The sequence below is a fragment of the Ambystoma mexicanum genome, chromosome 12 (genome assembly GCF_040938575.1).
Source record: "Ambystoma mexicanum isolate Mex_15411 chromosome 12, UKY_AmexF1_1, whole genome shotgun sequence".
In the NCBI taxonomy this organism is placed as follows: domain Eukaryota; kingdom Metazoa; phylum Chordata; class Amphibia; order Caudata; family Ambystomatidae; genus Ambystoma; species Ambystoma mexicanum.
In genome coordinates, this window is record NC_090936.1 from 1018244184 (window position 1) to 1018316272 (window position 72089).

Genomic DNA, 72089 nt, shown 5'->3' on the forward strand with positions numbered 1-72089 from the left:
CATAGTGCAATTCAATTGCTCATTGACCATGCAATGCTGGCACATTGAATATGTGTATGAGAATAGATATGAGTGAGACCCTGAGGCATTAGTCTGATTGGAGCAAACATGCCCACTTGGGAGTAACAAGCAATATACAAGAGATTTTATATTGTGAGAGACTTATGAGCTGCCGCTCATTTCTAAGGTTTTCTAAGTTCCGGTCTCCATGGCATAGCCATGAATGATGCAATGAATAGGTTTTTTTGTTATTTGTTAGATATTGTATCTTTGAGCCGAAAACATTTAGGGGGTAATTCATAGAATTCAGCACACAAGTGGCGCACGCGGCTGGCGCACAGTGTGCGGATGCGAATCCCTGCGCCAGCCGCGTGCGCTAAAATCCATTTCCGCGCACAGAGTATTCATGGATTCCAGCCACCAAAACCTGCCGTGGCGCACAGTGGCGCAGCGACCCTGCAGCAGCGCCAGTTACGCCCGCAAGAACGCTTCTCGCTCAGGGAAAAGCCATCAATATACCCAATCCAGCGCAAAGGGCTGCGCTAACCCTGTACCAGCACGGCAAGCGGGCTACGTGTATCACTGGGGTGCGCGGGAAGTACCTCACACGATTGGCCCCGTGCGAGCAGGGTACGCGTATTTCAGGGGTGCGCGGGAAGTTCCACACGCGATTTCAGCAGGGTACGTGTATTTCGGGGTGCGGGGCAAGTTTCACACGCGATTTCAGCAGGGTACGTGTATTTCAGGGGTGCGCGGGAATTTCCACACGCGATTGGGCCCGTGCGAGCAGGGTTACCGTATCTCAGGGGTGCGCGGGAAGTGCCACACGCGATTTCAGCAGGGTACGTGTATTTCAGGGGTGCGCGGGAAATTCCACACGCGATTGGGCCCGTGCGAGCACGGTACGCATATCTCAGGGTTGCGCGGGAAGTGCCACACGCGACTGCAGCAGGGTACGTGTATTTCAGGGGTGCGCAGGAATTTCCACACGCGATTTCATCATGGTACGTGTATTTTAGGGTGCGGGGGAAGTTTCACACGCGACATCAGCAGGGCACGTGTATTTCAGGGGTGCGTGGGAAGTTGCACACGCGATTTCATCAGGGTACGTGTATTTCGTGGTGCGGGGGAAGTTTCACACGCAACATCAGCAGGGTACGTGTATTCCAGGGGTGCGCAGGAAGTTCCACACGCGATTCCATCAGGGTACGTGTATTTCAGGGGTGCGCGGGAAGTTCCACACGCGATTGGGCCCGTGCGAGCAGGGTACGCGCATTTCAGGGGTGCGCGGGAAGTTCCACACGCGATTCCATCAGGGTACGTGTATTACACAGGTGCTCGGGGAGCACCACACGTGAATTGCACGTGTGGGTCCTCCCAGGTGTTCCCTCTACACCCTCCACGGCCCCTGCAGGTGACTCACACCACAGGGGCCTACCCTGCACATGTCCTGCAGGCACACCATCCACCATGGCCATGACCCCCAGCCAACCCACATGTCAACTTGCACTACTGCCCACCAACGCATGTCCCCCTGCACCCCCAGCCACCAGGGGCACCCTCCACCAGGCCCCCACCCATGTCTCCCACCACCCCCACCACCCAGCAGTGCAGGGGCACCCTCCACCAGGCCCCCACCCATGTCTCCCACCACCCCCACCCCCCAGCACTGTGGGGCACCTGCCAGCAGGCCCCCACCCATGTCTCCCACCACCCCCACCCCCCAGCACTGTGGGGCACCTGCCAGCAGGCCCCCACCCATGTCCAACTCATGTCTCCCACCACCCCCACCCCCCAGCACTGTGGGGCACCTGCCAGCAGGCCCCCACCCATGACTCCCACCACCCCCACCCCCCAGCAGTGCAGGGGCACCCTCCACCAGGCCCCCACCCATGTCTCCCACCACCCCCACCCCCAGCACTGTGGGGCACCTGCCAGCAGGCCCCCACCCATGTCTCCCACCACCCCCACCACCCAGCAGTGCAGGGGCACCCTCCACCAGGCCCCCACCCATGTCTCCCACCACCCCCACCCCCCAGCACTGTGGGGCACCTGCCAGCAGGCCCCCACCCATGTCTCCCACCACCCCCACCCCCCAGCACTGTGGGGCACCTGCCAGCAGGCCCCCACCCATGTCCAACTCATGTCTCCCACCACCCCCACCCCCCAGCACTGTGGGGCACCTGCCAGCAGGCCCCCACCCATGACTCCCACCACCCCCACCCCCCAGCAGTGCAGGGGCACCCTCCACCAGGCCCCCACCCATGTCTCCCACCACCCCCACCCCCAGCACTGTGGGGCACCTGCCAGCAGGCCCCCACCCATGTCTCCCACCACCCCCACCCCCCAGCAGTGCAGGGGCACCCTCCACCAGGCCCCCACCCATGTCTCCCACCACCCCCACCCCCCAGCACTGTGGGGCACCCTCCACCAGGCCCCCACCCATGTCTCCCACCACCCCCACCCCCCAGCACTGTGGGGCACCCTCCACCAGGCCCCCACCCATGTCTCCCACCAGCCCCAACCCCCAGCACTGTGGGGAACCTGCCAGCAAGCCCCCACACATGTCTCCCACCACCCCCACCCCCCAGCAGTGCAGGGGCAGCCTCCACCAGGCCCCCACCCATTTCTCCCACCACCCCCACCCCCCAGCCACCAGGGGCAGCCTCCACCAGGCCCCCACCCATGTCTCCCACCACCCCCACTCCCCCAGCAGTGCAGGGGCACCCACCACCAGGCCCCCACCCATGTCTCCCACCACCCCCACCCCCCAGCAGTGCAGGGGCACCCTCCACCAGGCCCCCACCCATGTCTCCCACCACACCCACCCCCCAGCAGTGCAGGGGCACCCACCACCAGGCCCCCACCCATGTCTCCCATCCCCCCACCCCCCACCAGTGCAGGGGCACCCACCACCAGGCCCTCACCCATGTCTCCCAGCACCCCCACCCCCCAGCCACAAGGGGCAGCCTCAACCAGTCCCCCACCTATGTCTCCCACCACCCCCACCCCCCAGCAGTGCAGGGGCAGCCTCCACCAGGCCCCCACCCCCAGCCACCAGGGGCAGCCTCCACCAGGCCCCCACCCATGTCTCCCACCACCCCCACACCCCCAGCAGTGCAGGGGCAGCCTCCACCAGGCCCCCACCCATGTCTCCCACCACCCCCACCCCCCAGCACTGTGGGGCACCTGCCAGCAGGCCCCCACCCATGTCCAACTCATGTTCCCCACCACCCCCACCCCCCAGCACTGTGGGGCACCTGCCAGCAGGCCCCCACCCATGTCCAACTCATGTTCCCCACCACCCCCACCCCCCAGCACTGTGGGGCACCTGCCAGCAGGCCCCCACCCATGTCCAACTCATGTTCCCCAGCCAACATGTCATCACAATCTAGATCCCTGGTCCCTATGGTCAGCCTCCAAATGCAAAACACCCACCCGAGTATTGCATCCACCCACTCATAATTTGCAATTACATCACAGAACACCAATTGCAAGTTCCGAAACAAACACATTTCCCTCACATACACCCAATGGGTTCAGTGAATCTCAAAACCCATATCATGAAATGCATGAAACCAATGAGATACCACACATTGAATTTGGAAACATAAATATAATCAAAAATGAAGAAACAGAAATGTGAATGTACAAAAATTAAAAGAAGCATGTCTGTGAAAAAAAGCAAAACCAAAAATAAAATTCCAAAGTAATGGTGTCCAAAGTCACTGTCCACAAAACAAAATCCAATGGGAAATAAAAAAGAAAGCCATTGCTCCATGGTTAAAATGTGAAAAAAAAATACAATCCAACAGTGAACTATGTACATGGGAACAAGCCAGGGTCCATTATCCCAACAAAAGAAACGAAACCTATCTTCTAACTACACTAACTAATAAAATAAACTATATACAAAAATGTAGCCAATGTCCGAAAGGTCCAAATAAAATCAAAACAAAAATGAAACCTAACACTACCTACATAACTATGTACAAGGGCAGCGGGCTAGTTTCACGGCTCACTTGTGGATGTCCCGGGCCAGGGAATCATCGAACTCCTGCTCAATGTCCCAGAGGCGGTCCTCCTCCATGGCCCCCGAGGGTCAGCAGGGCCGTCGACGTGTCCACCTCCAAACCCATGCGGATTGCCTCGAGGCACTCGGCCCGCCTCAGGGACCTGCGCATGGAGTTTTCCGCCCTGACCATTGTGAGCCGTGCCTCTTCCGCCCGCTTCACATCTATGGCATGGCCCAACCGCTGCCACACGGAAGACACTCTCTGTCCTGGGTCCTCCTGCCCTCCGGCCGATGCCTGCCCCTCCGATGTTGAAGGCCCCGAGCCTTCATGGCTCCCACCACGTTGCTGCTGCTGCTGTGCCTCTGCCCGTGCACTGCCTCCTGCTGCCTGCACATCCTCCGCCGGCTGGGGTGCAGTCGTAGATGTGGCCACCCCTGCTGGACGTCCGACTCCCGACTGTGGCAGGGATGCCTCCTCCACCAGCCTGGCCGCACCGTCAGAGACAGCTCCACAGGGCACCCAGGAGACTGATGGGTGGGAAGATGGCACGGAGGACGACTGGCGCGTAGGGGGTCCAGTTGAGGAGGGGGTCGTAGCAAGCCCCATCAGACGGAGGAATCCGGCCTGGGTGACCTGTACCAGCAGGCTGATGTGGTCAACGAGCCATTCGAGATGACGTGCAGTCTCCTCATGAAAAGACTGCAGGTCACCTCGCATGGCCCGTTGACGCAACGCCACACCAGTCAGGACAGGCTCAACCCGGACCCGGATAGCCACGTCCGCAGGCAGAGGTAGGCCAGTTGACATTAGCTCATCCCCACCTGAAACTGGGTCTGGACGTAGGCATCCCTGCTGGTGCAAGATGATGCAGGGACAGGATCAGGGACAGGATTGCACACAGGCACCTCCGCGGCGGCCTGTGCTGCCTCCTGTCCCTGGTCCTGCACTGCACCACTAGCACCAGTGGAATCCCCACCTCCAGACCCAGTCTCTGGTGCTTGCACGGCCTCCTCCTCCACCAAACCCCCCACCAACCTGGATGACTCCGTGCCATCTTCCCCTGTTGGGCCCTGTGGGGTCCCAGCTGCCCCTTCTGCTGCCGAGGAGTCCAACTCCAACCTCCGCCTCTTGGACCTCCCCCCGGCAGCTGCGGCCTGGGACGCGGCACCGGACTCCTCACTCCCCGACGAGATGACAACATGGGAGGGGAGCCAGGCCTTGGGTCTCCGGCTGGAGGTGGGATCCCCGCCGCTGTGCTCCACAGCACCTCTCCGCCCTCTTCATCAGTTGACGCTGCAGACAGGGAGAAACAAAACACAGGCATCAGGGCACTGTACAATGGACACATACACACATGACAGTTGTACATGAGTGGCATTGGCAAACCTCAGACATGTCATCACAATCCCCAACACACATGTCATTTCAACTTGCACACATGAGCCATACCACAGCCATATGGCAACTGCCAGCACCATCCATACACATACAACATCATGAGCAGCCAAAGGTGAGCCAGACATCACATGCAACACAGGAAGTGCACCACACATGTACACACACCACCACACTTGCATGCATGTGTACACCTCTGCCAAGTGTCGCAGTGTTCAGACGGGCATCCATGTCACATCTGCCAATCAGGCTTCCACATACCGCTGTCACATGCATCCATGTTGCATCACTGTTGCACCCTTGTCAAATACACACACATGCACATGTACACAGAGCTGATACATGCAGCCGAAAACAACATACATGCGTGATATCACGGACATGTCTATTTACATACACATTCATCCAAACATGTGTGCCCACACAACTGCATTTGGCATGCAAGCCTACACACACAAGCACCATCCATGTCTCACACATTCCAGCCCTCGCATGTGTTAGCCCCACGACCCTGTACACCCCCACCCATACTCGACCCCATACAAACAGATGTGCAACCTGCACACTACTGAAAAATCACCACACGCACTGCTCACAATCAGGATGCATGTACACTTACCGCTCGACTCCAGACGGGTCTGCCTCTCAAGGACCTGGACGTGGAGCGCTGGGGATATGCGTTCCAGGACCCTCATCTGTTCTTCCGACAAGTGGCCCTGGCACCCCTTGGCATCCGCTGCCTTCAAGAGGCGCCGGGTCTTGTTCAGGGTCCTGGACCTGAAGTCCTCCCAGCGCTTCTTGAAAGAAGTGGACTGCCACCCCCTCTGCGTTGATGGCAGTCACGATGTCAGTCCAGATCCGAGTCCGTCCTTCCTTGTCGGCGTGGGAACTTCCGAAGAGGGCATAATACGGCCCCAGGACTTGCTCCACCAGGACACCAACTTCGGTGGCACTGAAGCTGGTGCCCCTCTGCCTCTCTGGCCGGGGGTTGTCAGTGGTCTCAGATGGTGTTTGCCCCGACATGACAACCCCAGAGGCAGGAGTGGGTGGGCAACTGGGTCCTGGGGCTGGGCTGTGGAGCGATGGAATCCCAGTCGGGAGTCTTCGGTTCCAGCAGGGGTGGTCACAGCAACAGCACCCCTGGCTGATGTGCAGGCAGCAAATGGCAGGGCACGTGGGCAGCAGGCAGTCAGGCAGCAGCAGATGGCAGATGGGAGCGTACTCTGGGCTCTGGGGGGCAGTAGTTCGGCCTTCTGGGCAGGAGCGTGGTCTTCCGTGTGCTTACGCATGGCCAGCTTGATACGGAGAGATTTGGCACGTGAAAAATCTGCACGTCAGCGTGTAATTCGAGGAAAGGCCCTTAGCGCGTAAGCGCATCTGCACGCATACGCATTTTCATTGGACAGAAGGCCCCTCAAGCGCAAACGCCCCTGTGACGTGACACGTACAGACGTGCATGGGCATTTCAGCGCGCGTGAAAAACTGCACGTCCGCGTGTAATACGAGGAAAGGGCCCATGCGCGTAAGAACGCGTGAAAAACTGCACGTCCGCGTTCAATACGAGGAAAGGGCCCATGCGCTTAAGCGCGTGTGGAAAACTGCAAGTCTGAGTGTAATACGAGGAAAGGGCCTATGCGCGTAAGTGACGTGACGCACGCATGCGTTTCCCTCAGCACGGGTTAAAGGTGAGCGGGCCCAGCAGTTCGCTGTACGTGCCTTTCGTGGAGACGGACGTGTGTTGCTGCTTCCTGTTGTTTCGCGCGCCATCACAACTTCACAGCTATCAAGGACGTATCTCTTCTTTTGGCGGGGGTATTGGCTACGCGTGTTTTTCTGCATCACGCTAGTCAGACGGTGAGTCGCACACGCTCTTTTTCCCACTGCGGGTGCCCCTGTGTATCGCACCCATTTTCGATGTCATAGTAGCCTGCGTGTCCCACGTGTACGCGTTATTCGTGTTACTGGGTGCCACCGCGTACTGCGGGAGGTTGAATCCACGCACGTAGGCTGCAGGGTTGCGTGCACGGTTTTACTGCAGTTTTGGAGTGCCTGAGCGTTGCGTGACCCGTCACCACATCACCGGGGTCACATACAGCCTTGCAGGTGCAGGGGGGCTGTTAACATCTTGCTTCCCACCCCCCTAGCCCCCATTGCCCAGGTCAATTGTGGTGTACACCTCCCATTGGCACCACTCCATCTTTGCCAGCACTACTACATCTGTGCCATGGTTGGGAGGGCACCAAAGGTGAGGGGTGCCTCAGCTGGGCGTCCTCCTCGTGGCGGGCATGGTCAGGGACGTGGCTGTGGTGACCAGGGAGTAGGGGGACTCCAGGGTGTCCAGGGCAGCCACAGAGGGGGAAGAGGCAGGGGTGCGCCACTTGAGCACAATGTTGTGCCATGTGTCGGTGCAGCCATGCCACCACCCCCTGTGGTTCTGGGGGATGCAGCTCCAGCATCTGGCACTGGCACCCGTATGACCCGGCAGTCCGTTCCATCGACTGCCACGGGCCCAAGGGTAGTGGTAGCTGCAGGTGCAGCTGTGGACACCGCCACCCAGGCTCAGGGTCTGCCAGCGCAGGCTGCGTTGGCACTTGAAGAGCCCTTGGTAGAACTCCAATAGGCCAGGGGGGAAACCATAGGGGCATGCCGGGCTGCTCAGACCAAGACACGTGTCCCAGGGGCAGTCATGTCATCTGCTGCCCCGAACAGCCGGGTGTTGGCAAGTGCAGGGGCAGATGCACCCAACAGCACCCCGGTTGTGAGTCTGCCAACCAGGACCGTTGCGGTCAATGACCCTGCCACAGCTGATGTTGCTGCGCAGGGTCCATTAGTGGGCACCCAGCTGCCACTGACACAAGTCAGGCCTTTGGTCATCCCTCCACCTGCCACTCCCTTGCCTCAATCCACCGAACCCACTGGCCATACTGGTCAGGGCGGTATTAGCCAGCCAGGGTCTGCGCCACAGTCCAAGAGGAGGAAGGTTGCACCTGCAGCACAGGCTGGGACCCCACACACAGCCACGACCTCCTGCACGTCGAGGAAGAAGCCTTTCTGTAAGCAGGAACTGGACTTCCTCGTGGACTACGTGCGGGGCCACAGCCGTGACATGCTAGTGGGTGCCAATAGTCAGACTACGGCTGCCCAACGTGACACCCACTGGAAGCATGTTGCGGAACATGTCAGTTCATTCGGCCATGAGGTGCGCACGGCGCAGGAGTGCAAAAAGCGTTGGAATGACATCAAGCGCAGCACTAAGGCTAAGCGTGCCTCAATTTACAACTTGACTCTGGTGACTGGCGGTGGGCCTGCACCAGAGGAGGAAGAACTCACTCCGCATGAGGCTCTCGTTGCGGAGTTCATACCACCTGAATTGGTCGAAGGAGTGGGAGAGATGCTGGACTTTGATGCCCAGTCCAGTGAGTGTTGATGCGTGTTTGTTGAGGACGTGTGTGTTTCACTTGTGGGATGTGTTGTGCATGATTGCTGCTACATGTGACGTGTACATGGTTCTGATGTGTAAGTAATGCAATGCTTCCATCATGCATGTCTCCTCTGCCTGCATGCGGGACTCCATGTGGGCATGCTCCCTTGCCCCTCCTCTGCACTCTGCACCCCAGTTCCACCTTTGCACTGGTCTGCTTCAATCTTGCCAATGTGTAGTTTCTTGTTCATGTGTCCTGTGCAGATGCTAACTTCCAGCGTAGAAACTGCCAGACATATGCCGTGTGGTACAGCCTTAGTACTCGATGCAGGGTATCTCACTTGTACTGTGCATGGGTCAGATGTCCCGCAGGGACATGAGTGCCCATTCATGCTCCATGTGCATTGCACGCATGCCCCTATGTGTCCTTGACTGGATGATCACTGTAATATGAGTCCTTGGTTACATACATTGCCTGCCATCTCATCGGCCTCCCCATGTCAACTGTGGCTCAGTCCTGCGTTTCACACATGTTTAGGCTCTGACAATCTGTGTGGCTCACAGGCCTCAGCCTGTTCAATGGCCAATGACTCTGTCCAACTCTTGTTGTGTCTTCTTCACACGTGGGCGGCCTCCCGAGTTTTCATCATGTGTCCTGCCCACTGTCCCAGCATCATTTGCAGTGTTGTAATTTGAATCACATTAAGCTGTTGATGCCAGTCAACACTGCCTGTCCATACACAGGTGTATGGTCAGCCTTTTGATACCATGCTAGGCATCCCTGCTTTGGTACTGGGGTGGAGGGGTGCTTGGCTTCTAGACATGGTACACATTGAATGCACAATGCACGTGATGTGTGAATTTGACATTGCACTGCCTTCACATTTCCTGGCACACACCATGGAGTGCTTGTACATATAGGTAGTGAGTGGCGTACACATTTTCTGCACTGCATAGACCCACTTCCATGGAAACTGCCACCTTTCAACAGGTCTGATCACAGTAGCTATTCAAAGTAGACCCAGCATGCATGCCAGGTCATATATTGTGTGTCACATGTCTGCCGGATGCCTTTGCTGTCGGTGTGTGTGTGTGTGTCGTGTGCTTCTGACATGTGTAGTGACCTTTTTTCTCTCTATTTTTCAGGTGATGACGCAATGGAGGCAGAGGATGGTGTTGTCATGCAGACACAGGGTTGGTAACACCACATCAACCCGGCACTAGTGGGGGTCGTGGGTGGTAGGCCACGAAAACCCCCAGGTGCTGCAGTCCATCTTGTCTCTAGCTGCCTATGAGTCCAGCCTTGATGACAACTCTGACGTCCATGTTGAGTTGGATGAGCATCAAGTCCATGTGTCAGGGGTGAGTGATTTTTATGTGGACACTCCTCTGTCTGCGACACCTGCACTGAGGGATCAGACAGTCTTGGTTCCTCCGCCCGTGGTGGATCGGGACGCAGGGTCACCCTCCACACCAGTCACTGATGTGCCTGGGACATCACGTCGACGGGGGCATGTAGTCGTGCAGCCGCCGGCGGTGCCAACACAGCGAGGACCCCCGGTCCTTGGGTCCCACAGGGGTCAAGCCCGGCAACGCGGTCGCCGCGCGCAACCGCTGTATACTGAGTGGGAGCAAGACATGACTGCCAATTCCGAACGGCAGGGGGCAGCAATGGAGAACATCGCTGAGAGCATGGAGCGTGTAACCCGATCTGTGCTCCCCCCTGCTAGGCAGGTGCTTCTCCAGCAGCAGGCGGCACGGTCCACGGCCCGCTCGCTCAGGCTGGGCATGGCGGCCTCAGACAGGGCACGCCAGGCTGAAATGTCGTCTCTGCGTCAAGCAATTGCTGCTCACGCAGAGGCGCACATGGATGCCCTGAGGGAGGAGTATGCTTCCCTCAGATCCACTCTGGGTGTCCTTATGATGTCCCAGAGGCAGCAGGCAGAGGAGAGGTTTGCACAGCTTGAGCGTACCATTTCGGTTGAGCTACAGGCTTTCCGGGAGGTGCAGCGGTTGTCCAGCCAGGCCTTGCAGGAGGAACTCCGTGTTACACGTGCTACCTTGCAAGAGGAAGCACGTGTATCACGTGAGGTTCTGCATGCAGACCTATGTCACATCGCCACACAGAACCAGGCTCACCCGTCCAGCAGACTTTCTGCCGACGAGGGGCAAGCTGCGGCTAGGCGTGGCCAGGCTACTGTGTCACGTCCTCCTTTCAAGGATGAGCCAGACTCGGACAACCATCTATCTCCCACATAGGTCGTGCTGTGCAGGCGTTGAGCCCATGGAGGTTTTTTTTTTGGCTCAGCATCATCGCATGTGGATGTTGAGCAGCACCCTGTACCTCCCCCCTCCTGGGTGCCTCCCCTCCCCCCCGGGTCGTATGTGGCCATTTTTGATTTTTCTGTTAGTTTAGTTAGTTAAGTTTCTGTTTGCTAGTTAGTTTAAATAGGTAATGTAGGTTTTCCATTGTTAGTGTAATTAGTTAATAGTTGATTTAGTTTAAAATTGCTAGTCTATTGTGCTTTCATGTGACGGTGCGGTGCTTTGTGGCTTTTGAAGGCATCCACTGTCTGTTCCAGCTGGGCCCTTCATGGTTGTCTTGTGTATGTGTTTGCTGCTTGGGGTCCTTGACTCAAATATGCCACTCCTGCCTCCCTTATCCATGGGCTCGCAAGGATGGTTCGGTGTTACAGAATATTACACAAGGGCTTTGGACTGTCATATCTGTGGCATGTCTGGTGCTGTGTGACTTGTGTTGACACCCCTAGTGGGGATGATTTAGGGGTTATTGTCCACTGTTCAGCTTTTGCTAGATGGGGTGTGTCATGATTAATGTGTACATTGATTGCTATGCATTGTGTAGTATGTTTCATATCTTTCCTGTACACGTGCTTGTTGCAATTCATGCTGTAGATAGTGTTCCACACTTTGGATGTGAAAGACGGACTGATGGTGTGATTTGTGATGTGACTCTCTGACATGGTCAAGTAATGAGATGCCTGATGAGACACACGCAGATGACTTTGAAGCATTAATCATGTGTTTCATGCCCTTTCTGCAGGGGGATGAGCCTCCAGAGCACCTTTGCCAGCAGACATGGCCCATTGGACGACGGAATTCTGGACCCGTTTGTTGGTGCCCACATGCACATGTGTGCACAAGCAGAGGCACAGTGATTGCAGACCCACATCCTAGAACTGCTGACATGTTCCAAGGAACTCCAGGCAAGGTGAGCATCACAGGGGGGCCACAACACAGCAAAGCTTGCACCAGGCGAGTTGCACATGCAGGCTTAGTCACAGCACTGAGGGTGAGCTTAGACAAATATTGGTGTTGAAGCACACAATGCAGCTCAGATGTGTTTGTGGACTGATGGCTGTTGATAGTAGGGTTGTCTGGGACACATGCAGGGGCAGTGGCACATACCCTCTGGTACACCAAGGTCCATTGAGGCACTTGTATCAACCATGTAGCCTTCCGAGACATGGAAAGGGGCAGCTCACAGGGACATACAGCAAGGGACATACTCGGGTGCAGTGCATGTCTTTTCCATGTACTTTATGATAAATGCACTGCCAACTTTGTTTCGGTCATGGTGGTACGCAACTTGCTCTGTAGTCATGGCTTGCTATATGGGTCTGTCTGCTTACCCAGGGAACATTGCATGTTGTGTGAATTGTGACACATTGGTGTTCCATTTGCCACGCACCCACCAGCGGCTGACTTACTGCATTGACTGTGTATGACCCGTCACAGGGGTGATGTTATATATGGGTACGAAGCATCGACCCCAGATTGTCTGTTTGTTGAGTAGTTTGTTGCTATGGGGCATGTTTGGTGTTGTGTTTTTGTGTAATTGGCACGTACAGGTTGTTGACTGTGGCTCTCTTTGCAGCATTGCAGTGCTCCTGTAACCGGACCTGAGAGTGCGCAGGCAGGAGGCCAGCACTCAAAACCAGAGCTAAAAGTCTTGTTGTTTTTCTTTCAAACTGCTCTGCATAGGCTTGCTGGAGAGTGTACTGATGCATGGATGTATGTGTGGTTCAATTTGGTATGTTTTTTCTCCCTAATCACCCGTGATCCTATGCAATTTTGAAACCTGTACCCTCTACCCGGTGTTCCTGCTTCCCGTACCTATCCAAGCAACGTTCCCTGACCCTCTTTCCCCGCTGGGGTTGCGGATGCCTGTGTAAGCCCCGAACTTGCAGGCGCCAAAACCCTATAGGGGGTGGTTGGTTCGTACCACTCCTATGCCTGGACTACAGAAGGCCATGACAATGATGTCCAAGTTTGTTTGGATTGTGTATGTGTTCATGCAGGTTGTACATTTTCGTGCATTCCCTAGTTTCATGTGTCATTCCTCCTCCCCTCTCCTGCCACTCATTCCAGTCATCCAGTGTGTCAACACCTGTCCGGACTGCATATCCCTGAACCTCCTTCCCCACCAGGGTCTCAGGGGCCTATGTGAGTTTGACCTTGCAGGCACCCGGGACATGGTGGGGGTGGTTGTTTCGTGACACTCCCACGCCTGTACAGGGGACCTGTGACAGTACACATCCATTCATGGTGCATCATCCTATGTCATGTACCACACATGTCTCACATCCTGTCGTGACATTGTTTTGCTGTGCTACCTTGGTTGTTGCATCATTGTGGTAGTACTTGGCCTTTGTGAGGTACTGCTACGTCAAGTCATCTACTGGAGGGTGTTCGGGTTCGTTTTTATGCCTTGGATTTTGTGATTTTGGAAATGAGTGTGGATTCTGAGGGTTCAGGCATCTTTTTACACACAAGGTGGGAGATGGTGATGAAGGGTAAAGGTGATCATGTGGCCAGGTGGAATTGAGGTTTGGAGGCTCCATGACCCAGGTGCAGTTGTTCAGTGGGTCATGGTCATTTGTGAGGGAGGGGGGGTTTGTTGTTGATAGTTGCCTTGCCCTGCAGTGTGATGGGAACTCTGACATTGTAATGGTGGTATCCTATGTACATGTTGTGTTCTGCTGATCAATGCCTGTTCATGTGTTGTGTTTTCCTTTCAGGTGCGAGGGGATAGTTGTGGTTTGACATGCTGGGGTGTACACATGGTGAATGTTCACATGTGATGTGTAGGGAACACTGATGGTCACTTGAGTGCACATGCATATGTGGAGTGCATGTCCTTGCAGAACCACACACTTGCACTCTAATGCACTACATGTCCTCCCACCCTTGCATATCCACGTGTACACTGTGTGCCTTCTGGTGCCCACTGTGTCCCTGCAGCACATGTTCTGTGACCGATTATGGATCCAGTACATGCCTAATTTAATGTTTGATGTGGTCTCTCACTTAGATGTGATGCTCAGGGTGTGCATCACACACAATGGCTGTTCACCGTGCTGTGCGCTGAGCAGTGTGTTGCAGGAGTAGGACACTGCACACATGAGCTGCAGTGTTGATTTTGCAATGCATAATGTGCATGTAGACAGGCATTCATTGTTATGTTACGTCTACGACTGTTGTAATGCATTTGGAAATGACTTATTTTGGGTGGGAGATTTTGTTGGTCTGTCATTTCATCTGATTCCGGGTCAGGCATCATTGTCTGATGCCACTGTACATTTAGGACATGGCAATGTGTACCTTATCGTTACTGTGTTGGTGTATGGGTATTGCTTGCCATGTCATGTTGATGTTTGGGAGGGTTTGAGTGACATGACAGTGATGGTCATGGCCTGTTTTGCAGGTGTGTGTGATGCACACCTTGCATGTCAGGGTCATCCGCTTCTCAGAGCAACTAGCTGGGGGCAGATTTCTCTCCGCGGCAGGGCCCTCCCCCTGGAACAGACTTCCTGCCTGACTTGAACTTGAGGGGAACCATCTCCAGTTCTGGAAGCACCTCAAGACCTTCCTCTTTGCTTCTGCTTACTCTCTGCCTCTCCCTTGCAGAATTCTTCACTGGAACTGCACAGGAGCTGCAACTGGGCCACTCTCACCAACCTCGGTCCCTGGCCCAGCACCTCTCCACTTGCACTGCCTCCCTGGCAACCCCTGCACTGCAGTACTGTCTCTCTATCCCTAAAGCCCTCCCTTCCCAGCACTTGTCTGCACTTACCTTTGCAGTTGCCACCAGCCGACCTATGTATTATTTTTTTGGGCTACTTCCCCTGTACTGGACTCCCCCCCACCCTTCCCCTTGCACTTTTCCCTTCCCCCTACCCCTGCACTTGCACAATCTCAATGACACCTGGCCTAGTAGTACCGTTGTCTGTCTTCCCTTGTTCCCCCCTCCCTGCCTCATTGCGCCTTGAAATACTTGTGCATGGGCCATTTCATGTCATTTGTCATATGTGTGCCTTTTGGTCACACAGGATAGCTTGTGTTTAAGTAGCTAGGGATGCAGACGATGTGGCACTTCCATGGCAACTATCTCAGGGTGGTAGGGTTGTGACAGTTGACTGTCTCTTTGTCATCATCAATTGTCACCTGGTATGTGCCAGGCCTGTGTGCACTCCGCAGGGGTGGGAGCTTTGGTGAAAAATGTGGCCACAAGCTGGGTCCGGGCTTTCCCGCAACGTGCCCTGTCCCCTCCCACGGGCAGCGCCTGTGCCTGTGGTTGGGGATGTGGGGGCACCACCATGTCCACTGGGACGCCCTGCCGTGTTGCAACATTGTGCAGGACACATGCTGCCACAATGATCCTGCACACTACTGGTGGTGCATAGAGTAGTTGCCCACCAGAGCGGTCAAGGGAGCGGAAACGTGACTTGAGCACTCCGAATGTGCGCTCCACTATGCCCCTGGTTGCAATATGGGCGGCGTTGTATCTTACCTGGGGTGGTGTGGTGGGGTTCCGGATTGGCGTCATCATGTGGTTGCTCAGAGGGTAGGCACTGTCCCCTGGGGAGGTGATAATAGTTGAGATTATTAGTGTTTGGATATTTGTCTGTGTGTGACTTGCATGCATGTCCACAGGCATTTGTACTGACCTAGGAGCCATGTGTCACCATGCTGTCCAGCTTCCAGGGCCCAGCTCTGGGTGGACATTCTGTATATGAAACTGTCATGGGTGGAGCCAGGGTAGTTTGCATAGACAGAGGTGATGATTCCCTTTGCATCACATACCACCTGTACATTGATGGAATTCCAGTGCTTGCGGTTTCGGTAGATGTGCTCAGTGGCCCTAGGTGGACGTAGGGCCACATGGGTGCAATCTATGGCACCGAGCACTTTGGGGAAGTGTGCCACCCTGAAAAAATCCAGGACAACAGCTTGCCTTTCTGCGGGTGTTCTGGGCATGTATATGTGCCTGCGGACTGAGGGGTGCGCTGTCATGATTGCCAGTACCTGGTGTAGGCAGCGTGACTGCGTAGCCTGTGAGACCCCCCCACTATGGCAGTGGTCCGCTGAAATGACCCAGTGGCCAAAAAATGCAGGACATTGAGCAGCTTCTCCAAGGGGCTCAATGCTTGGGAGCAAAGGGTGGGGGATGTGAGGTCATCTTCCCACTCCCTGACCAGGTCTAGGATGATATGGGGCGGAAACCTGTACCTGCCGTAGACCTGGTCGTCGGGCATCCCAAAAAGGCTTGTCCGTGGTGCGAAAATGCGTGCCCTGGCTCTTCTCCTCCTCCTGCGGTGTCCCACGGTCAGTGCAGCGACAAATGGGGCATTCATCGTAGCTGTATATACGCGTTTGTTGTTTGTGCGCACTTTTATGCTGTGCGCGGGGACGCCTCCGCCTGCCTTTGTGTGGGCGGACGCGTTGACGCCTGTGCACGTCTTTTGCCATGCGCGGGTTTCCCGTATTCGGATACGTGGTAAGACTGTACGTCCGAGTGTCATCGCGTGTGATCGGAGGGGAGTGAGCTACACGCGATTGGCCTGGGTACGTGTGTTTCGGGGTGCGTGGGAAGTTCCACACGCGATTAGCCTGGGTACGTGTGTTCCGGGGTGCCGGGAACTTTCACACGCGATTGGTGGAAATCCACGTGTGTTCTGTCATCACGTGCAATGAGGGAAACACCGGCGCGCGTCACGTCACAGACACGCTCACGCGCTAAGGGCCTTTAGTCCAATGAAATTGCATATGCGTGCTGCCGTGCATACACGCTAAGGGCCTTTCCTCGAATTACACGCTGACGTGCAGATTTTTCACGTGCCAAATCACTCCGTATCAAGCTGGCCACGCTTAAGCACACGGAAGACCACGCTCCTGCCCAGAAGGCCGAACTACTGCCCCCCAGAGCCCCGAGCACGCTCCCACCTGCCATCTGCTGCTGCCTGACTGCCTGCTGCCCACGTGCCCTGCCATTTGCTGCCTGCACATCAGCCATGGGTGCTGTTGCTGTGACCACCCCTGCTGCAACCGAAGACTCCAGACTGGGATTCCATCGCTCCACAGCCCAGCCCCAGGACCCAGTTGCCCACCCACTCCTGCCTCTGGGGTTGTCATGTCGGGGAAAACACCATCTGAGACCACTGACAACCCCCGGCCAGAGAGACAGAGGGGCACCAGCTCCAGTGCCACCGAAGTTGGTGTCCTGGTGGAGCAAGTCGTGGGGCAGTATGATGCCCTCTTCGGAAGTTCCCGCGCCGACAAGGAATGACGGACTCGGATCTGGACTGACATTGTGACTGCCATCAACGCGGAGGGGGTGGCAGTCCGCGACTTACAACATGTCAAGAAGCGCTGGGAGGACTTCAGGTCCAGGACCCTGAACAAGGCCCGGCGCCTCTTGAAGGCAGCGGATGCCAAGGGGCACCGGGGCCACTTGTCGGAAGAACAGATGAGGGTCCTGGAACGCATATCCCCAGCGCTCCACGTCCAGGTCCTTGAGAGGCAGACTCGCCTGGAGTCGAGCGGTAAGTGTACATGCATCCTGATTGTGAGCAGTGCGTGTGGTGATTTTTCAGTAGTGTGCAGGTTGCACATCTGTTTGTATGGGGTCGAGTATGGGTGGGGGTGTACAGGGCCGTGGGGCTAACACATGCGAGGGCTGGAATGTGTGAGACATGGATGGTGCTTGTGTGTGTAGGCTTGCATGCCAAATGCAGTTGTGTGGGCACACATGTTTGGATGACTGTGTATGTAAGTAGACATGTCCGTGATGTCACACATGTATGTTGTTTTCAGCTGCATGTATCAGCACTGTGTACATTTGCATGTGTGTGTATTTGACAAGGGTGCAACAGTGATGCAACATGGATGCATGTGACAGTGGTTTGTGGAGGCCTGATTGGCAGATGTGACATGGATGCCCGTCTGAACACTGCAACACTTGGCAGAGGTGTACACATGCATGCAAGTGTGGTGGTGTGTGTACATGTGTGGTGCACTTCCTGTGTTGCATGTGATGTCTGGCTCACCTTTGGCTGCTCATTCTGTTGTATGTGTATGGATGGTGCTGGCAGTTGCGATATGGCTGTGGTATGGCTCATGTGTGCGAGTTGAAATGACATGTGTGTTGGGGATTGTGATGACATGTCTGAGGTTTGCCAATGCCACTCATGTACAACTGTCATGTGTTTATGTGTCCATTGTACAGTGCCCTGATGCCTGTGTTTTGTTTCTCCCTGTCTGCAGCGTCAACTGATGAAGAGGGCGGAGAAGGTGCTGTGGAGCACAGCGGCGCGGATCCCACCGCCAGCCGGAGACGCAAGGCCCGGCTCCCCTCCCATGTTGTCATCTCGTCGGGGAGTGAGGAGTTTGGTGCCGCGTCCCAGGCCGCAGCTGCCGGGGGGAGGTCCAAGAGGCGGAGGTTGGAGTTGGACTCCTCGGCAGCAGAAGGGGCAGCTGGGACCCCACAGGGCCCAACAGGAGAAGATGGCACGGAGTCATCCAGGTTTGTGGGGGGTTTGGTGGAGGAGGAGGCCGTGCAAACACCAGAGACAGGGTCTGGAGGAGGGGATCCCACTGGTGCAGTGCAGGACCAGGGACAGGAGGCAGCACAGGCCGCCGCGGAAGGTGCCTGTGTGCAATCCTGTCCCTGATCCTGTCCCTGCATCAGCTTGCACCAGCAGGGATGCCTACGTCCAGACCCGTTTTCAGGCAGGGGATGAGCTCACGTCAACTGGACTTCCTCTGCCTGCGGACGTGGCTATCCGGGTCTGGGTTGAGCCTGTCCTGACTGGTGTGGCGTTGCGTCAACGGGCGATGCAAGGTGACCTGCAGTCTTTTGATGAGGAGACTGCACGTCATCTCGAATGGCTCGTTGACCACGTCAGCCTGCTGGGACAGGTCACCCAGGCCGGATTCCTCCGTATGATGGGGCTTGCTACGACCCCCTCCTCAACTGGACCCCCTACGCGCCAGTCGTCCTCCGTGCCATCTTCCCACCCATCAGTCACCTGGGTGCCCTGTGGAGCTGCCTCTGACGGTGTGGCCAGGCTGGTGGAGGAGGCATCCCTGCCACAGTCGGGAGTGGGACGTCCAGCAGGGGTGGCCACATCAACGACTGCACCCCAGCCGGCGGAGGATGTGCAGGCAGCAGGAGGCAGTGCACGGGCAGAGGCACAGCAGCAGCAGCAACGTGGTGGGAGCCATGAAGGCTCGGGGCCTTCAACATCGGAGGGGCAGGCATCGGCCGGAGGGCAGGAGGACCCAGGACAGAGAGTGTCTTCCGTGTGGCAGCGGTTGGGCGACGCCATAGATGCGGAGCGGCAGCGGGTGGAAGAGGCACGGCTCACAATGGTCAGGGCGGAGAACTCCATGCGGAGGGCCCTGAGGCGGGCCGAGTGCCTCGAGGCAATCCGCTGGGGTTTGGAGGTGGACATGTCGACGGCCCTGCGGACCCTCGGGGCCATGGAGGAGGACCGCCTCCGGGACATTGAGCAGGAGTTCGATGATGCCCTGGGCCGGGACATCCACAAGTGAGCCGTGAAACTAGCCCGCTGCCCTTGTACATAGTTATGTAGGTAGTGTTAGGTTTCATTTTTGTTTTGATTTTATTTGGACCTTTCGGACATTGGCCACATTTTTGTATATAGTTTATTTTATTAGTTAGTGTAGTTAGAAGATAGGTTTCGTTTCTTTTGTTGGGATAATGGACCCTGGCTTGTTCCCATCTACATAGTTCACTGTTGGATTGTATTTTTTTTCCACATTTTAACCATGGAGCAATGGCTTTCTTTTTTATTTCCCATTGGATTTTGTTTTGTGGACAGTGACTTTGGACACCATTACTTTGGAATTTTATTTTTGGTTTTGCTTTTTTTCACAGACATGCTTCTTTTAATTTTTGTACATTCACATTTCTGTTTCTTCATTTTTGATTATATTTATGTTTCCTTTAATACATATTTTTTTTAGTGAAATTCAATGTGTGGTATCTCATTGGTTTCATGCATTTCATGATATGGGTTTTGAGATTCACTGACACCCATTGGGTGTATGTGGGGGAAATGTGTTTGTTTCGGAACTTGCAATTGGTGTTCTGGGATGTAATTGCAAATTATGAGTGGGTGGATGCAATACTCGGGTGGGTGTTTTGCATTTGGAGGCTGACCATAGGGACCAGGGATCTAGATTATGATGACATGTTGGCTGGGGAACATGAGTTGCACATGGGTGGGGGCCTGCTGGGAGGTGCCCCACAGTGCTGGGGGGTAGGGGTGGTGGGGAACATGAGTTGGACATGGGTGTGGGCCTGCTGGCAGGTGCCCCACAGTGCTGGGGGGTGGGGGTGGTGGGAGACATGAGTTGGACATGGGTGGGGGCCTGCTGGCAGGTGCCCCACAGTGCTGGGGGGTGGTGGTGGTGGGGAACATGAGTTGGACATGGCTGTGGGCCTGCTGGCAGGTGCCCCACAGTGCTGGTGGGTGGGGGTGGTGGGAGACATGGGTGGGGGCCTAGTGGAGGCTGACCCTGGTGGCTGGGGGGTGGGGGTGCTGGGAGACATGGGTGGGGGCCTGGTGGAGGCTGCCCCTGCACTGCTGGGGGTGGGGGTGGTGGGAGACATGGGTGGAGGCCTGGTGGAGGCTTCCCCTGCACTGCTGGGGGGTGGGGTGGTGGGGAACATGAGTTGGACATGGGTGGGGGCCTGCTGGCAGGTTCCCAACAGTGCTGGGGGAGGGTGGGGGTGGTGGGAGACATGGGTGGGGGCCTGGTGGAGGCTGCCCCTGGTGGCGGGGGTGGGGGTGGTGGGAGACATGGGTGGGGGCCTGGTGGAGGCTGCTCCTGCACTGCTGGGGGGTGGGGGTGGTGGGAGACATGGGTGGGGGCCTGGTGGAGGCTGCCCCTGCACTGCTGCGGGGGTGGGGGTGCTGGGAGACATGGGTGGGGGCCTGGTGGAGGTTGCCCCTGGTGGCTGGGGGGTGGGGGTGCTGGGAGACATGGGTGGGGGTCTGGTGGAGGCTGCCCCTGCACTGCTGGGGGGTGGGGGTGGTGGGAGACATGGGTGGGGGCCTGGTGGAGGCTGCCCCTGCACTGCTGAGGGGTTGGGGGTGCTGGGAGACATGGGTGGGGGCCTGGTGGAGGCTGCCCCTGCACTGCTGGGGGGTGGGGGTGGTGGGAGACATGGGTGGGGGCTTGGTGGAGGCTGCCCCTGCACTGCTGGGGGTGGGGGTGGTGGGAGACATGGGTGGGGGCCTGGTGGAGGCTGCCCCTGCACTGCTGAGGGGGTGGGGGTGCTGGGAGACATGGATGGGGGCCTGGTGGAGGCTGCCCCTGATGGCTGGGGGGTGGGGGTGCTGGGAGACATGGGTGGGGTCCTGGTGGAGGCTGCCCCTGCACTGCTGGGGGGTGGGGGTGGTGGGAGACATGGGTGGGGGCCTGGTGGAGGCTGCCCCTGGTGGCTGGGGGGTGGGGGTGCTGGGAGACATGGGTGGGGGCCAGGTGGTGGGTGCCCCTGCACTGCTGGGGGGTGGGGGTGGTGGGGAACATGAGTTGGACATGGGTGTGGGCCTGCTGGCAGGTGCCCCACAGTGCTGGGGGGTGGGGGTGGTGGGAGACATGGGTGGGGGCCTGGTGGAGGCTGCCCCTGTTGGCTGGGGGGTGGGGTTGCTGGGAGACATGGGTGGGGACCTGTTGGAGGCTGACCCTGCACTGCTGGGGGGTGGCGGTGGTGGGAGACATGGGTGGGGGCCTGGTGGAGGCTGCCCCTGGTGGCTGGGGGTGGGGGTGCTGGGAGACATGGGTGGGGGCCTGGTGGTGGGTGCCCCTGCACTGCTGGGGGGTGGGGGTGCTGGGAGACATGGGTGGGGGCCTGCTGGCAGGTGCCCCACAGTGCTGGGGGTGGGGGTGGTGGGGAACATGAGTTGGACATGGGTGGGGGCCTGCTGGCAGGTGCCCCACAGTGCGCTGGGGGGTGGGGGTGGTGGGGAACATGAGTTGGACATGGGTGGGGGCCTGCTGGCAGGTGCCCCACAGTGCTGGGGGGTGGGGTGGTGGGGAACATGAGTTGGACATGGGTGGGGGCCTGCTGGCAGGTGCCCCACAGTGCTGGGGGGGTGGGGGTGGTGGGAGAGGGGTGGTGGGAGACATGGGTGGGGGCCTGGTGGAGGCTGCCCCTGGTGGCTGGGGGGTGGGGGTGCTGGGAGACATGGGTGGGGGCCTGGTGGAGGCTGCCCCTGCACTGCTGGGGGGTGGGGTTGGTGGGAGACATGGGTGGGGTCCTGGTGGAGACTGCCCCTGGTGGCTAGGGGGTGGGGGTGCTGGGAGACATGGGTGGTGGCCTGGTGGAGGCTGCCCCTGGTGGCTGGGGGGTGGGGGTGCTGGGAGACATGGGTTGGGGCCTGGTGGTGGGTGCCCCTGCACTGCTGGGGGGTGGTGGGGCACATGAGTTGGACATGGGTGTGGGCCTGCTGGCAGGTGCCCCACAGTGCTGGGGGGTGGGGGTGGTGGGAGACATGGGTGGGGGCCTGGTGGAGGCTGCCCCTGGTGGCTGGGGGGTGGGGGTGGTGGGAGACATGGGTGGGGGCCTGGTGGAGGGTGCCCCTGCACTGCTGGGGGGTGGGGTGGTTGGAGACATGGGTGGGGGCCTGGTGAAGGGTGCCCCTGCACTGCTGGGGGGTGGGGGTGGTGGGAGACATGGGTGGGGGCCTGGTGGAGGGTGCCCCTGCACTGCTGGGGGTGGTGGGAGACATGGGTGGGGGCCTGGTGGAGGGTGCCCCTGGTGGCTGGGGTGCAGGGGGACATGCGTTGGTGGGCAGTAGTGCAAGTTGACATGTGGGTTGGCTGGGGGGCATGGACTTGGTGGATGGGGTGCGTGCAGGACATGTGCAGGGTAGGCCCCTGTGGTGTGAGCCACCTGCAGGGGCCGTGGAGGGTTTAGAGGGAACACCTGGGAGGACCCACACGTGCAATTCACGTGTGGTGCTCCCCGCGCACCCCTGTAATACACGTACCCTGATGAGATCGTGTGTGGAACTTCCCGCGCACCCCTGTAATACACGTACCCTGATGGAATTGCGTGTGGAACTTCCCGCGCACCCCTGGAATACACATACCCTGCTGATGTTGCGTGTGATACTTCCCCCGCTCCCCGAAATACACGTACCCTGATGAGATCACGTGTGTAACTTCCCGCAAACCCCCGAAATACACGTACCCTGATGAGATTGCGTGTGTAACTTCCCGCGCACCCCTGAAATACACGTACCCTGATGTGATCGCGTGTGTAACTTCCCGCGCACCCCCGAAATACACGTACCCCGCTCAATCGCGTGTGTAACTTCCCGTGCACCCCCGAAATACACGTACCCCGCTCAATCGCGTGTGTAACTTCCCGCGCACCCCCGAAATACATGTACCCCACTCAATCGCGTGTGTAACTTCCCTCGCACCCCTGAAATACACGTACCCCGCTCAATCGCGTGTGTAACTTCCGGCGCCCCCAAAATACACGTACCCCGCTCAATCGCGTGTGTAACTTCCCGCGCACCCCCGATGTACACGTACCCCGCTCAATCGCATGTGTAACTTACCACGCACCCCCGAAATACACGTACCCCACTCGATCACGTGTGTTACTTCCCGCGCACCCCCACAATACACGTGCCCCGCTCGCACAGGCCCAATTGCTGTATGTTGCCACTTTTGTGATGCGCTGGGACTCTACCGCCTGCCTTCGTGTGGCGGACGTGTTTCAGCTTGTGCGTGTCTTTGGCTGTGCGTGTCTTTGCCCTATTCGATTCCATGAATACATGTGGTTCGAGTGCGTGTGGGCGTTCCGTCTGCTTCCCTGCAGTACATCCCCAGTTACGCCCTTATTTTCGCGCGTTGTTCCGCATTCCGCGCGTTACGCCCCGTGTCCCGCCCACTTTCTGGTGTAAGCGCCGAGGTTGTGCGCTTTCACTGTGCGCGTCGCGCACGCTTTTCGGGATGTTGCAGTGACTTGTGCGCCATGCACGAGTTTGGCGCACATCCCGAGGTAAACACGCGCAGGGACTTCCATGAATTGCACGCGTGCGCCTGTTTTTTTTCGCACGTTTGTTCCATGAATCGGCCCCCAAATTTTTTGGGGATATTTAAACATCAGAACTGCGAATTTCAGGGGGTTTTCAGTTTTACTTGTAACCATAACGTCCCTTTTTCAAAGTTTTTTCATTGAAGTTGATAGGTTTTAATTAGTGCAACTTAACCATAACTTCCCTTTAACAAAGTGTTTGCATTGAAATTCATAGGTTTTTATTAGTCCAACTTAACCATAACATCCCTTTAACAAAGTTTTTTCAGTGAATTTCATGGGTTTTTACCAGTGCGTGCTATTTTCCTACAACTTACTAATATCATACTTACCCAATACAGCAATATTTGTGTCCAATTTACAAAGTGTCACCTTAAAACTCTGCCATTTCCCACCGTCTAGAATCATTTTTAACACTTCTATACACTTTTTGCAACATTTTCAACAAATTCTACGAACATTTGACTTCATTGCGGACCTTCCGGACAGTGCCACATGACTATAAGCTGTCGTGCGGCATGATGACGTGTCTGAGAACCCGTCCGCACTTCTCAATAAGATCCATGCTTCGCGGACAGTTCGGAACTTAATATTCTACGGATCTAGGAACATTCAACTTCAAAATTTCCCTTGCACAGCTCCAACACCTAGTCCTACTCATCATCCATTAACAATCTAGTACACAGTACATACTTTTAGCAAAACTGTTGTTTATCTTAAATTGGCATCAGCTAAATTAGCATCCCTCCTCCCCAAGAGCCACCACCACTGCTGTAATCAAGGAGCATGAGAAACACTGCCCCTTCCTTAGAAATAACACACGCGCAACATTTTCCTCTGTCCACCTACCCCTCCATGTTAGTGTTTGATACTTCTTCCCTCATTTCCTAACCTGCTTTCGTTCTTGGCTCTCCTGCCAAAAAAAAAAAATACATCCAAAAACAACAAAAGAAATGTTCCTTTAGGAACCACCTTTCACAGTTAAAAAATAGAACTAAAAAACAAACGTAGAGACTACATCTACTTTGTATTTCTCAGTAAAGTATATAGACTCAATAGGATTTTCCAACATTTCCATTTGCATTTTGTGTTATGCTAATGGGAATATTGTGGCGTTCATCCTTCGTTCCAGGGACTGAAACGGTGGATACTGGCCCGGCAGCCCAAGTTATCAGCCCAAGCGAAGCAAGGGTGGATAACGAGGTCTCTGGACCATTATCCCCCCATTCCAGCCCCTGTAATGGGGGATGAAGGCCATTAGCACCCTAGGTTCCCAATGTGGGAACCCGGGGTGCTAAAAAAAAGGAATGTTCTTCCTACACCGTTGTAGGAAGGAAAATCCTTTTCCAAGATGGCCACCATGGAAAGGGAAGGCGGGGTTCCATACAGGGCCCCTCTTCACTTTCCATGGAAGCCTGTAGTAGGCGAAAAGAGAACCCTATGACCTTATTACCATGAGCACATTTTTCTTCCCTTTCAAATCTATCCCAATTTCGAATAACTTTACCACAAAGCCAGTCCCAGGGGGACATGGCCACTTTAACCCCATGTGTTGTCTCTCGTGGTCATGGCCAGTAGCCATATTGCAGGGATCATGACCTTATTCCATGACCCGGACAATCTGGCCACTGCCCATGGCCACAGGCTACACCTCAGTCACCAAAGGTATATCACTATTTTTTGTACCTACATTATGACACTTGTCAAAAAATAAAACACGGGCACATTTGCAAAACCATGCTTTCAGGTCCTTGCCAATGCTCCTTACACAAGTTTGCTGGAAATCCACCCATGTTTTATTTTTTCAAAAGTGTGAAATGTATGCACATCCAATCGTCATATAACCTAGCCCCCACTTGACAAAATTCATTCATACTTCACGAAAAAATGTATATCTAGATTTATATTCTATAATCGTTTTGCAAACCTTTGTGTAGATTTGTCAAATGGCACCACATTTATAATATTTTGGGACCCCCTTCTAATGTTGCCCCCTCTTGACAGAATCCCACCATGCACACTCATTCGAAATCAGGTCAGGAAGATAATTGCAAAATTTCATGCAGTTTCATTGAGCAGTGCCAAAGTTATATGTCATCCAAAAACTGCCCCCAAATATTTGAAGGGTCCCTGAACTTCTGAGGACTGTTCGTGAACATCCGAACTCCGGATTTTTACGGTAAAAAACACCTGTTTTTTTGCTTCTTGCAGCCATATCCCATCCCATCCTCATTACCCCTCACCTCCTCAAACATTATTTGATAAGTTTGACAAGTGCAATATTGTGATTTTTAATATGTTTTTACTGCAATGTCCGCAGACACCGGCAGCTGTCCGAGAATCCAAGATGGCAGACGTTTTCCAAAAATCTGATGTACTTCACGCTTTTCTCCATCCAATCAGTGGACACGTCCGATGTCCGCAGACACCACGTTGCCCTCTAAGCCAATTGGAGTTCTGTCCACGGACCGAAGCGGGAAGTATGTCCGCGGAGCGGACATAGTTATCACTAATATTTTGGGACCTACTTTTTCATTGTTTTAAAAACAACTAATGGACCGTTTGACACCAAATTAACAAAAGCTCACTTTTGGGACCAAGCCACCGCTCCTGCCACAAATTTGGTGAAAATCCGTCCAGCGGTTTGGGCTGTAGCCGTGAGAAACTTTTTTCCCATTATGTCTATGGGAAAAAAAGACATTTTGGGATGCCCCCTATAACTTTGCCCCCCCTTGACCAAACCTCACCAAACTTTGCAAAGAGTGGGCCATATACTTTATTTGCAAAGTTTGTCAAGGATCCATCCAGGGGGAGCGAAGTTATAAGCCACCCAAAAAGTGCTCTTCCTATGGGTTTAGCAACTTAACCATAATTACATGGCCGCAATATTTTGAGGCAGCTGTCTGTGCATGGAACATTTCCGATTTGTAAATTGACGTCTTATTACTTTAAAAAAATGTTTACTTTGATTGTATTTTGAACAGCTTTTAATATGGGGTTTTTGCTCAGGGAAAAAAATCTGCCCAAATATCTCAACATTGTCTGCTTTGATTATCCTATTTTTTTTGTAGGCGCCTACATTTTAGCTTTATTGGTGCACTGAAAAAAAATGAAACACAACTTGGTACATTTTGAGATATTAAGGATTGAACATCTACCTATATAGTACGCATGCACATTGACAACCAAGTTTCCCAGTGAATAAAATATGAAAGGACCACGCCACACATACACACAGCAGCTATAACTACACCCAGCATATGCAACAACCACTCTGCATAAACATAGACTTGAGCAAAAAATTACATCATTCAAGCAACATGTAGCCAGTATTATCATGACTGCACACAGAAAATGTACTCACCCACCCTGTGTACACATCTCAACATACACTCAAGCAAGGAAATACAGAATTCACACACAGCATATGCAGCTTGAACCACGCCCAGCATATGTGACAATCAACACTGCGTAGACATTTGAAACATTCACACAAGCAAAACAATGACATAATTGAAGCAATTTGTAGCCGACATTATCATGATCGTACACAACCATCCACACTGCATAGACATCCCAACATACAAGCAAGGAAACATGGAATTTGCACACAACATACACAGCTATTACCAAAACCAGCATACACAACAACCCACACTCATGAACTTGAGCAACACAATTGCATAATTCAAGGAACATGCAGCCAGTGTTATCATAATAATACATAATATAGGCTAGAAAAGACAACAATGTATTAACAAACAAGTATTTTCAAAGGAAAAACACAAGTAAAGCATCACATTACTCTGAACACAGTTTAGCAGCACATTAATGTCAATCATAACTTTTGCCCTCAATAATTTTAGGTAAAATAAATCCTATTCCCCTCATTGGTCAAAAGGACCCCATCCCTACTACAAATACTGTCAATTTGACTTTAAATGTTGGGGTGAAAAATAAAGTGCCCGCCATGTTCAACACAAAATGTGTATATACATCTATTTACAGCTGTGTGCGCTCAATTTCTTTTCCGATGATTCACACTTCCCTGCATCCACATTTTACATGCTGCCAGGCACAAAAAGTCATCCTGCTAGCCGTAGCTGTTCAGTTTTAATGTTAAAATAAATGTTGGTTCCTCTTGTATAGCCAAAATCGTTCCCACCAGCATGAAATTAAAATACAATCTGGCAGCAGCACAACACTGTCACAATAAACACAAGGTTTTTTAGTAATGTCTTGCCATTTGACACCTTGGTAAACAAGCCATTCCTCCTTGATATCACCAAATGGTGACACAGTTAGCACTTGCTGTACATAATGTCCAAGCCAATGGACCCAGCATTCTCCAACAAATAACAATGTTTTTACCTACATTTAAAAATAAAATAGCCACGCAGCATGAAACTTTTGGGTCTGGCCGAATAAAGGGCTTGAGTCCGGATGGGGGAGGGAATTGAGAGGGGGGAGATTCAGTGGCACTGTGACTCCGGTCGGTGGAACTTGGACTGATCAATATAAGCATGAATGAGGGTAGGAGGCGAGAGAAGGGAGTAGGGATGACGCTAACAAGGACAAAATCTGAGAGAGTTGTTGTGATGTACCAGGATCAGTTGGGGTGGGGGCTTGGGGGGGTTGTGGAGGTGGGGTGGGTGTATGGGTTGGGTTGGGAGGATTATGGTTATTTTGTTTGGTTGCTGTTATAAATGCCAACAAAAAGATTTATAAAAAAAAAAATAGCTTAAATAGCCACACACGTAAAAATGCATATAAAATGCATTCATAATACAATAAAAATCATGTGGATAAAAATAAACATCTAAGCATGTAAAACGTAAGTTACAATATTTTTCATTACATGAAAAACAGCATACTGGCATGCATACTTAGCGTACAATACATACAATTTCATATACAAAAATTGTGTACATGTACACTATACTAATGCTGCACCTATATTTATAATCATGTGACTTCAATAACACAGCAACACTACAAATACACATGCATGCGTAATAACTAGAATAACATTGCAACACGCCAAATACTCCTACATGCGTAATGTTAAATACATGTACTATGCGGATGTAGACAAATATTTACATAAAAACTTTCACAACTCAAATTTCAGAAGTATACATGTTACAAACACAACACGTATACTTACAGAATTACATGGAGTTCCATTAAAAAAAAAAAATGCATCATGAACTTCTTTACCAAAAAAACACATCTTGTTTCACAAGCAGCATGTGCAAATAATTACCAACTGCGTATGCATAGTGTACATCAACTGATCAATATACAGAAACACTGTGCTGTACCTATGTTACAACAAACACTTGCACCGTTTATGGTTTAGGCAATGCCCATATACACAACCTTTTTGACCAAACCTATTAATAATATTAATCACCTCAATTGAAGACAGTGACCAGTGTGGATGCAGAGTAAGTAACTTTTACAAACGCATATACTTTTTCAATAATAATGTAACACTTGTCATTTTAAAATTATATACATTAAAATGAATACTGTGTACATATTTAATTTAAAAAAATGTGAAAATGTCAACAATAACCTCTCCTTTAGAGTCTTCAACAGATCCAGGTTAGTAAATTCAGTGTTTACAAAATTGCCTTTTACAAGTGAATGTAACTATTGTTTGAATATGAGTATTGTAAATAATAAAATCTACCCTTTTAGTTACTCATTTTATGATGCACTGTAACAAAAAATATAAACTTTAAATACAAATTCAAGTAGTGTACCTTCAATTTTTATATGGGTCAATATGCTTCATATGCTTTAAAGCTTTCTCAGGTGTGTATACACACTGCTGTTATGTTTGTCATGCTAAAGAAAAAGTTATCAAAATGTAGCCACTGAGGTATTGTTCATAGCACCATATTACAAAATGTCTATAGAAATGTAGGCACCAGCATGCTATGAATAGCATACATACAAAAGGTGAAATCAAATCTAGCCACTAGAATACTATACATATTAAGAAATGGGAAATGCTAATATAAATGTAAGCAGCATCTAATATCCTTTCAATTACAAAATGTACTGTTTATAATAGTAAACAGTTGAATGAGGAAATATGTTTTATATGCATCATAGCTTCAACAGGTCTGTACTCAACATTTGGTTATGTTTTTCATAGTAAAGAAAAATTACACAAATGTAGCCACTAGCCTTATGTTAATAGCACAATATACAAAATGGCAATACACATGTAGGCACTAACATACTATTGATAGCAGTATATACCAAAGGTGTCATGATGCCTACCCCCAGGCATCCGGACCAAGACCATCAGCCCCGGGAGCAGGCATCTAGACATTTAGTAAAACCTCAACAGCCCCGGTTAGGGGCTATCTGGGTTCAGTCCTGGCGCCTTAGGCACCAGGCTCATAGTAGGAATCAGTCCTGGCGCCTAAGGCGCCAGGCTCATAGTCATTACTTACCTCAGGCAGACCATGCTGCAAATGACACCAATCCAACATGAAGCCTGAAAGGGACTATTTTTCTACAGGGACTATTTTTTCCTCGGGTGTGGTTCTAGGGACTTCTTACCTGGGACTACTTTTGAGGCTATTTAAACCACGCCCGACCAGCAACACATGCTTTGCGTTATTCTGCATCCAGCAGTGTAACACTCACCGTGCCTGCAGCCTGCATCCAGTCTTCTGCCACGCCCGCCTCGAATCCGGAGCTCCTAAAACAAAGAGGAAAGAAAGGGACAAGGTTAGAAAACAAACTTATTTCTATTCCACACCTGATTCTGGATCCATCTTGTCTCCGGACCTGTAAAGAACATCAACTATAATGCTCTCCATTACATGGCCCTCTACAATTGGTTGGCACGCTCCTGCCATGTCTGGAACATTCGGTTCACTTAGCAGCACGTAAGCTCATACTTTGGTGCCAGGAGGTGGACATGACTTTACCTCCCCACCCAATTAGCCCAACGTCTCTCATCAACCATGCCTTTCTGCCAGGAAAATTGTCTTTGATCTTGGCTTTGCAGAGTATTCTTGTCTCTGGGAATATAAGGGAATGCGAGCATGCACTATCATTGTTCTAGGACTCCATGCTCATTCTATGTCCATCCTTGGCATACGTGACAGGAGAACACGATTTGGACAATTTTTCAGCAATTAAATGTCTTAAATGAATAAAACTTGGCACGCTTGGTGTTCCTTCTTAGCACCTTAACATGGGATGATTCAGTTTCGCATGTTCACCGCCTTCAAGAAAAGATAACCAGTCTTGGTTGCCTTCAGCCTTGACACCAGGCAAGACAGTTTCATCATTCAAGTCTGTGATTTAAGCTAATTCTTTGCTGCGACACTGCTTTCGGCCTTTCTTCTCCATGGGCCTGAGCTTACTAAATTGATAACACTGATGTCCAGCTTCTATATAATGGCGGCTGCGCCTACAGTCTATTCACTACGTATAGCCAGCCTCTACTCACTTAGTCTAATTGCATTGCTGCATCGGTACATTTATTCAACGGTTTGCATTTTCTGCAGTGCTCTTAACACGTGCAGTCTTCTCTTCGCATATAAAGGCTTACTCGATTCTTAACTTCGTCATCAGTTTTTATAAGGGCCATGTGTTTTCTTCAGCCAGTCTTCTCATGGCATCACACTCATTTTTCATGATGATGACTAGCTCTTCTTTCGTTCTTCTTTATACTTCTTTGGGGAGTTCCTAGATCAGAGTGTCATTTCTTTGGGAATACATTTGATAGGGCTTTCTCAGGTTACCTTCTTTTGAATGTTCTCTGTGGTATGGTCAGAATTGTTGATGTCAAGCATGGCACAATCTCAGGCTTCCAGCATACAGGTGCCAGAGGGGCAGGACATCCTGTAGAGGCATTCAGCTGCTCCTCTACACTACCATGTTGATTAAGGAAACCCTACCATAGAGATTGCGGGGTAGATTCATCCATCAGCCCATCGCAGTTTGGTTCTGTTCCAACACTTTCTTATAGTTGTTTTCATACAGAGCAATTGGGTGATGGGCTATGTTAACCCCTAGGTATCGTGTGTAGTCAGTATGCCACTGGAACACCCACCCATACTTGTAATGCTCCACACTGTATGTCATTGGAAAGAGGACTGATTTGGTTGGATTGATCTTGAGCCCAGAGAAATCCCCAAATTCCAGTATATCTCGCATAATCAGATCAAGGTTGTGTTTGGTGTCCAGCATTATGTTGGGCGGGAGTTGACCATTTACCCTGATCTTGGCTCTGGGCATTGTGTATAACAACGATGCTAGTGAGATGAACTGCTTTCCCCCCCCTCTTACGCAGTACCGCAAATAGGAAAGGCCATTCCACAGAGTCAAATACCTTTGTGGCATCCAACAGTGCCGCCACTATGGGTTCATTTTGGCGCACTGCTGACAGCAAGCTGAACATTCTGCAGCGGCCATGGGAAGTACAACGACCCGGTATGAACCCAGACTGGTCTTCTCGGACCATTCTCTGAATCATGGGTGCTAGCCTAGTTGGCAGAATTCTAGCTAGAATTGTATTGTCTAGGTTAATGAGGGATATGGGCCGGTAGGAGGAACACTCATTTGGTACCTTTTCCGGTTTAAGTAGTACTTCTGCCATCACTTCCCTCAGAGACTCCGGCAGTCGGCAGTCTTTCAAACTCTGGTGGAACATCTGTAGCAGATAAGGGGCTAGTTTCCCTGCATACTGCCTATAAAACTCTGTTGTGAACCCATCCGACCCAGGAGATTTCCCCAAAAGGAGTGAACGCATAGCTCCAAGCACCTCCTCCAGTGATAACGGGCATCCTAGTTTTTCCCATTCTGTGTCTGTACACCAGTATAAAGCCATTCCTTCCAGATAATTCTCCACCTCGCCCCGAGAGACCTGAACATGAGATGAATATAGCTGACCATAAAACCCACAGAATTCCCAGACTATCTCTAGGTCTGCAAACATTTCTTCTCCCTGTGTATCTGTTATGGAGAGCACTCGGTCTCAGGGATCGTCCACTCTAGTGGCCTTGGCCAACAGCCTGCCTGGTCTCTGTCCTTCCCTGTATTGTCGCAATGCAGCCTTTCCCCGGATAAATTTGACTGCTCTGTGAGCTAGTTCACTGAACAATTGCAGTTGCCTCCTGGTCTCTGTTTGTTCCGAGGGTGTTAATGTGTATGCTCCTGTTTACAACCCCTGTATTTGGGCTTTCTTATCCATTAATTCTTCCCTATGTGTTTCAACACCCCAGATTCTTTCAATATGCATTCTCCTCTAATTACACATTTGAAGCTCTCCCATAGGGTCGCAGCTGAGTCCACTGATCCCTCATTAACCTCAAAGAAAATGTCTATCGCCCCAGAGAGAGATTCCCGGTATACATCTGTCATCCCTTTGCTTTTAAATACTCAGGATTCCCTCCCTACTCCCCGACCCCTCAGTTCAATATCCAGTAGCATTAGGGCATGATCTGATAATGTACGCGCCAGGATAGACACTTCAGACTACTCACCCATCAATTTGTGGGAGATCAGAAAGTAGTCCAGTCAAGATGCTGAGTTGTGCACAGAGGAGTGGCATGTGTACCCAAATATCAATTGATTCCTGACCCTCCAGATATCCATGATCTCCCACATTGAGCAGATGTCCTTGAGTTTCCCAGTCATACTGCGCATCTGATGGTGTGCACTTCCTGTGCGGTCTTGGCCCTGTTCCATGACCGCATTAAAGTCCCCAGCCCAAATTGTTTCCCATATGACATTGCCCCTAGTTGGCGATCAATCCACCCGAGTGTTTACGTCACATCATGTTTGGGGCCATAGTAGTTAATTAGAGTATACAATTGGCCCTGTATGGTTCCTAGCACCACTAGACACGTCCCCTCTTGGTCTTTGACCATTGTAGTTAAGCGAATATAAGAATATGCACCCCTCTACGATGAATATGTAGAGAAGTAGCAGTGACATCTCCAGCTTTTCCCAAATTCTGACTCTGTGTCTGATGTCAGGTGTGTCTCCTGTAGGAATGCTACTCCCACACAATGTCTTTGCATGTATAGTATTACCCTGCGCCCCTTTGATGGACAGTTCAGGCCCCTGACATTCCATGAGATATTCCTAAGTGCCCCAACCATTGCTCAATGCCAATAACATGTGGAAACAGAAGGGACAGCCCTGCAAGGATAAAGGACTATGGGCTTATAGAGTATATAGATACATGGGGGTGTCCTACCCTTAATATTGAACTGATTTACTGTCAAATTGGTAAAACAGATTTATGTCTTTGTCATGAGGGGTACACTAAGGGCAATTCAAGTGTGACATGCACATTATTTACAACCTTATTAAAAAATAGAATACACCGGTTTTCATCAAATTGACCAGTATTTATTGGTAGTCTTGTTCTATTTATAATCTTGAAACAGAGTATTATTGGTGAAATAAGCAGCAAGAAATCAATGGTATAAAGTGCTATTTGTGAGCAAATCCTTCACCTCCAGTGACTTGTGTAGTAAATTAGTTACAGTAGGTATCAGTCACATTACAGCAATCTGTTTAGGCACATATTTGCAAAAGCCAGACACAAAAAGGGTGGCCTAATCAAAGGTCAACATCTGGGATTGAATCGATAGCTCAGATGTAGTAGAGGGTAGCCTAAATGAAGACAGTAGTAGGGCCCCGGACGTTTCAGCAAGATTCAGTTCAAGAGCCTTCTTCTATGGACTTGGAAGGTCTCCCTACAGGAGGAACATATAAAAGGGCTGGCGTTAGCCATTTTGTGTGTGTATTCACATATATGATTTAAACTCAATGACATTAAAAAAACAAAAGGCAGAGATTCTGCTGATACATAAAAAGAAAATGCTGGGTTCAATACTCCCCTTCAGAAAGGGTGGGGTGTCATGGTGGCAATCCGTGGAAGGGCTCCTAATGTGGGGAGGATCCAGTTGGCTGGTACGTGATCCTAAACAGAAGGAGGGACCAGGTTAAAAGGAGAGCGTATTCGGCCCTCGGGGAATAGCTAAAAGTGGGCCAGAGGAGAAGATCCTAACCTGGACCGGCTGTATTATGTGGCCGCTCGGGTAGCTGGACCGGGAAGATGCTCACTACTGGAAGCGATTTTCGAGTTAAATCGAAAATGAGCTCTGTCATTTAGGTGGAGAGCGCATGCGTCGCGAGAGAGGCCAACCTCACTGCACGCATGCATACTGTACTTGTGTACCTGGTTCCAGGGGGGTTGTGGATCGTGTGATTCCCAGAATCTCAGGCTGGTACAGGATGTGGGCAGTCCTGGAGTGAAGCCATAGCCTGTTGAAATAAGTAAAGCCAAGAGGGACCGCAAGTGATGGTAAGGCGAGAGCATACTGTGTACTATTAGATGCGTATGTGCCAGGAAGGGTGGGCTGGTGACTCAGCGCATGCGTGTTGGTACAGGAGCTCATATCCATGGAAATGGAGGAAGCTATATGTGGGAGGCCCGTGATAGCGGATTCTAGTCCCCTTAGAGCGACGTAAGCTATGTGTAGCAAGAGGATAGAAGGCTGATACTGGTTAGCCTGAGGTGTGGTCAAGTTCAAAGGGATAGCTGACTGTTGGGACAAGGTCTCTGATGTAGGCAGAACAAAGCAAAGTACCCTCGAGAAGGGAAGCAGAAATACTTAGTCCTTAGTGTAGGGTGCTGGATATGGGGGAGGGTCACAATCTGTATGGGCCGCTGGGTGCTGCCGCATTGAGACCAGTGTTTATACAGTTAAGTTTGAACATCCACGAGGCCTCTTTAAGGTTGCGGGCACTGGTGGTGTTGGAGGAAGTAAATACCGTGTGAAGGACCCACCATAGTAGATCGTCAGGGCCATGTTGGAATTCAACATAGTGTGGTACCATGGGGCTGATAAAGTTCTGCATCGGATTCTGGACCTTTGTTCCCCTATTCTTTTGTTGACATTTCTTTTAGTTTGTCCAACAAATCTTAGTCCACATGGACATTCTATTGCATAGATTGCATTGGTTATTTTGCAATTGGAGAAGTGGCGGATGTTCCAAACCTTGTCTTGAATCAGAAAGGAGGTCATTTCTCTGGTGGACCTGCAGCATGAGCACATCCCGCAGGGGTGATGGCCTTTAATTTCCTTCATGTCCCAAGTTAAGGATCTTGTGTTCTTCTTGCTCATTCTGGCATTGGTCAGCATGTGCTTAAGATTTTTGGAGCGTTTAAGTGCCATTCTGGGGAGTTTCTCTTGTGGTAGGCTCAACTGTACTAGAGGCCAACATTTTTTAATGAGTCCTTTCAACTTAGTGTTAGTAAGGCCAAATGTAGGTACACAGGCCAAGACATCGTCTTCTTCACTGGTACGGTTATTGGGTGTCTGCAGGGATTCTCAATAACATTTCTGCCGCGTATTGTCCATTTACCAGTGTGCGCTCCAACAGAGTACTATGTACTTTCAGAACACTCCAATGAATCCCACCTTTAGCCCCAACTATAACCCTCTGCCTAACCGCACCAGCACCCGCAACTCACCAGTTCCACCACTCCTCTTCCTCCCAAACAACATACATATGCTCACGTTCGGGGGGCTCATCAGGACCCAGTTTGTTTGTTTGTTTGTTTGTTTGTTTATTTGATATAGCGCAAAACCAAACCCACAGGTAGCCGGGCGCAGACATTACAAGGATACTTGAGAACTTTGCAGTGATACACAAAAAAAGAAGAGAAGAGAAAAAGACAAGACAGTAGGATAGAACGGCATTATTACAATCAGAATGTACTTATTATACAGTTAGTGCCAGGAGTTGGACAGGATAGTACGACACTAGGATACTACGGCACTATGACAATCAGAATGTACGTATACAGTTAATGCCAGGAGTCGGATGCAAATATGTTGGGTAGCAATCTCTTAGGAATTGTAGCCCAAGTGGGGCCCCCGAGAGATTTCTGAGTGCTAGCAGTAGTGTTCGGGTGTCACTACGGGTAGGGGGTTGGGTTGACCACAAGCTTGGTCCGGGTATGTCACACAGGTAGGGAGTTCAAGAAAGGGGGGGGGGATCGCATTAAATGTCATTAGAACGTATCCAAGAAAGGACCTTACGCCTGAAACTTGGGTAGAATTGATCCGTTCTAAGTTCTAAGGGGAGTTTGTTCCAGATTTAGGCGGCTATGACTGGGAAGCTGGAGCCGCCAGCAGTATTAATTTTGTATCTGGGCACCATCAAGGAGAAGGCGTTAGTTCTTCTTGTGGGACAGTTTAAGGTTTGCTTGTTGATTCCGTTTCCTAGGCAGGGAGGAGCTATATTGTTAAGGCATTTGGCAGTGAGTGAGAGGGTTTTGAGTGTAATTCTATCCTTAATTTTTAGCCAGTGTATATTTCTTCTGGAGGTAGAGACATGGGATCTTTTGGGGATGTTTAGGGCTAATCTAAGAGCGTTATTTTGGAGTATTTGGAGTTTGTTGAGGACATATTTGTTAGTTCCCTCATATAGGGCATTACAATAATCCAGTTTGGATATGATGAGTTCATTAGCTAAGGTAATGCAGCTAGCCTCTGTTAGAAAAGGTCTACATGATCGGATCAATTTACAGGTGTAGGCTGTCGAAGAAGCTAGGGAGTTCATTTGTTTCTTGAAGGAGAGCGCTGAATCCAGATAGACCCCTAAGGTTTTGACAGTGGGCATCACTTTGATGACATTGTTGTCAATGTTAAACGAGGCATAGTTTGGGTCAAGTTTTTTAATCGCTGTCTTTGTGCCAAGGATCAGGATCTCCGTTTTATCGTCATTCAGCCAGAGGCCAAGGGATGCGATCCATGCCTGAATGAGAAGATATATCCTGTTTACCAAAGCTGAGTCTTCCAAGAAGTTGCCTGAGAGGGGGATGAGGATATGAGTGTCATCTGCGTAGTTGGTGTAGATGACACCCAGTCTATCCAACTTGTCAAACAAAGGTTTTGTAAAGATGTTATACATTGTAGGAGACTCACATGATCCCTGGGGGACACCACAGGAGACTTAGTATGGGGTCGGCAGCTGCTAGTCGGGAGACGACTCTCATTGTCCGGTTGGCAAGGAAGGATTGTACTGGTATCATCCCGATAATGGTAATGTTTCAGCTGCTGTGATGTATCGGCAGCCACTTCATTCCTTTGTTTCGCATCTTGTGAATTGTCTGGGCTAGTTTTAGATCAGTCATTATTGCCTCTGTCTCGTGGGGCTCTTGGCAGACATTCTAGGAAGGAGTTTGCCTCATCTGGTTATGGAAAAATTGCACCTTTCCATTGCTTTCTATTCTCAGTTTCAAAGCAAACAGCATTGCATATTGAATGCCTCTCTCCCTGAGTCTTCTTTTCACATCTATGAAGATCTTCCTGGATGATTGTACCTTATCCAAAAAGTCTGGATCTGTGCACCTTGAACTCTCAGGGTACCTCTTTCCCTGGCCTTCCAGAATGCTGCGTCTCTATCTCAGTAATTCATCAATCAATCTATCAGCAGGCGGGCAGGATCACCTGGTATAGGTTTCCTACCACTGGGTATGCAGTGGGCTCTCAACACAATAAATACAGCCAAGAAGTCCTCATTGCCAAGAACCTCTTTCAGTGGGTCTTCCACCATTGCCTCCATGTTGCGTTCGACCGCTGTCTCTGGTACTCCTATTATCCTTTGATTATTTCACTGGGATCGGGATTCCAGGTTATACTGTTTATCCAGCATTTCTTTCATGCTGCGCCTGTGCTCAGCTAGTTCTCTAAGTGCCTTATTAGTCCCGTCCTAGACCGTGGATATTCTGCCTTCAGCCTAATCCAGCCGTTCACCATGCCAGTTCAAGCGTACCTGCATATGGTCGATTTAGCATGTTGATGTGTCTATTTTGTCATTGAGTGATTAGATGCTAGTTTGCACCTGGCCTAGCATAGCTTTAATATCACAGAGTACATCGCCAGGATCTGGTACTCAGATCTGTGTGGACCCCTCACTGGGTACCTCATTACACCAGGATGGTCTAGAATTTGTGGCGGTCTCAAAATGCAGTTTGGATTGCTGTTTATTGAACTTTTGTGCTTTTGACATGATACTGCTGCTGACCGGTTAACACGTCAGTGTAAAATGCTAGTCCATTCAGCAGATGATGCAGGTATTTGCCCCCAGTCAGGTGTTTTTGGGGGGGCCATGGTCCTCTTGGGGTCTCGCTGGGACCGACCCAAAGTGAAGTCACCAGGGGATACCAAGTACTGAAAATTAGGGTGGAGGACCTTTTCAGAGTGATGGTAGATGCCAGTATTGACAGGCTGTGCCTCTAGCTCGAGCAGCTGGGAGATGGGGCACTGCCGGATCTTTGTCATCACAGGAAAGCCCCTCCTGTTGGTTTGGAAGATGCTGGCAGACAATGTGGTATCCTTGATGAAATCCCCAAGCCAGTGGTCAGTGTTATGATTTGAGGGGGGGTCAGCACCCACCCCAATGGCCTGGGGGGTATCGCTTGCTGTCCCTTGTCATGCAGAGTTCTGGGGTCTTATCAATGGTTGGCCCGTGTCCTTAAGTTGGTAGTTCACCCTGTGTCCTGAGTGCACCACTGGCTGATACCAGAGTTCTCCCCGTGTGCTGTGGGCGGATGGCCCTGCAGCTCAATTACCCCTCGGGTCTGGCAACTCTACAGGGCTCTGCTCTGGCTCCAGATCCTATTGTGAGCCTCCAAGTTGTCATCGCTGCGTACTGCATCCCGCTTCTGGCCCAGGATCGTGTGTGTCCAGATCCCCCCGTTGTTGCTGCTCCCAGCTTGTCCCGGTGCTGCCCTTCAGGGCTCAGACCACTGGTGGGTCTCCAAGCCATCCTACCGGCAGGTTTTCGATCCTCGGGGGGGTTGCCGCTCCCCCTGCTACCCTCTCTCCTATCACCTCACTGGCTACACCGCTGGGATCCTCTCCTGCGTGAGCTTACTGGCATAGTCCTGCAGGAAAGTTCAACCAGAACCCACTTTCTTTCTTTCCCTCACAGATGCACTGGGCCCTTCAGGAGCTCTCTCCTGGTCGCATTCCACTCCTGCCTCTACTTCCTCGGATGGTGTTGCCGGGCACAGTGGGGCCTGTCCACTGTCCCTGGGTCTGGCATCAATGGATTTAGTCTACGCTCCCTCGGGCTCACCTCAGATATTATGTTGGGCTTGGAGCGCTCTTTCTCCACCACGTCTCTGGCCCGCATGGCGTGTCCAGATCTTCAGTACCTGCTGGGCGCCCATCGATCACCCCGGCTTCCCAGATTTCACTCAGGCATGCTTGGGAAATTTATGCTGCAGCTGGGTGTTTTTCTGGATGATCCAGTGCTGCTGTGACAGGATTTTGCCCGGATATAATCTAGGTTGGGCGGGAGCTCACAGCCATCTTGGCTGGGCTCTTTAGTGCCCCCCCTACTGAGGTTTTTAAAGTGGAAATATGCAACAGCTGTTTTACCTTCCTCCATGAGTTTGCTCATAAATGTAGAGGCCTGACCTGTTGATATTTCTTTAGGAAACCCTACTTGTGAAAAGAAAGAGAGTAGGTGTTTCAAGATCAAAGGATTCCAGAAAGCGAGTGGCATAATCCACTATTACCAGGATGCATTTTGTAGTATGAATGAGGGGCAAATATTATACTTAATAAAGTATTTATTGTTGCAATTATGTATTACGAATATATATATAAAAGGGGATATGAGAGGAGTCTCTGAAGGGAGATGCTTCAGTCTCTCCAACTGTCTCTTCAGTGTTCTCCTCTGCACCTCCACATTCTCCTTCCAGAATCCCTGCAGATTCCACACCAATGCAGCAGCAGATGTTACCATGCTACACATCCCTCTTCTTTCTAGACAGGTCTTTACTCTCCATAGTCTGTTAAGTACATTGGTCTCTGGTACTTCCTTCCAAACCTTGACACTGACGTTTTCATCATAGTTGGTACATATATGGGAGTTACTGGTAAGGAAACTTTCTGGTTCTCTCTACTTTCACCGACATCACTTTTGTCCTCACACTCACCACCAACTTTACCATCCACCACCATAACTCTTTCCATATTCCATACTCTACCATCACTTGTTCTTACAGCATGTTTTAATACTTCTATAACTTGGATTGGATTAGACCACCTAAACCCTCTCACTCTCAGGGCTTCTGGAAGCTTCACTCTCACAAAACAACCTACTTCCAGTTCCTCATTAACCCTAAATCTTTTCTTGTCATGACATACTTTATTTCTATTTTGTTTCTGTCTAATCATATCTACAGCATTATCAGTTACCACTCCCATATTGATCACTTCACCCACCCATCCAGGACATAACTTGGTAGTTGCTTTTCTTCCTCTGCTCAATTCAAATGGTGAAATACCTGTGGAACTGTGCAGAGTAAACCTGTGCGCCATAATAACATTTCTGACTGCCTCTTTCCAGTTCATACCATTGGCCCATGCCCATTTTATGGCATTTTTTAGAATTCTGTTGTATCTTTCTACTATTTCATTGGTTTGTGGGTGATACACCGCACTGGTTACATGCTTAATCGATTTTTTTTAAAATAGTCTTCCATCGCTCTTGAGACAAATTGAGGACCGTTGTCAGAAAGGATAACTCCAGGATATCCTTCCCGACCACATACCTTTTCCATGAACTTGATGATGTTTTTAGTTGTGACACTAGGCATCATTTTCACCTCTGCCCACCTTGTTAGAATGTCAATCATAACCACACAAAATGTCTGACTGCCCTCACTCCATATAGGACCCATTATATCAATCCCAACTTTCACCCACGGCCTGCTCGGCACATCCGTCATAACCATCGGATACTCACTACCCACACAACCTTTATCAGACTTATTACAAAGGATACAGTTTCTTATGATCCTCACGATTTCTGCATCACATCCCGGCCACCAGTACGTATTCCTTATCCTGCACTTGGTCTTGGAAATGCCTTGGTGGCCTTCATGTCCCAGCTCAATAATTTTCTTTCTTACATCCATAGGTGGAATTAATCTGTCCCCTCGAAACAAATATCCACCTTGTACACTCAGCTCATCTCTGACACTCCACAGTCCTTGCACATCTGCTTCCTTGATCTTATTGAGAGGGACATGTTTATTGTTTATATTTTTTATCATAACCTGTAATTTTACGTCCTTATTCATGCCTTCCAACCATTCTTCTTTAGCAATAGCTGTATCTTGTAGCATACATATAATTTCTTGTTGGTTTTCTTCATTTTCATTTCCATTTTCCTCTTGAGCATTCGTGAGCCTAGATAAACAATCTGCAGCATAATTCCTCACTCCTCGAATATACTTGACCACTACATTGAACTCCTGCATTCTATGAACCCATCTCCATATCCTCGCTGATACTTTGTCTAGACCTTTGTTCGTGAATAGCTCCACAAGTGGTTTGTGATCTGTGTTTATCTCAAATTGTGTTCCCCAGACAAAACTCCGGAATTTGTCCACTGCCCATACAATGGCTAAAGCCTCCTTCTCGATCGTTGCATAAGACTTTTCTGCTCCTTTTAGCAGCCGTGAAGCAAACGCAATTACCTTCTCCACTCCATTACGTAGTAGCGCCAACACCGCACCCAGGCCGACATTACTGGCATCTGTTGTGATTACCGTTCGCTGTCCCCTTACAAAGTTCTTCAGTGCCGGTGCAGTTGTCAGAGCACTCTTTATGTAATTGAATTCCTTCTCGCAATTTTCATTCCATTCATATTTGACATTCATCCTGGTGAGATCCCTCAATACAGCCGTGTGATCAGCAAACCTTCTAACATACTTAAAATAATACTCAGCCATTCCCAAGAATGTTCTCAATTCTTCTTTGTTACTAGGCGTAGCCATATTATTGATCACAAACGTCAAGTCTGGCTTGGGTGTGGTCCCTTGCTCTGATATAACATGGCCTAAGTATTCAATTTGTTTCCTATGGATCTTTGATTTCTCTTTGCTCAGTGCCATTCCCATTTTATACAACTTCCTTAATGTTCCATCCAGAATTTTATCATGCTCTGCTTGATCTTTGGCAAATATAAGAATATCATCTTGAAACAAAATAATCCCCTCATCACCATCAGAAATGTGGTGCATGGTCTTCTGAAACACCGAAGCTGCTGATATAAAACCAAACGGCATCCTCTTATATTGATACAAACCCTCCGGGGTTATAAACGCTGTCAGATGCCTTGAGTCCTCATGCAGACGAATCTGGTGATATGCTGAAGTGAGGTCTAAGGTGGAAAACACTTTTGCTGACCCCATCGTTGGTAGCAGCTCTTGAATGTTGGGAAGTGGATGTCTCTCAGGGATGATGCACTTGTTCAGTTCTCTAAGGTCTATACACACTCTTACTTTTTCCGAGCTTTTCCTCACCACTACTAACAGTGATGCCAACTCTGAAGCATCAATCTTTTCAATTATATCCTGTTCTTCCAGTTTCTTCAATTCCCTTTTGACCTCATCTCTCATTGCTAAAGGCGCATTCCTCAGCTTCTGTGCAACTGGCTTACAATTCTTTTTGAGCTGTATTCTGTGCGTGATCCCTTTTGCACAGCTTATTTCATCCTTGAACACTTCTTTCTTCACTGCCTCTGTAGACATCTCATTGCATTCAATCACATAGATAGACTCCTCAGCACTGGCATCCAATCTAACCTTGAGCCATGCTTGATGCATCTAGCTAAGTAAAGGCGTTGTTCCTTTCCTTGATACATAGACTTTCCCTTTGGCAGTTTTATCCTTGAAGGCTAATTTTGCTTCGAACCATCCAATAATATCTATGTTCACACCACCATAAGCACTTGGATTAATGTCTGATTCATTAAGCCATCTTGGACCAATTCTTCTCCATATCTTTTCAGGCAGCAACGTATATTTCGCTTCTGAATCCGTCATCATCCTCACTGGAGCATCATTTATCTTAATGATGGTCTTGGGACTCTCCAGTTCTGTTCCAATCACATTATCGCTGACAGCAAAGACACATTCTTCGTCTTCATATTCCTCCGGACCTCCAATCCAATTCATGCTCCCTTTATCAACCCTACAGCATTTGGCCATATGGCCTCTTCCATTGCAGTTTTTGCATATAATGTGGATAGCTGGACACTCAGGACTGTTAGCCCAGTGCATAGGACTATCACACCTAAAGCATGTCCTAATCCTTCCTCTGCTTCTCTGACTCATTTGAGGACGTCTATTACTCATGAACCGTCCTCTGTTGTAACTACCATATCCACGTGCAAATCCTCTACTTTTTACATCATTACTGTATCTGTAAGTGCTTTGTATTTTAGATTCCTCTTTCCGTTTCACCACAGCATTTTGATTGTTCCCATTATCACTTTTTGTCATTTGAATTGCATTGATAGGATTCTCTGGCTTCAGAGTGGTATTCTTCACTCTATCCTTTAGTGTTTTGACACAATTCTCCATATGTTCAACCTCTTTGGCTATGCGCAATACTACATCTAAATCAGGATCATCCTCGGCCCAAAGTCTCTCTCTAATTTTGGCGCTATTACACTCCAGCATGAATTAATCTCTGAGCCTTTCATCCAATTGTGGTCCAAATTTGCAATTCTTTGCCAATTTTCTCAGGACAGTTATAAACGGTTCGACACTCTCTCCACTTTCTTGCGACCTCTTACCAAACTTATATCTTTCCAAAATTGTACTCAGTTTCTTTTCATAATGTTTATTTAATTTGGCAATGCATTTTTCGTATTCGTTCATATCCCCTTCATAACCATCAGGTAGGTTTGGCAAGTCCTCATACTTTTCTTGTCCTGCTGGTCCCAAACAATGAAGCAACAGTGACTTCATTCTCTCCACACTGTAATTTGTTCCACACACCACTGAAGCATAATGCTCGAATGACTTTACCATCTCTTCCATGGTAAGTCCGGTTCACCAGCTTCCAGCAAGAACATTGCTGGTGTTGGAACAGTGTGCATTGTCATGTTACCAGCTACAGACTGGTCACCAGCTCCTCTGTTGCTAATGGTTGCAGTAGGCACACTGGTTTTAACACAGGACAGTTCCCTTTTTCCTTTAAACAAAGAACACTTTCATGTATGACAAAGCACTTTGCCCGTACACTATCTCCTCTTTGAAATTCCACTGTGTGTCTTATTGCACAATTTCACAATCCTTTACTCTTATTTGCAGGAACTGGGACGAGTAGGAACACTCGATCCTCATTCCTTAAAAAAAAAAAAGAAATATCTAAATTACACACATAGGTCACAAACCCTTGTGAGGCATCGCTGCATGCCTCCGTTGAACATTGAGTTCCGGTTTAAGTGATAATGCTGCTTCAGCGGCCGTTATCATTGTAAAGGCCTTGCCCCGCAGTAACTAACCCAAAATGGCCGTCCGCACGTGACGCACGTCACGACGTCGCGGGCCCTCTACTTTAATGCAATCCGCTTCCTCAAGTAGCGCGAGCCTGCAATCAGCTGGAGGCTGTGTCTCTCTATGAAATGGAGCTCGCGGCAGCGCACACACACTAACGGCAGCAGTGAGTGATACAATAATACTTTGAGAAAGCGTCCAGGTGGACTCTAGTTGTTCTGTACAGGTACAGATAAACGTTGTATCTTCACGAGTCAGGGAAATTAGGGATTGTTGTCGCTCACCTGTTAATCCTTGAATCCCTTGCCAAACGTCTCGCACAAAAAGCTGAGCTGCTTGCAGACAGATACCCTCGTCGCCAAATGTAGTATAAATGAGGGGCAAATATTATACTTAATAAAGTATTTATTGTTACAATTATGTATTATGAATATATATATAAAAGGGGATATGAGAGGAGTCTCTGAAGGGAGATGCTTCAGTCTCTCCAACTGTCTCTTCAGTGTTCTCCTCTGCACCTCCACATTCTCCTTCCAGAATCCCTGCAGATTCCACACCAATGCAGCAGCAGATGTTACCATGCTACACATTTGTTCCCTAACCTTGATGTTTTCAGGGGGCCAACAATGTCCATAACAATTCTTGTGAATGGAATTTCAAGGTTTGGAAGTGGCTGTAAGGGGACTGGTGGTGGTATATGGGTACTGGTCTTTAGACAGATGGTACAAGACTGGACAAAGTTTTAAATGTTGGCATGAATGACTGGCAAGTGAAATCTACTGTGAATTTGGGCCTGAGTCTTTGTCTGTCCTAGATGACCTCCTGTCAGATGGGAAGAAGCTATTTCCAGGACTACTTGCTTATGACTTTTAGGGATAACTATTTGGGTACTAACTGGGCCCTCTGAAGTAGTGTCTACCGTTACATTTGCCCATGTCTCAAAAAGGAAAGAGGTCCTCCTCTCTCGTGGCCATCTTGCTTAGGAGTAATTTTCAAAAAGGCTTTAGTCAACAAAGGGTTGTTTCTCTGGGCAAAGGCTAGGTCGGGAAGAGTTTCTGTTTCTTCTTCTCTTACCTTTCTGGGTTTGTAGTTCTCAGGGGCATCAGGTGTATCATCTGGCTCCCCAAAGCCTTGAATACCTCGATCTGTTACCTCCTTCCCCTCCTCCTCCTTTATCCTAGGAAACACTGCTCTCACGAGCACCCCTTGTACAATGTTTTCCCCCTGATGAGATTGAAAGGGATCCTTTCCATGAATCTGTAATAACACTTTGATATTGCCTCTGAAGTCCAGATCTATAAGCCCAGCTAGCACATAATTTCCAAACCTCCATGCTAGTTCTTACTTGGGAGCCAGTCTGATGTAGAGATCTGGGGGTGTAATTAGAATCAAATCAGTGGGTATTAGTCTTCTTTCACCTGGGCAAATGATTTCTTTCCAACTGCTGCAGATATGAAACCCAATAGAGCCCTTAGTGGCTATTGAGGTGTCTGATGCTCTAGGACTTAACTTTTCAAATGTTAGGGTTCCCCAACTTGTATCGGTTGAGCTGCATCCCACTCTGACACCACTTGTGACAGCATCATGAAGTAGACACAGACCACAGATTAAAAATGAGTTCAACATTTATTTAACTTAAAAGTCAGGATGGAGTAAGGCCTAACCTACCCTATGCTAAGGTGGCATTTTCCCACCTAAATAAAACTAAGGATAGCCTGTCTCAGGAAGTCAAAATCAAATGTCTGTCTGTGTCCAAACCTATGCTTGCCCTCACAACGAACTGTATACAACGTGTAGGTAGGGACGTCAGCATCAAAAGGAATAGTGTTCAGAAGAAAGATCCAAGCTTCTTCCAGTTCTTGGTTTGTAATCAGCTTCCCCTTCCCCAAGTTCAAAACAGTTCACAAATGTGAAGCCGACCCCCACCAAAGGCCAACACTTAACGCAACTTTCTGATCCTGTCTCTGCCAGTCTCATTGTAGAACAGGTCCCTTTCCTCAACAGGGAGACCCCCAGCAGCCCTGCAGGCCCAGGCAGAGAATCTGAATTTTCCACAACTACTATGACAGCCACAGCAACTTCAAAACGGATGCCGCAATGCCTGAGTGCATACCTTGCGCCCAGGCTGCCCTGGGCATGTGGCACCCTGATTGGGTGAAACCCGCATTTGAAGGAGCCAACCCCCTGCGCCGGTAGGTGAAGCTGGCCCCCACCTAAGTCCAACACTCAAGGCCTCTGATACAGTCTCTGCCGGTCTCTTGGTGGGACAGCAGGGAGACCTCAAGTAGCCCTGCAACCCCAGGCAGAGAATCCACATTTTCCACAACTACTACTACAGCCACAGCAACTTCCAAGATAGATGCTGCCATGCCTGAGTGCATACCTGGCTCCCAGGCTGCCCTGGGCCTGCTTCACCCTGATTGGGTGAAACCCGCATTTGAAGTAGCCAAGCCCCTGCACCAGCAGGCGAAGCCAGCCCCCACCACAGGACAACACTCAATGCCACTTTCTGATCCAGCCTCTGCCGGTTTAATGGTGGAACAAGTCCCCTTCCCCAACAGGGAGACTCCCAGCAACCCTGCAGCCCCAGGCAGAGAATCCAAATTTTCCACAGCTACTACTACAGCCACAGCAACTTCCAAGATGTATGCTGCCAGGACTGAGTGCATACCTAGCTCCCAGACCAACCCTGGGCCTGCTGCACCCTAATTGGGTGAAACCCGCATTTGAAGGAGCCAACCCCCTACACCGGCAGGTGAAGACGGCCCATACCAAAGACCAACACTCAAGGCCACTTTCCGATCCAGTCTAAGCCGCGAGGCTAGACATGCTGCGCAACAAGTCCTGTCCACCCAGAACAATGAACCATGCGCTAATACCCTAATTGACTATTATACCTGTTTAATGTATGCTCTATATAATATTACAGTATCTGATGCATATGGTGCACAGTCAATTCCCAAAACAAGTAACTGCATTATGTTGAAATGTAAGCCAAATGTTACAGATTTCCTTCGCAAATGGGCTGAACCATTTACTATATCCTCAACCATTATAGATTCCCACCTGGTAACACACTTTCCAATTCATTATGCCTCCCTATCAGCCACCTGCAACCACCTACGGTCTTCCGCATTTCTATGCTCCCACATTCCACTTCCACCGTGCAACCTCTCTGCAAAGAGATACCGATCGGTGCAGCGAGTAGACGCTCACTCTGCCTTCAAAGTGTCAGCAATGCACGGACCAGCCATCCCATTTTCTTTATCTGCACAGCCATGGATCTTCCCATGATGCAAAGAGTGCCCCATAACGCGTTACACACCCACAGCCCACCGAGCGTTTCAAATGCTGGCATGGGAAGGTGTAACACTCCGACACTTTGCACAATCGCTATCCTTCATAAAATGCCTCTAATACTCTCAGGAATGCCTAAACTACACGTACGGCATTACTGCCAGTCATCGATCATGCAGCCTCAACCCAGCACCTTCCTGACTCCAGCATTACATAACGGCGCTTGGTCAGCTCCCACGCTGGTACAATGATGCACTCCCACCGGAAAGCACACACGCGTGAATGCCAGCACTCACTGCAGCTGCTTGGCCTTCAGCCATGGCCCGCAGCCATCTACCTTTGCTCCAACCTCTTCACTCACTCCATCTGGAATGCCAATTACAGCATATTACAAAACACTATGCCTCTCAGCCTAACAGCAGTAATACGAGCCTCCCAAACAGTGAACTACAACACACAAAATGCTCGCCAGGTGCTCACGCACTCCCCACCACCAGAAAGCCCAACAACACTCATGTATCCACCTCACTGCTCCCTCAACGCTCACCAACGGCTGACTATTCCACTGCCAATAGCAGATGCACAGATGCAACCACGGCCACAGGAACGAACAGCTCGTGCAGCAACAAAACGTGCAGAATCATTCCTTTATCTCTGACAATCATAACTGCTGAACCCGTATGCATGCATAATTATTTGCCAACCCCATACCCTTACCCGGAATAATTTGGCTCACCCATTGTTGTCAAGTGTTAGCAATAAAAGGCCGTAGGTTTTTATTGTACAGATATGGTTATGGAGATAACAATAATCACATATCATCTTAGTAACATACTTTTAGGCACCGGGTCTTGGGGTTACCCCCTCTGGCCCGTGCCCGCCTTCTCATGTCCCACAACTTGTTGAGGGCACCGTACAGTCCCTTGTACTTCTTTTCCTTTGTTCTTTCTTCTTCTCCCTTATTTGTAGGGTGGGAGGGTTTTGTGGTAAAGAAGCAAAGGTTCGGAAGGCACTGAGTAAATAGTGCACCTCCTGTGTGTTTTGGTCCCCGTTCAGGGTCCACAAACTGTTTGTGCTTTCTCAGAGAATGCTGCTCTGTATTGATAAGACCCAGGGGAGCCCTGGATCTTTGATATGTATAGTAGTGGGGGGCTGTTGTGTTCCAGCCCCTGGCCGGATAGCCGACTGTCTTGCCCCCTGCGGGGGGCAAGTCTTTGAATCAGATCCCTGCCTGACTGTTGGTTTCCTTAGGTGCTTAGCACCTTGCTTTAAGAAGGAATGGTGAGGTGATTGTTCACACCTCACCCTTCCTCAGCTTTGTGTTTCTCAGACTGCGTGTCTCTCTGGCTTGGGGGAAGGAGAGGAGCAGAGAGGGGGAGAGGTTGGGCTGCCCCTCTCCAGGCCTGCTGATGGTAACAGCAGTTACCATGCCTCGCTTTGGGTGGCCCTGCAGCATTGTCCATAACTGCTGAACCCATATGCATGCATAATTATTTGCCGACCCCATACCCTCACCCGGAATAATTTGGCACACACATTGTTAAGTGTTGGCAATAAAAGGCCGTAGGTTTTTATTGTACAGGTATGGTTATGGAGATAACAATAATCACATATCATCTTAGTAACATACTTTTGGGCACCGGGTCTTGGGGTTACCCCCTCTGGCCCATGCCGCCACACGTGGGCAGATTGGCGGCTGACCACGTTCCCCCGAAAGTATCTCCTAGTGGCAACCCTTGGAGGCTAGAGTTGCTGTAATTTCTCTTAAAAAATGTTCAATGCCCTGGTTTGATAAATGGGTGCCGTCTTTGTGCAAAAGGTCCGGGTCACACAGTGTAATGGCCGGGTGCTTTATGAAGCCCAGTCCTCTTGCTGTACATAATTTCTCTAGCCCCCTGTTGAGTTTTCTTCTAGAAATGTCTATCCATTTGTAGTAGTTGGCCCCTTGCCATTTCTTTCTGGGTAGGATGGCCGAGAAATATATTTCTGTTCCCCTCCAATTATGTGAAATGCCTGCTAGGGAGGAGCACATGTTCTCGAATAGATTTCTCCCTCAAATGGATACCAGGTCATTGCCCCCTAGGTTTATGACCAAAAATTCTGGCGGGTCTCTGTACGCGACCAGTTCTGCTAGGGTTTCGGGGATCTCAGCCCATCGTATCCCCACCATGAAGAAATGGTGTTTCTGAAAGGTGGTCTTTCTTTGGTCTTCTCTGCCCATCGGCCCGTCCTGAAGACAAATGAGTGGCCGACTATCCATGCTGATTGGAGAGCGGTCCTCCCTTCGCCTGTTGTTTCTGTAGGAAGGGGAGAAAGAAAAATGACAGAGGATGGCTATATTAGCTGTGGTCTGATGTATCTTTTGTAGCAATCTGACTTCCATCCCCCTATGTTTTTTAGTTGTTGGGGAGCTATGCCTCCTTGCCATGCTGAGGTGGCGGCACCTATTCTGAATGAGTGGGTGCCAAAACCCTTGGGCTCCCACCCTGCTTTGCTGATTGCTTTCATCAGCACCCCTTTCAATTGGTAGCGGTTTAGTGCCGAGGCGTCCTTGTGGATTAGAAACCTCCCCCCTACCTTGGGCCTTTGCGTGTGATAACGGTTGGTGATGCATACCGGGCAGTTTGCTGCCTCGTCAACGCAACAAATGTTGATGGTTCTTTTGGCCCCAGTTTTTGATTGTTGGATTTCTATGCTGACGCTCTCTTGTCTAACCCTGACCTCCATGACACCCAGGCCGTTCGTAGCCTTGGTGCTGGAGGCAATGAGCTCTCCAAAACGGAAAGCCCCGAAGTATGCCAGGAAAAAAGCTGTTTTGAGTAATAAGATCTCGTATGGATGCCAGCATATGGCATCCAGCTGGTTTGCAATTTGTACCAGTTTGTTGAAATCCAGGGGGTGGCGGGTGTCCACCTGGGGGCCCTCTATTCTACCCCATCCATTCATTGCATAGGAAATAAGAGTGCTCTGTGTGGGGTCTGAATCACCCCGTATTTTTGAAAAATACGAGATTGCAACTAGGTGTCTTTTTGCCCAATCTCTCTTAAAGCCTTGTTCATGCGCCCATTTAAAAAATATTTCTATGCCTTTAATCGTTATTAACTCTACATGGTTTACGCCTGTGACTTTAAATACTGTTTGTAAGCACTTACTGTACTGTGCCGTGGTGGTGCTTGCCAGTGCTTTTTCTGCCATCTCTGTTAGGAAGCCTAAGGAGTTGTTGGCACACGTTATTAAGGTGCACGGTTCTTGTTGGGCATCCCGGCCATGGCTCTCTGGCCATAGTGTTGATGCTGTTGTTTTGTTGGCACCAGTTTTTGAGGCACCTGGTTCTTGTTGGGCATCCCAGCCCGGGCTCTCTGGCGCTGGCGTTGATGCCGTTATTTTTGATTTTCCATTATTGCCCAGCATTCCGCTGGTATTGGCGTCATCTAGGCGTGAGGCGCTAGCTCCCGGAATCTTGGCCACTGAAAGCGAGATAAAGCATCTGCAATGTTATTATCTGCCCCAGCGATTTGCTTTGCTTTGACCACAATGTTTTCTTGTAGTGTGACTGCTGTGATGGCTCGTAGGACTTTTAGCACTAGAGGGCATTTGGTAGACCTTCTGTTTATGGAGCCTACTACGGCCATGTTGTCCCACCAGACCAAGAGTTCCGTGTTAGCTAGCTGCCTGCCCCAGATGTGTAATGTTAGCCAAATGGGAAATAATTCTAGGAGGGTGATGTTATTAGTCCACCCCGCCTTTTGCCATGAGTTGGACCAGTGTCCTGTCACCCACTCTGAGATTAGTATGGCTCCAAACCCCTTACTCCCGGCTGCATCAGTGAAAAGGACCCTTTTTGTCCATGTGTTCAAAGGCATACGCCAAAGTGAGGTCCCGTTGAAATCTTAGAGGAAATTCCCCCACATTTCCAGGTCTTGTTTCACCTCTGTGCCTAGCCGGATGTGTAGGTGGGGTTTGGTGTATGATTTGATTTTTAGTTCCAGACTTCTGGAAAATAACCTCCCTTGAAGGATTATTCTAGCAGCAAAGTTGAGACTCCCTGCTAATAATTGAATTTCTCTAACTGTGCCCTTGTCTTTTGTTGTCAGGCCTTGTATTTTCTCCAGGAGTTCTGCAATTTTTGTCTTTGGGATCTTGCATAGGCCCTGTACAGAGTCAATTTCAATGCCCAGGAAAATTATCTTGGTGGCAGGTTTGGTTGTTTTATCCTTTGCTAAAGGTATGCCCCACTGTGCTGCCATTCCTTCTAATTTCACCAGGGCCTTGTTGCATTCATCAGAATTTGCTGGGCCCATTACCATGAAATCATCGAGGTAGTGTACTACTTTGGTCCCTGGTCTCTGTTTTTGGAAAGCCCATTGAAAAAAGGAGCTGATTTGCTCGAATAATGCACAGGATACTGCACACCCCATGGGGAGGCACCTGTCTACATAGAATGTGTTGTTAAAAGTAAAACCTAACCATTGCTGGGAATCTGGGTGGACTGGCAATAGTCTGAAAGCAGATTCGATGCCTAGTTTGGCCATCAGGGCGTTCCGGCGACATTCCTGTATGAGTCTTACTGCCTCCTGGAAGTGTGTGTATGATACTGCGGATTCCGTGTGTGGAATGCCATCGTTTAGTGATTGGCCTTTGGGATAGGATAAGTGGTGCATTATCCTCATTTTCCCAGGTTCTTTTTTGGGGACCAGCCCTAGTGGTGATATTGTGTAATCTTTGAGGGGCATGTGGTCCCAGGGTCCTGCCATCCTGTCTAATTGCAATTCCTTCCTGATTTTGCTCACCACTATTTGGGGGTTGTCCCTGGCCGACTTCAGGTTCATTGGGATGTTCTGTGACCCTGTGCCCTTAGAAGGGATGGTAAAACCCTTGGTGAATCCCTGCCAGATTTCCTCGCTGGTTTCCCTGTCTGGGTAATTCATGAATGCTTCTCTAAAATTGTTTGGGTTGATGGGGGTTCTGCCTGGTGCCAAACCTGGGGTTAAAAGGGAGTGGATGGTGCTAATCTTTTGCATTTTTGGCTGGCAGTCTGGTGCAGTTGCTTGCTGCGTGGTCACCGTTGCAGTATGTGCAAGCGTGTTTGTACCAGCAGTCCTTACCGCAGGTTCACTGGTTTTTCCCGAAATTCCTGCATGGAATGTTGGCTTTTGGAGAGTGGTTTTTGTTCTGCCTGTGGGTATTAGACTTAGCTGCCCATGGCTGGTTCTTCCTAAAGAGCTTTTCCCCCTTTTTATGTTTCTCGTTATCGTTATTTCTGGGATCCTGTGCATTTTTTCTATATGTGGAGATGTTCTGTGAGGCCTCTTCCTCCGATGGGGGCTCGGCGTTTAACATGTATAAATCATTTTGGACCTCGTCCCATTCTATGGCTTGCCTCTCTGACATGCTTTTCCTAAATCTGATATCATATGCTAGCCAGGTCTTCCCTTTTTGACTGATTTTTACTTCTCTTATTTTATCCATGTAAGCCCATAGTTTTCTGCCATCATTGGGGAATTTCTCTTTGTATATTGTTGCCAAGATGGCAAAGGCCTGTAGCCAGTTGTCCCAATTCTGTTCTACCTGGGCATTTCTGGCTATGGCTTTCTCTTCTATCTTTTTGAGATCCCTAAAAGCATCTTTCCCTTTGCGTTGGGCTTCTATAAGTGAAAAGTCTTCTATGAACTCTTAGTCCCATATGGCCTCTTTTATTGTGGTGTCAATTTTCCATGCTAGGCATCTTTTATATCTATTCAGTATTTTAGTCTGGAGGGGATTCAATTTTAATTCTAATTGGGCATTGCAGATCATTACTATGTCTGTTGGGTTGCTGTTGCTTTCCCCATCTGTCCCAGTGGTTCTGTACTGTGGGTTGCCCATGCTTTTAAAGCACCTGTTGGGTCTGCTGTGGCTGAAGTTGGCGCAATTGTGCTGGCAGCTGTTGCCATTGCTGGCACCTGTGGCAGTGGTGTGGTTGGGGCTGCTGTTGTTGGGATCGTTGCTGGTGGGTGGGGGGTCAACGTTATGATAAGTTCTAGGGGTATGTTGGGGCTTGTGGGTCCCTGCTCCCCTGTTTGAGGTAATTGCTTCCCACTCATTTCGCGCAATAATTGTTGCATTTCCGACATGTTCTCGCACAATTTCGCCAGTTTTTTGTTACCTTTTTTAGGGCCATCTGTCACTCTCTGTCTCTTTGGTGGTGTTGTGACGTCATCTTGATTGGGTGGTATGGGTGTCCCTTCCCTTGGTAGGCCGCACATATTCTCCCTGACCCATGCCCAACTATAGTGTTCCGCTGCCTCGATTGTCGAACGGGAAATCATATTATACCCTCTAGATCGTGTGTATATATATATATATTTTGGCCTAGGCCAAGTCGCTCTGCGAAGGAATCCGCGTTGCAAGGTCCTGACCTTAGATCTGTGGTAGCCGCCATTTTAGGTTCATCCACCATTTTAGATTCTCACTCTAAAGTCACCCTGTGTTCTCAGATGGTGGACAGTGTCGTTTTGATAGTAACATGGCCATCTTGACCTCTGTGTACAAGATAATATGTAAACTGCCTGCAGGCCAAATGTTATGGTCATGTACTGAGACCTTGCCCTTCGTTGACCTGTGTATAGAGGATTAATAATAAAATAATAATAATAATTTGGCATTTATATAGCGCTACAAACTCTCAGGTATCTGAGCGCTGCTTATTATTACCCACGGTGTGTGGTGCTCATTTATCGACCTCAGAAGGATGAAAGGCTGAGTTTGGCTGCGCCAGGATTTGAACCTGCATTAGCAAGATCTGCACGGATGTCAAAGCGAGCGCTCTACTCGCTGTGCCACTTTACCTGTACCAACAAAGCTAATCCATGAACATATATTGTGCACAATACTGTTCGATCATCTAATGTGAACACTTGCTTAACTATATTGTATAAATGTGTATGAAGGCTCAATATGAAATCCAAAGACACACTGTTGCTATTGTAACTTGTTGGTGAATGTATTAAGGATAACCCCTAAATGTATGGATGCATAAATTAGGAACGAACTTGCCATGAACCCTAGATCCGAGATTCATTAATTTACAAATGGGTTGGACATCATATTTTGGAGTGTATAAAAGTTGCGACTATTCTGATGTACAGTCCCACTCACTGAACACACTGAACAGGGCTGGTATTTTGCTGTGTTGTACTGAGGGCCTGATAGCTATCTGTTGCTTTGTCCTTTGAAACTGTTCAGTTGTAGAATAAAGATATGTATATTTTTTTAACCTGCGTTTGGTGTATTTCCTTTTGGGGTACTCATCCTCGATATCTTCTTTTTGCTTTCACAGATGGCACCCAACAAGGGACCCTCAAGATTGATGCCAGCTCATTGAAGGTTGACGCGGCTATCGGACCTGGATCGGACGGTGTAAAAGGGGCCCCTTTCCTGAATGAGATGTGACACCCGAGCAGCGCTGCACGGCCCGATCCCTCGACGGTGAGCACGCAGTCCAAGTCGTCATCTTGACGAGGGTCCACTTATCGAGGCGGGCAGATTTGCCGAAATCACCAAACACGAGGTAAAATTTGTTAGAAAACTTTGAAATCTGATCGGACCACCTTAGGCTTGATCAGGTGAGTTGTGACCCGATTCATAAGTATCCTGATAATTTGTTTTGGGGTACTGTGCTTGCAAGTACAATTATTGACCAGGTAACTGTCAAGCTGATTGGCCCGAGAGGACCGCGTAACTGTAGTCTTGGTGGTTGGTCTCGCAGAGGTCGCCAGTCTGGAGTCCGGGAACTGATGAAATAGCGGCACGAGGAATCAGCCTCTCCACCACCCAAAAGAGGAACTGGGTGAAGGATGGACCAACCCCCAATGTCACGAAGGCACTCTCCCAGGTAAGCGTGACAAGAGGATTGTAGGCTCAGATGGATGGAACCATAGTCCAGGTGGAGCTTGTTGTCAAGACCATGAATCTTCCAAGAACCTCAGTGCAGCGACAGTTGGTAGATAGACCAGTGTAGCAGAAAAGGTATTCTCAGTAGGCAAAAGGAGCTTGGCTGGTGCAGATGGTTCCAATGGTACACAGGATGAGGTTCGGAGTCAGGCAAGACAGGAAAGGGTGAGGTCAGTTGGAGCTAGCTGTCTGGTCAAATAGAGAACTGTAGGAACGTGCCCAAGATGGAACAGGGGAATGCAGGCTAGTGTAGGATAAGTCCCATCTACACAATGATGACTCAGGACAGAACTCCGGAATGGGCTGAGGGAAGGCTGACCCAGGGCAGAACCCAGGTAGTAGCTGGAGGCTGGCTGGCCCAGGGCCGGACCCAGGTGAGGATTGGAGGCAGGCAGGCCCAGGACAGGACCCGGGTAAGGACTGGAGTCAGGCTGGCCCAGGGCAGGCCACAGGTAAGGACTGGAGGCAGGCAGGCCCAGGACAGGCCACAGGTAAGGACTGGAGGCAGGCAGGCCCAGGACAGGCCACAGGTAAGGCAGGCCCAGGACAGGCCACAGGTAAGGACTGGAGGCAGGCAGGCCCAGGACAGGCCACAGGTAAGGACTGGATGCAGGCAGGCCCAGGACAGGCCACAGGTAAGGACTGGATGCAGGAAGGCCCAGGACAGGACACAGGTAAGGACTGGTTGCAGGCAGGCCCAGGACAGGCCACAGGTAAGGGCAGGGCAGGAACAACGAGGTGAGCAAAGCGAACCGCGTTGAGACGCGACCCGCTTTGACTCGTGGCCTCTTTTATGGGCCGCCGGGGCCCGAGAGGCCTGGAACGCAAACCGTTCCGTTTCCGGGCGCCGGCGAACCCACAACGAGGCTTGGGAGGCAAGCCCCCACGGCGCATGCGCGGAACCGAGAGAGAGGACCTCCGCGCATGCGCCGAAGGCCGCCGGCCCCGTAACCCGTCGCTCCCCTCCCGGCGAGTCCCCAGACGCGAACGCGCGGGTAGACTCGCCAGGAGGAAATGGGAGCGGCAGACCCCAGTCTCCCGCGTGACATGACAGTAACACCAGTATTCTGACATGCCTGGGAAATTGTCTGCCTGCTTCATGGCGTTATTCCGCGGTGACAGACAATCTTTGGAATTTAGCCGTCCGGCACCACAGGGGGGTTTGCCGGCTTGTACTATGTACTGTAAGCATGGCATTGGTAGTATAGTGTTTAATGATATTTGGCACAGACAAACTAGACATGCTTCCGAACTTCAGTGGCCAATCAATGGTAGTTTTGAAATCCCTCGTATTGAGTATTTAGAATCTATATTATTAAAGAAAAAGGCTAGACCTGCAGCATTTGATGTATTACAGAATTGGAAGAAAGAAGTTTTACAGCAGCTTAAGAGTAGAGAAAAGCATGCGTGCCGTCATAAGACGAACACCGAAAAATCGTTGTTATATAACCAAGATAAACAGTCTGAGTCAACTAGGAATATGGATAGGGCTTTCTCACTTGGTATCCAGAAAATCTATCCTTCTAAAGACTTTCATGTTTCCGATGAATTTATCGTCAAATTGTTAAATGAACGAAGGCCTGATGCCACTGCACCACCTCTGTATGTTCCTCCTCCTGCTCCTCTTGCTGCTCCTTTCATTCCCTCTGTTGTTCCTCCTCCTCCAGTTGTTGGTCCTCCTTTTGTCGCTGCACCTCCACCTGCTCTTCCGCCTTTACCTGTTGCACCAGTGGTAACACCTCCGTTGAATATGCCTACTCTCCCTCTTCCAAATGGCTCTATACCGCTTGTAGTAGATCAGGGAGCAGGATCAAGGGTTGTCACTCGTAATACTGTACATCCAGAGAAGAAACGTGAGTTGATTGCATGGGCTAAGCATTGTATGGAGAGGGATGATCAAGCTAATGTTTTCGCCACACTTTCTAATATGGACAATTTTCCTGAGAAAAATGTTTTTATTGAGGGATTAGGGATTCATGTGTGTGTAATGTGGGACAGATTACACAATACAGATATCCCAAAAGGATTGAGGGATCTGAACACCTTAGCGTTCTCTAGAGACACTGCAGAGAGAGTACAAGAGCATGTTGAGAGGGTATTTGAGTATAGAAAGGAGTTGGAAAGGTTACAGAATGAGGATGAAGATGGAGATAGTTTGGACATTATGTATGTGCAGAAACAGCTCCTCCCTTATCGTAAATCGATATCTGAGGAAATGCAAATTTGCATGAAAGATACGATTAGATGGATCTCAGACACATCGATAACTCCTATTGAAGTATATGACACATATAGTCAGTATATGCCAGAAATGAAGAGGAAAGTGATACAGGTAATGGTAGAATACCTAAAGGATGAGTGTGTAAAAAGAAAGGTTTGTTGTCCAGCAGAGTTATTGAGTATTTACAAGAGCGCTTTTCCTTTGACACTTCTTCGGCTGCTTTAGCGCTTGATTTAGCTCTGTTGCTTAGTGAGCATTCAGAGTTGCCTATTTCTCAGTTGCCTATGAGAGAGGTTCCTCTGACATTCTTCCCAAAAGTTGGTTCCCCGCTAATGTTGCAGCGGGTACAGTTACTCAGGAAATCCCTGCACACTATGTGTCTCAGTTTGTTTACGTCCCGTTCTCAAGACAGGAGGTGAACACCATTAGACAATCTATTCCCGACATTAGGAAAAATACGACAGGGTTTTATAAAGAAATAGAGTCTGTTTTGCAATCTTCAGTATTCACTTTAAGTGATATTGATCTGTTATTTCCCGTACTCTTGTAGATTTGTGGAAACAGATTAGAGGTTAGAACCATAGACGATGGCAGGGTTAGGAGATACATGGGCTAACATAATTAGACTCGATGGAGAAAGGCCAGCTGGCGAAAGGCCGCCTCGGTTGATATTAACTTTGCCTGATAGAATAGTTGCGAAATTGAAAACTATAATTCCCGAAAAAAGAATTATTTGGGACAAGCTTACTGCTTGTGTTCAAGGGAAGTCTGAGGGTGCTACCGAGTTCTTTAATCGGTTCGAACAGGTATTCTCATATTTCAGTGGACAAGACTTAGCCAGAGAGTCTGGGAAAAGATTATTTGTAGACACATTTTTGTGTGGATTGCTGCCTGACATCCAGTCGCAAATCATTTCTTCCGAGAGCGCTTGGCAAGCGAAGTCTCAATCAGAAGTACTGCACATGGCTCAGTACTATGAGAATCGTGTCAATAATGAAAAGGAAAGAGTCAAAAAGAGAAAAGGTGATTTGAAGACAAAAGTATTGTTACAGAAAATTGTTAGAAGCTCTACGGGGGGGTAGTTCACAAATTAGAGGTCAGTATGTTCGACAAGGAAATGTGCTCTTGGGTCCTGTAAACATTAACCAGTGTGCCTATTGTAGGCAAGAGAGTCATTGGCGTGCACAATGCCCGATCCTCTGACAGAGGTCAAATAACACATTTGGGAATATGGGTAGATGACCCAGAGGTCACCTGGGTGTAGGGAGCCCTGGTAGAGGTCAGTTTGCACAAGATTCACAGCCACCTTTTTCACAGGATAATCAGGCACGAAGTGTGGATACTAGAAACATTTTTAACCTTCCTTCTGCCACTTACCTCTCTGAAGAACTTCCTTTTGACGTCATTCTCTTTCGTTAGGATTGCCCGAAGCAGGGTTTGAAACTGACGCCTATTCCCGTTAATCAGAAAGGTCCCTACATTGAAATGATAGTGGGGAATAGGAAACATCTATTCTTGATAGATAGAGGGGCACAGAAGTGTTCCATTGATCATTCTCGGGTTCCAAACATTCCTCTGTCAGGGCAAACTAAAGTTTCTGTAGGGTTTTCTGGCACACCAGTTGTCTGGCCGGTTTCATCACCGGTACCTATTTCTTTGGGTCCCTTTATGGACCACTGTCCATTCCTTTTGACTTCGAATTTTGGAGAGAATTTGCTGGGGTTGAATCTGTTGAAGGAATTAAATGGGTAATGCACCACAGCAACTTTCTGTCTCTCAATTCTTGACTAGACCTTTGCCGCCGGAATTTAGTGATGTTCCGGAGTGTTTGTGGGCAATTGACGACAATGATATCAGTGTTTTGCAAATTGAGCCTGTTAAAATTGTTTTGAAACACGGAGTAAAGCTGCCACGTATTCCACAGTATAAGATCTCGATCGATGGTGAACAAGCTTTGAAATGCATCGTCTCCGATTTTGTGCATCGAGGGGTGATTGAGGAAATTTCAGATAGTTTGTGCAATAGTCCGATTTTGCACGTGTACAAAAAAAGCGATAATGCGATTCTTTTTTGTTTTATAATTAATTTACGTGCCATCAATAAGATCGTCGCTCCACAATTTCCAATCGTGCCTGATGTGACGATGATATTGACTATGATTCCGGCTTCAGCTACTCACTTTAGTGTTGTGGATCTAAATAATGCTTTCTTTAGTATCCTTATACACAAGGACAGTAGATACTTGTTGGCGTTCACCTTAGGGGGACGCTCCTTCACATTTACCCGTGCACCACAAGGTTACTCGGAAAGTCCTAGCATCTACAGTAGGGCTTTGAAAGAGCAGCTTGATACCCTTGAGTTGCCCTCTACTTGTAAGCTGCTTGAATATTTTGATGACTTGCTTTTAGCTGCCGACTCAGCAAGCGCTTGTAAGGAGGGCACTGTGTTGTTACTTATTCACCTGGCTAACATGGACATAAAGCTTCATTTGAAAAATGTCAATATTGTTGCCAGGAGGTCGTCCATTTAGGCTATCTCCTGTCAAAGGAGGGAAGAAGATTGACGCCTGAACAGATAAAACTCATTTCTAGCAAGTCTGTTCCAAAAACACAGAAAGAAGTTAGAGCCTTGATAGGAATGACTTCTTACTGTAAGCAGTGGATCCCTCATTTTTTGTTAACAATCAAGCCGATGTTGGCTCTGATGAAGAAGGGCATTTCTTTGCCATTGCCGTGGAACATGGAGCACCAGCGTGCATTTCCTTTGCTCAAGACTGCATTGTGCTCGGCACCGGTTTTGGGCACACCAAATTATGAAAAGGCCTTTGTGTTGTTTGTGCATGAATGTGATGTGCTTTGGCTGTATTAACACAGGAACATGGAGGGAAGAATAGGCCATGCGGTTACTTTGCTTCCTCCCTCGATCCTGTAGCGTGCGCTTTGGCAAGATGTTTGCGAGCTGTCGCTGCTGCTGCTGCGTCTGTAAAACAGAGTGAGGGAATGGTCCTAGGCCATGCTTTAACCCTGATAGTACCTCACTCCGTAGGTGTTCTACTGAACAGAACTGAAATATAACACCTCACTTCTGTACGGTTGACGAGATATGAATTGATCTTGTTTGCACCACACATTCAAATTAAGAGGTGGTGTGTTCTTAATCCGGCTGAACTCTTACCTTTCCCGCAAGGTACTGCTTGCAGTGACGAAGAGTCACATGACTGCCTTTACACTACCGAACAAGAGACAAAGGGTAGAATTGATCTAAATGATACTTGTTTGAACAGTCCACAAGGGGAGCTGTTTTGCGATGGATCCTGCTTCAAACTTCCGGATGGTACATCCACAGCTGCTTATGCAATTACTACATTGAGCACGATTGTGGAAAGCAAGAGAATCACGCATAACTCCGCGCAGGCCGCAGAGATTATAGCATTGACCCGAGCTTGCAAACTTTCCAAAGGGCTTACCGTGACTATATACACTGACAGTCAGTATGCCTTTGGGGTGGTTCACAACTTTGGGAGACTTTGGTCAGAAAGAGGTTTCTTAACTTCACATGGTACAAAAATCCAGCATGGCTCCTTGATAGTACATCTACTCTAAGCTTTTGCACTCCCTACTCAGCTGGCTATCGTAAAATGCGCAGCACATCAAAAGATTGTAGATGATGTAGGAAAAGGGAACGCTTTTGCTGATCAGATAGCTAAACAGACCGCCACTGATCTCTCTTCAGACATGTTTACTTCGAGGGAAGCCACAAATGCCTGTACAATGGATGAGAGTATTGATTCTGTAAGAGATATCCAAGCCGATGCCACATTAGAAGAGTCTAAGAAATGGGCTGAGGGCTTGGGGAAACTTGATGATGGTGGGTGTTGGGTGGACAGAGTTGAAGGGAAATGGCTACTTCCCGACACGTACATTATGTCCATGGTTGTTATGACCCATGGTCCCACACATATATGTGCCCGCAAAATCACAAAAATGTTGGAAAAAGTATGGGTAAATGCCAAAATCTGTAAGGTAGCTGAACGCTTTGTTCAAGACTGCATGATTTGCTTACAGCATAATGTGGGAAAGGGAACATCAACTCCTAGGGGAAGTTTTGGTCTACCTTCTGTCCCCTTCGAGGTTATACACTTTGATTTTATTGAGATGGAACGGTGTAATAATCTGAAGTATGTGTTAGTTGTCATCTGTGCTTTCAGCAAATGGGTTGAGGCTTTTCCTATTAAAGACGCTACAGCCATGACTACTGCAAAGACTATGTTAAAATAATACTTCCCAAGGTTCGGGCTACCAAGAGTCGTCTGGTCGGACAATGGTCCACATTTTATCGCTGCTGTAATTCTGCAGATATGTGCGGGATTACAGATCGATAAACGGTTCAATTCGGCCAGACATGCTCAGAGTGCCGGACTAGTGGAAAGGCACAACGGCATCATCAAAAACAAGCTTGCTAAAACGTGTGCCGGCACCAAACTAAAATGGCCAGACGCCTTACCGATTGTGTTGTTATCAATGCACACAACCCCTCAAACTAAGACTGGGCTCTCTCCCTTTGAGGTGGTAATGGGGAGACCCGCTAATATCTGGAACATTCCAAAATGTTGTTCCTTGAGAAATGTTGAAAATGTACTTCTTTCAGATTTCTGTAGCCAGTTCACTAAAAACTTGTATTTGATTTATCACCAGGTGCGAGAGGTTTTCCCTGTACGATACCAGGGCCCCAGCATACAACCTGGGGAGTGGGTCCTCATAAAATCCTTCGAGCGATTATCTTGCCTTGCACCTCATTGGCGGGGCCCCTTCCAGGTCCTACTGGTCACACAGACGGCGGTGCGGGTGTCAGGCTGGAAAAATTGGATCCATGCGACACACACCAAGAAAATTCCACACCCAGTGCCATACGATACAGAAGAAGCAGAACCTCTCATCAGTACTGCAACAACGATCCCGAAGCAGTAACTGGCATCGAAAGTGTGTCGGGGATTCTCCCTGATCCTGTGAGTTCTGGGGAAACAGCCATTCCACCCCCACACTCTCCAACCATTTTGTTTTCAGAAGTGATCCCCAATTGTGTCTCTAACCTTACTTCCGTTCATTCGCCGCTTCCAGTGGGAAATGATGACACGTTTTTCACAGATTAATCAGTACCAGGGATCGCAAGATGCGATCTGCGTCCAAGGAAATGGACTTACGGCATGGTTCGGCTGTGCGCTCGGAAAAGAAGAAAGTCATCAAGGGCTTGCTTTTTGGTCCGATTAATTGTTTGAAAGAAAAAGGGGATTCTGTTGGCTAGTGTTTGTGGAAGGACTAAGAAGATGCTCGGCCTGGAGGTCGCCAGCTAAAACCATTGTTTTTTTTTGTTTGAAGACTACAATGCCTGAAACTGCTCCCACTCGTATGGAAAATGGAAAAGACTGTTTGACCAGCTACGGGAACAAACATATAACTGTGGGCCCCAAAAATGTACTGCTGCTTTGTGATAATGTTAATTGCTTTTATAATAGTCATTGTTTTAGGCTTCTGGTACCTAGATGAAGTACATCCACTTGAGAATTTGTTGCCAACTGAAAATGTACCTACTGTTTCTACACCTTTCGTGCATCTGCACACCCTATCTCCTAGAGATTCTCAGCATAGACAGAGATATCATAACAACACATGAATGCTACACATGCCATCTTTAATAAGTCAAACTGTTGGGTCTTTTCACATTTACCGCAACACAGGGATAAGGGGCTAGGTTGGTATATTCATCTTTTACCTTTGACAACTGCATGCTATGCTTCTCTTAGAGCGCTATTCTTTGGTTGCTGGAACGATAGCATCTCAGGGAACTTTGATGAGACTCATTTGAATCAGTTTGAAAAACGTGTTCTGACTCCCCTGGGGTGCTCAATCTTTGCAAATAGGAGTAAGCCTAATGTTGCTTCTATCAGGCCTTCTGATAGACTGTCTCGTCCTTTTCAATCTTTGATTTCTTTTAAAATGGTTCCTATAGGCAATTGCCTATAGGCAATTAGGATGCCATGCCTCCTTCCTACACTCTCAATTATAGCCCTGATTCAGTTTCTTTCTGCATACAGAGGAAATGTACTCAGTCAATGGGTGATTTTAAAGGTTGCGCCAACGTTGCAAATTTGACTGTGGAAGACAGACCTTTGTATGTAGGCGTACCTGTCTACTTTGTTTGCAGTAATGTAGCATTTCCGTGGTTACCCAGGGATTGGCAGGGAACTTGTTATTTAGGGATCCTGTTACCTGGGGTATTCATAGCCAGTACTGTAGAGGTTTCAAAGACTAGTCCACGGCGGGACGAGAATGGTGACACTCCAACACAAGTTTTGGGAGACGTAGCGTGATTAGAAGTAGTTTAGCACTTGGCATAGGCCAAAAGGAGGGTTTGTCGAACGGGGAATCATATTATACCCTCTAGATCGTGTGTATATATATATATTGGCCTAGGCTAAGTCGCTCTGCGAAGGACTCCACGTTGCAAGGACCTGACCTTAGATCTGTGTTAGCCGCCATTTCAGGTTCATCCGCCATTTTAGATTCTCACTCTAAATCACCCTGTGTTCTAAGATGGTGGACAGTGTCGTTTTGAATGTAACATGGCCGTCTTGACCTCTGTGTACAAGTTAATATGTAAACTGCCCGCAGGCCAAATGTTAGGGTCATGTACTGAGACCTTGTCCTACGTTGACCTGTGTATAGAGGATTACCTGTACCAACGAAGCTAATCCATGAACATATATCGTGCACAATACTGTTCGAGCATCTAATGTCAACACTTGCTTAACTATATTGAATAAATGTGTATGAAGGCTCAATATGAAATCCAAAGACACACTGTTGCTATTGTTACTTGTTGCCGAATGTATTAAGGATAACCCCTAAATGTATGGATGCATAAATTAGGAACAAACTCGCCACGAACCCTAGATCCGAGATTCATTAACTTACAAGTGGGTTGGACATCATGTTTTGGAGTGTATAAAAGGTGCGACTATTCTGATGTACAGTCCCACTCACTGAACACACCGAACAGGGATGGTATTTCTCTGTGTTGTACTGAGGGCCTGATAGCTATCTGTTGCTTTCTCTTTTGAAACTGTTCAGTTGCAGAATAAAGATCTGTGAATCTTTTGAACCCGCGTTTGGTGTATTTCCTTTTGGGGTACTCAGCCTCGATATCTTCTTTTTGTTTTCACACGATGGCTGCCATAAGGTGGGGTGATTTGGGTTTCTGTGCCAGTGTTGTGGGTTCCTGTGATTTACGTTTGGAACCCATGTTTCCTTTCAGCCTGTTTGATTAAAAGAAAGATATTTGAAAAAGGCTGTGTTTGGCCCTGCAGGGATCTGAACCCGTGTCTGCAGTCTCTGCACAGATGTCAAAATGAGCTCTCTACTCGTTGTGCAATAGCACCATCTATCATGCACATTATAATGCTTGTTGTATTATTTGTGGATTCTTGTGGGCTTGCAAAAAATGCTGTTTCCCGTGCTGTAGAGTGTTGCCCCAAACAATAGTTTGGTTTATGTTCAGACAAACTGCAGCAGTGGTCTTTGGTGAGCTGAAATTATTTCTTGTGCCCAGGTTCGAGTTAAGGCTATAAACTATGCCTTTGTTGTTCACTGCAATTAATTGCGTGTGCCCTGTTGGCCCGGGCCTTAAAAAATGCCTCAAATGCTGTATGAACCAAAAGTTGTCTGCCTACTGCCTCAATTACAATGTTCGTTGAAATTTTGCGATAAGGTTTCCCGGAACAGGGTTTCCCCTTAGCCTTGGTGTTTAAACTTGCAATATTTCTATTGAAATTGACACGCAGCGCGCGTTCCGAGTCTGCCGGCGAGCGGCTGCCCGCGGATGTTTATCTTTGTTGCACGCGGTTAGAAAAAACAGTGTTCTATTTCATGCTCGCAGCCCGGCGTGGCGGCTTACCTGAAATTGACGCTTGACTGAAGCTCTACAGGTTCCTTCTTCCTTCGTTCACGCTGGTAAGTGGAGTCCTGCTTCCCTTTGGTACGTCCCGGGAGACTTGTAGTAGATCAGGGAGCGGGATCAAGGGTTGTCACTCGTAATACTGTACATCCAGAGAAGAAACGTGAGTTGATTGCATGGGCTAAGCATTGTATGGAGAGGGATGATCAAGCTAATGTTTTCGCCACACTTTCTAATATGGACAATTTTCCTGAGAAAAATGTTTTTATTGATGGATTAGGGATTCATGTGTGTGTAATGTGGGACAGATTACACAATACAGATATCCCAAAAGGATTGAGGGATCTGAACACCTTAGCGTTCTCTAGAGACACTGCAGAGAGAGTACAAGAGCATGTTGAGAGGGTATTTGAGTATAGAAAGGAGTTGGAAAGGTTACAGAATGAGGATGAAGATGGAGATAGTTTGGACATTATGTATGTGCAGAAACGGCTCCTCCCTTATCGTAAATCGATATCTGAGGAAATGCAAATTTGCATGAAAGATACGATTAGATGGATCTCAGACACATCGATAACTCCTATTGAAGTATATGACACATATAGTCAGTATATGCCAGAAATGCAGAGGAAAGTGATACAGTAATGGTAGAATACCTACAGGATGAGTGTGTAAAAAGAAAGGTTTGTTGTCCAGCAGAGTTATTGAGTATTTACAAGAGCGCTTTTCCTTTGACACTTCTTCGGCTGCTTTAGCGCTCGATTTAGCTCTGTTGCTTAGTGAGCATTCAGAGTTGCCTATTTCTCAGTTGCCTATGAGAGAGGTTCCTCTGACATTCTTCCCAAAAGTTGGTTCCCCGCTAATGTTGCAGCGGGTACAGTTCCTCAGGAAATCCCTGCACACTATGTGTCTCAGTTTGTTTACGTCCCGTTCTCAAGACAGGAGGTGAACACCATTAGACAATCTATTCCCGACATTAGGAAAAATACGACAGGGTTTTATAAAGAAATAGAGTCTGTCTTGCAATCTTCAGTATTCACTTTAAGTGATATTGATCTGTTATTTCCTGTACTCTTGTAGATTTGTGGAAACAGATTAGAGATTAGAACCATAGACGATGGCAGGGTTAGGAGATACATGGGCTAACATAATTAGACTCGATGGAGAAAGGCCAGCTGGCGAAAGGCCGCCTCGGTTGATATTAACTTTGCCTGATAGAATAGTTGCGAAATTGAAAACTATAATTCCCGAAAAAAGAATTATTTGGGACAGGCTTACTGCTTGTGTCCAAGGGAAGTCTGAGGGTGCTACCGAGTTCTTTTATCGGTTCGAACAGGTATTCTCAGATTTCAGTGGACAAGACTTAGCCAGAGAGTCTGGGAAAAGATTATTTGTAGACACATTTTTGTGTGGATTGCTGCCTGACATCCAGTCGCAAATCATTTCTTCCTAGAGCGCTTGGCAAGCGAAGTCTCAATCAGAAGTACTGCACATGGCTCAGTACTATGAGAATCGTGTCAATAATGAAAAGGAAAGAGTCAAAAAGAGAAAAGGTGATTTGAAGACAAAAGTATTGTTACAGAAAATTGTTAGAAGCTCTAGGGGGGGGGTAGTTCACAAATTAGAGGTCAGTATGTTCGACAAGGAAATGTGCTCTTGGGTCCTGTAAACATTAACCAGTGTGCCTATTGTAGGCAAGAGGGTCATTGGCGTGCACAATGCCCGATCCTCTGACAGAGGTCAAATAACACATTTGGGAATATGGGTAGATGACCCAGAGGTCACCTGGGTGTAGGGAGCCCTGGTAGAGGTCAGTTTGCACAAGATTCACAGCCACCTTTTTCACAGGATAATCAGGCACGAAGTGTGGATACTAGAAACATTTTTAACCTTCCTTCTGCCACTTACCTCTCTGAAGAACTTCCTTTGACGTCATTCTCTTTCGTTAGGATTGCCCGAAGCATGGTTTGAAACTGACGCCTATTCCCGTTAATCAGAAAGGTCCCTACGTTGAAATGATAGTGGGGAATAGGAAACATCTATTCTTGATAGATACAGGGGCACAGAAGTGTTCCATTGATCATTCTCGGGTTCCAAACATTCCACTGTCAGGGCAAACTAAAGTTTCTGTAGGGTTTTCTAGCACACCAGTTGTCTGCCCGGTTTCTTCACCGGTACCTATTTCTTTGGGTCCCTTTACGGACCACTGTCCATTCCTTTTGACTTCGAATTTTGGAGAGAATTTGCTGGGGTTGAATCTGTTGAAGGAATTAAATGGGTAATGCACCACAGCAACTTTCTGTCTCTCAATTCTTGACTAGACCTTTGCTGCCGGAATTTAGTGATGTTCCGGAGTGTTTGTGGGCAATTGACGACAATGATATCGGTGTTTTGCAAATTGAGCCTGTTAAAATTGTTTTGAAACACGGAGTAAAGCTGCCACGTATTCCACAGTATAAGATCTCGATCGATGGTGAACAAGCTTTGAAATGCATCGTCTCCGATTTTGTGCATCGAGGGGTGATTGAGGAAATTTCAGATAGTTTGTGCAATAGTCCGATTTTGCACGTGTACAAAAAAAGCGATAATGCGATTCTTTTTTGTTTTATAATTAATTTACGTGCCATCAATAAGATCGTCGCTCCACAATTTCCAATCGTGCCTGATGTGACGATGATATTGACTATGATTCCGGCTTCAGCTACTCACTTTAGTGTTGTGGATCTAAATAATGCTTTCTTTAGTATCCTTATACACAAGGATAGTAGATACTTGTTGGCGTTGACCTTAGGGGGACGCTCCTTCACATTTACCCGTGCACCACAAGGTTACTCGGAAAGTCCTAGCATCTACAGTAGGGCTTTGAAAGAGCAGCTTGATACCCTTGAGTTGCCCTCTACTTGTAAGCTGCTTGAATATTTTGATGACTTGCTTTTAGCTGCCGACTCAGCAAGCGCTTGTAAGGAGGGCACTGTGTTGTTACTTATTCACCTGGCTAAACATGGACATAAAGCTTCGTTTGAAAAATGTCAATATTGTTGCCAGGAGGTCGTCCATTTAGGCTATCTCCTGTCAAAGGAGGGAAGAACATTGACGCCTGAACGGATAAAACTCATTTCTAGCATGTCTGTTCCAAATACACAGAAAGAGGTTAGAGCCTTGATAGGAATGACTTCTTACTGTAAGCAGTGGATCCCTCATTTTTTGTTAACAATCAAGCCGATGTTGGCTCTGATGAAGAAGGGCATTTCTTTGCCATTGCCGTGGAACATGGAGCACCAGCGTGCATTTCCTTTGCTCAAGACTGCATTGTGCTCGGCACCGGTTTTGGGCACACCAAATTATGAAAAGGCCTTTGTGTTGTTTGTGCATGAATGTGATGTGCTTTGGCTGTATTAACACAGGAACATGGAGGGAAGAATAGGCCATGCGGTTACTTTGTTTCCTCCCTCGATCCTGTAGCGTGCGCTTTGGCAAGATGTTTGCAAGCTGTCGCTGCTGCTGCTGCGTCTGTAAAACAGAGTGAGGGAATGGTCCTAGGCCATGCCTTAACCCTGATAGTACCTCACTCCGTAGGTGTTCTACTGAACAGAACTGAAATATAACACCTCACCTCTGTACGGTTGACGAGATATGAATTGATCTTGTTTGCACCACACATTCAAATTAAGAGGTGTTGTGTTCTTAATCCGGCTGAACTCTTACCTTTCCCGCAAGGTACTGCTTGCAGTGACGAAGAGTCACATGACTGCCTTTACACTACCGAACAAGAGACAAAGGGTAGAATTGATCTAAATGATACTCGTTTGAACAGTCCACAAGGGGAGCTGTTTTGCGATGGATCCTGCTTCAAACTTCCGGATGGTACATCCACAGCTGCTTATGCAATTACTACATTGAGCACGATTGTGGAAAGCAAGAGAATCACGCATAACTCCGCGCAGGCCGCAGAGATTATAGCATTGACCCTAGCTTGCAAACTTTCCGAAGGGCTTACCGTGACTATATACACTGACAGTCAGTATGCCTTTGGGGTGGTTCACAACTTTGGGAGACTTTGGTCAGAAAGAGGTTTCTTAACTTCACATGGTACAAAAATCCAGCATGGCTCCTTGATAGTACATCTACTCTCAGATTTTGCACTCCCTACTCAGCTGGCTATCGTAAAATGCGCAGCACATCAAAAGATTGTAGATGATGTAGGAAAAGGGAACGCTTTTGCTGATCAGATAGCTAAACAGACCGCCACTGATCTCTCTTCAGACATGTATACTTCGAGGGAAGCCACAAATGCCTGTACAATGGATGATAGTATTGATTCTGTAAGAGATATCCAAGCCGATGCCACATTAGAAGAGTCTAAGAAATGGGCTGAGGGCTTGGGGAAACTTGATGATGGTGGGTGTTGGGTGGACAGAGTTGAAGGGAAATGGCTACTTCCCGACACGTACATTATGTCCATGGTTGTTATGACCCATGGTCCCACACATATATGTGCCCGCAAAATCACAAAAATGTTGGAAAAAGTATGGGTAAATGCCAAAATCTGTAAGGTAGCTGAACGCTTTGTTCAAGACTGCATGATTTGCTTACAGCATAATGTGGGAAAGGGAACATCAACTCCTAGGGGAAGTTTTGGTCTACCTTCTGTCCCCTTCGAGGTTATACACTTTGATTTTATTGAGATGGAACGGTGTAATAATCTGAAGTATGTGTTAGTTGTCATCTGTGCTTTCAGCAAATGGGTTGTGGCTTTTCCTGTTAAAGACGCTACAGCCATGAGTACTGCAAAGACTATGTTAAAAGAATACTTCCCAAGGTTCGGGCTACCAAGAGTCGTCTGGTCGGACAATGGTCCACATTTTATCGCTGCTGTAATTCTGCAGATATGTGCGGGATTACAGATCGATGAACGGTTCAATTCGGCCAGACATGCTCAGAGTGCCGGACTAGTGGAAAGGCACAGCGGCATCATCAAAAACAAGCTTGCTAAAACGTGTGCCGGCACCAAACTAAAATGGCCAGACGCCTTACCGATTGTGTTGTTATCAATGCACACAACCCCTCAAACTAAGACTGGGCTCTCTCCCTTTGAG